At 52.9% G+C, this 70753-nt stretch overlaps 1 protein-coding gene across 1 annotated transcript; it reads right to left on the bottom strand.

The window, feature by feature from the left end:
- Positions 1–16650: 16650 nt before the first annotated feature.
- On the bottom strand, positions 16651–53613 carry ADGRB2 (adhesion G protein-coupled receptor B2). Its single transcript, XM_080921593.1, has 30 exons — positions 53568–53613; positions 46236–47058; positions 33723–33806; positions 33275–33439; positions 31951–32115; positions 31159–31323; positions 30909–31076; positions 30722–30823; positions 30467–30573; positions 29458–29652; positions 29313–29381; positions 29123–29231; positions 28511–28847; positions 27652–27757; positions 27423–27466; positions 27077–27203; positions 26710–26813; positions 26513–26615; positions 25524–25674; positions 25266–25335; positions 24781–24847; positions 24527–24612; positions 24132–24230; positions 21884–22055; positions 21502–21597; positions 21171–21210; positions 19884–20503; positions 18045–18080; positions 17656–17754; positions 16651–17133 (listed from the first exon to the last, which is right to left on the bottom strand). The coding sequence occupies exons 2-30, from the start codon at positions 47041–47043 to the stop codon at positions 16945–16947; spliced, it is 4683 nt and encodes a 1560-aa protein (XP_080777719.1). The 5' UTR covers positions 47044–47058; positions 53568–53613; the 3' UTR covers positions 16651–16944.
- Between the last annotated feature and the right edge of the window lie 17140 nt (positions 53614–70753).

Raw genomic sequence — 70753 nt, 5'->3', positions numbered from 1 at the left:
ACTAGTCTCCCAGATGGGTATCTCTGAGCAGATGCTTGGAGGACAGAGGAGATCCAGGAGAGATGCTTGGTTAGAGCATCCAGTGCCCTGCCAGACACCAGGCCTAGAAGGACCTGGTTTGGATAACATTTCCCCAAAGCCAGTGGCCCAGCCTAAGTGGGATTTTTTGTTTGTTTTGTGTACAGGAGGCACCCCACCTCCTGCTGAGGACCAGAGCAAACCAGTCATCGTCTTGGTGATTTACAAGAGGGCAGGAGGAGCCAGAGACTTCTCCCACATTCTTCCTTCTCGTGTAATAGCCCCAGACAGTCTCATAGAGTCACAAATTCGTAGAATTCTGGAATTTATGGGTAGAGAGAACCTTTGACTGACCGACGTTGGCCTCACCTCCTTCCAATGGTGCCCATGGCTTCGCCATGAAGACTTGACAACTTGGCTAGCAAGACAAGCTGCAGCAGTAAGGCAGGCATGCATCCAGCTTTTCCATCAAGAAGGAAAATAAAAAGGGTCTGCCCCTGGTTCTGCAGTTTCCTGGCATTGTTCTGTTGGTCAGAGCTTCTCACCCTTCCTGGTGCCGTGACCCTTTCATACAGTGTTGCAGTGACTTCCAACCATAAAATTATTTCACTGCAACTTCATAACTGTCATTTCGCTACGCTTATGAGTCATACTGTAAATATCTGATAGGCAGGTTATCTGATATGTAACCCCAAAGGGCTCAGGACCCACAGGCTGAGAAGTGCTGTCTTAGGCTAAATCTTTCAGTTCTCTGAGCCACAGCCCCCATCTCTGCTGAATGGGACGATCCGTTGAGAGGATTCAATGAGACCATTTATGAGATGAAGCCAAGTCCACAGGAAACACTAAATATGCTAATTGTCACAATCATTGCTGAGGGGGCTGGTACTGTACTGTGGAGTCTGACCCCGTACCTCACAGCCAGGCTCCTGTGACATCCCTCCAAGTTCCACGTCTGTCTTGTTATGTTACTTACCTGGCGGCCCTTATTAAGAAGCCCATATTAAGAAGTATTTCTCACCCGTGATTGCTTTTTCTGTGAAATGGTCTCAATAACACATGAAGAAATAAAAATTGACACCAGAATTTGGGGGCAGAGAGGACAGTGGTTGGAGAGGTAGTATGTGTTTGGGTTCAAGGACAGTCTGGGTACTTTTGGCTTTAGGTGGTTTCATACCCTTTGGCCAAACGGGAAGGCTGAATTTGGGGACTCTGCCTATCCATTCTCTGATCGTGTTACTGTTCAGATTTGCTCATTATTTTTTAAAGACTTATTTATTTTATGTATATGAGTACACTGTCGCTGTCTTCAGACACAGCACAAGAGAGACCCCATGACAGATGGTTGTGAGCCACCATGTGGTTGCTGGAAATTGAACTCAGGATCTCTTAACCACTGAGCCATCTCTCCAGTAACCCCATTCCCATCAAGTCTGGAATCTTTTTTTTTTATTGGTTATTTTTCAGATGTTATCCCCCTTCCGAGTTTCCCCTCCACAAGCCCCCTATACCTCCCCCGCCAAGTCTGGAATCTTTAGGGTCCAAATATGTTCACACTCAGGATGGACAATGGGCTGAGGAGTCAGCCCTGTGTGTGATCCAGCGTTCTTCTGCTTGCATTCAGACCCAGGACATGCCTCAGTGTACCAGCTGCTCCCTATCCATTCAAGGGCCCACACAGAGGAGGAAAGGGGCATACATGACAGACATGGCAGCTAACTGGCTGAGCTGGGGTCATACCCAGCCCTGCTCCCAATCTGTCATTGCTACTTAACAGTTTTCATGTATTACTGCATATGATGGAGGAGCTGATGTTCATAACCCAGCACTCGTGCGAGGTCCCAGGACAGTTCTTCCACTTTGACAGCGGCCTGGGGTTCGAACTGGGGTCGTCAGTCTTGTGCAGCAAGGTCTTTAGCAGCTGAGCCATCTTGCCAGCCCCTACTACTAGGTTTTAAAAATTATTCTCAGGAGCAGCATATACTAAGCTAGTTTCCTTGTTCCCGTCTTACAGGTGAACAAGCCACCATCCTCAGTGGGAACGATTTATGAGACAAGCCCTACAAGAAGCCAGGCGAGTCGTCAGCTAAGAGCAGAACAAAGACCAGGCTATCACCCACTGGTGCTGTTCCCCTCTCACACTTGTAACTCAGTTTTATCATCTGTAGAATGGGGCAGTGTTTGCTCCAGAACCTCTAAGATCCCAAATAGCCCATTTGTCTAGACCAGGTCCACACCCAGAATACCATAACAGCCTAATGAACTTGGGTGGTGATGGTCAGGTGCAGACGTGACTGTCCAGCCAGGGATGGGCGCAGCAGCCAGATGCACAAAAACAACCAAATAAGTCAGGCCAAGGAACTCCTAATCCTTCCCGGCTGTGGCTGCTACTGCTCACAGGGCCTGGAAGCAGGGCACCGCTTGGTCAAGAGCACAGTCTGGCCAAGAGACTCCGAGTGATGCCTAGCCATCAAGACTGACTCTGCTCCCGCGAGGGATTCAAGAAGAGGCCCTCCGGACTGGTGACTCAGACCTCCCTGACCCGTCCTGGGTGGGCACTTTCCAGCGCCTACGTCTATTTTTAGACCTGGCTCCAGGTCTGAGCACAGAATAGCAGGAAGGAGAGTGGGGGGATGCTTGAGACGGCCCCGCGCCTGCGTAGCTCCTCCTCTGGGGCTCAAGCCTTGAGGCCCTCCAGCTGTCCACCTAGAAAGGAATAGAAGCACGAGGGTGCGAGCGTCATCATCTACGTAGGGGTTGCATTGCAGGCAGAGTCCCCTTTCCCTCCTCCCACCAGGCCTGGCAGTTCTAGAGAGCTGGGTGTGGCCTCTGTTAAGGGAGGCCAGGAGCCTCCTGTTGCTGAAGTGTTTGTCTATTAGATTGAAGGCCAGGGCTGGAGGGGCCCTGGCTACTGAGCGGGGGGGTGGGGGCGAAATTGAGAGCAGAGATTGCTCCCGGGTTCAGGAACCCAGATCCCACCTAGTTGTCTGCCACGCCCCCAGACTCACTATAGCCACGCCCTGAACTGCCTGTTGGTCTCCCTCTCCAGAACCTCACGCTAGCTGTTCTCCCACGCCCCCCTCCACCACCGCTTCCAACTTGGCCCTGCCTACCCCTGATCAACTATCCACATTGTCCTAAGGTTTAGAGAGCCTGAATGCTGGAGCACCGGGCAGAAGTGAGAGAAATGAGCCCCTACTTTTAACCCCTGCTCGAACCTCTCCTCTCTGGCATTAGATCAGAGAGGAAAGGTGTTGGAGCTGGGAGATAGGAAGTCAGCAGTGGTGAGGATGTGTAAGGTATAGGACACACCTCTTGAGCTAAATAGAGAAGCTAGAAAGGCTGAGATAGCTCTGAGCACCAGAACAAGCTTCTAGAGACAGACCTGGGGCCACACGATGGCCCTTAGGCAGAGAGAAGTTGTTAGGCCAATGCCTCACCACTAAGCCCCAGAGGCTGAGGCCACATTTCTGAGGGATGAAGAGAGCTGAACACATGTGGGACCTGGATTTTGGGAGGTCCAAATGGAGGGCCATCCTTCTGGGGTAAGGGGTGGATGATGGGAGGTGGAGCCCGTTCTCCCGGCACCATCTAGTGGGAAGTCGAGGAATGGCGGGGAACAGATGGGGGGGGGGGCGCTAAGCCTCCTCCCTCTCCATGTACCTCCAAGACTTGCACATCACCCTTCTGGGGGATATCCACAGGCTCTCCCTCACTGGAAACAGTATCCATTCTCACGGCTGCCTTCCAGCTCCAAGCCCTACCTGTCTCTTGTTGCCCAGGGTCACTTCCAAGCTGCATTGTCTGTCCCAGCCATCAGTCCCTGAAGCACCTGCCAGCTGCTGCCTCCTGTCTTTCTCTTGCCCCATCTATTCCTAATAGGTCGCGTTTCTACAACAGATATGTAACAGTATAACTCTCATGATTAAAATATCCCCATAGCTTCTCAGGGTCCAGATAAACTTCACATTTGGGACTTAGTGGTCTCTTCACCGTTAACCTCACCTTCTGTGGACTTCATCCCTCTGGTGGCTCCTTCTGTCTTCCATCCCATCTGTGCCCTCCCCGAGATCGACCAAATCCTTACCGTTTGGTGGTGAGCTCCCATGGCCCCTACAACACCTCTACTGCTTACAGACCATTCTCTGCCTAGGATTCTAGCTCCTGCTCATTCTGCAGGACTGATTATGGAGTTGTTAATTGTGTTACTCTTCCTGTCTCTCTCCTCCCACTTCTAAGCTGGTAGCCAAGGCCTTTGATTTTCCTAGCCTGGGGGAACTGTGCTGGAGCTGCTTGAAGTCTGATGGCTCCTGCCTACTTTTGAAAAGGAACCTTCTGGAAGCCACTGTGCCAGGTGTTCTCAAGGGAGGAGTGGAATAGGACAAAGGGGGAAGTGGTTGGTGACTGGTGGGAATGTCCTTAATAGATGACAAGATTGTGGGGGTAGGCGGTAATGCACCTGGGGAAACTGGACCTGGGTATGGAGATACTGGCCTCACTTTCCCTAGGCGACAGGAAAAGCTGGGTCAGCGAATCTCAAGAATTCCATGGGGGATTTGCACAGCAGACCTCGTCATGGGGGCAAGATGGATCAGGACAGGAGGCAGCTCTTCCCTGGCCTAGCAAGGCGCCTCAGATCCTTGCACAAGCCTATGAAGGAAGAAGGGAGTCCAGGAATGGCTGAGATGGAATTTTCTTTCCGGGAAAGAGCTTAAGAGTGGATTAGATTGGAGGAGGTTTTCAGACAAAACAGACACAGGCTCTTTCTTGGGGCCAAGATCCCTACCTGCTACACCTGCCTGTGTGCACCTCAGATACAGAGCTGAGAGCACGCGCTTTCTTCAGAATTGCTGCCTCGGGGTCCAGTGTGGGGTCTGGCTTATAATAAATGTTCCAAAAAAAAAAAAAATGGTTTTTTGTTGCATTCGCTTTTCCTCAGTGGAGTCAAAAGGTCAAGCCTGTTTCAGTGCTGTACACAAGGGCATCCCTGTAACCCTGCAAAGAAGCCCAACACTTCATACCCTCTCATAGCCCACAAAGGCTCCTCACCCTCACAGCCTTGTCTCTGCCACCTACCCTCCACATAGGCTCCCTTCCAGCCAAATGGCGCTGTTTGTAATTCTCCAAGCCCACCATGTTGTTTTATGCCTCTATGCCTTCGCTTGCACGGCACCTCTGCCTCTGGTCTCCCCAAGTTGTAACCCAGACTTCTCTGGTGTATCAAGACACCTGTGACCAGCTTAGTAAAAATGGCTTCCTGTCTCCCCCCCCCATTGGATTGACCTCAGCATCCCTTCCAGCCTCAGTTTCCCTGTCTCTCACAATGGAGGGAATGGAACTCAATGGTCCCTGGGTTCCCTCCTTCCATTGTTTGAGCTTGTCAGGGATGGCGTGTAAAACACAACTCACCTGTGTCCCTGCACACCAGCAGAAAGAAGTACCTGCTCAGACATGTATGTAGACGCACATAGGAAAGCACACGGCCACCAGGGGCAAGGCCCTGCTAAGCAGTTGCATGTGACCCACACATAAAAGTATGTAGCCTTCTGGATGCAGATGCTTGGCCCTCCCAACTCCCCATCCCCAGTCAGCCACTGGCCTTGACAGTGAAAAATTCAGAAGCAGTCAGGGCTGCCAGTCCAGCACGGAGTTAATATTCAAGGAACGAACCTTCTGCAATATGCATGCCCCGAGGCTGGTGTCCTGTGGGGCTCCCCTTTTCTCAGGCCTGCACAGGCTTCAGCCTCTTATCCCACCCACCCCAGCTATAGGCACAGACACAGCCTGCCTGTAGCAGACCAGCAGCCACCAAGACCCAGACCCTCAGTTCCATTTGTTTTTCTGGGCATTTCCCTCCCAGTGTCTCTTCATCCCTTCATCCAGGGTTATCTCTGAAGTTCCAATGGTCTGCCAGGCAGCCAACACTCGTGACAGTGTCGAAGGCCTTTGTACTCAGAAGCTCACGGGCCGGCGTGGACGACATTCTAGACATGACTTCACATAAAAAGAAGTAGGACTGTGGGAAGATGAATATGATGTGATTTGGAAAAAAATGATTCGGGACCCGTGGAATGGCTCAGTGGGTGAGGGCAACCATGACGAAACACACGTAATGTGTTGTATATATGTACATATATATTGTTGTTTAATGATTCAAAGATAGCAAGATATAACCATGGCCCTTCTGGGGTACACTGTAACAGTCATTAAGAGTAAGTTAGGGGGCTTGAGAAATGGAATCGTAGTTAAGAAAATTTGGATTTGTTTTGTTTTGTTTATTTATTTATTTATTGAGGCAGAGTTTCTCTGTGTAACCCTGTCTGTTCTAGAACTCACTCTGCAGACTAAGCTGGCCTCAAATTCAGAGATCCAACTGCCTCTGCCTCTTAATTAAAGGCATTTGCCACTGTACCTGGCAAGAATACTTATTCTTACGGAGGACCCTGGTTTGGTTCCCAGCACCCACATGGTGTTTCACAACCATCTGTAACTCTAGTTCCAGGGTATCCAGTGCCCTCTTCTGACCTCCGTTGATACCAGGCATGTACATAATATGCATACACACACACACATATATACACACACACATACACACACACATACACACACACATACAAATACACACACACATACACATACACACATACACACACATACACACACATACACACATACACACACATACACATACATACATACACACACATACACACACACATACACACACACATACACACACAGACACACACACACAAAAACCTACAGAAATGAAGATAAACACGCAAGAGATCAATAAGACCAAGAAAAACAAAAGCCCAAACAAAGCAAAATAAAACAAAGAAAAATGTCTGTAAAAATGCCACTGAGTTTGTTTTGTGTTTCCCAACTACTCTGGGTAGGAGGACTAGCCCGGAATGTGGTTAATACACCCAGTGAGCCTCCACAGGGTATATATGCATCAATGGAAGATACCGTTCCCCTCCAGTCCTCCATCACCTCTGGCTTTTCCAAGCTTTCCATCTCCTCTTCCTGCTCCCCACCCCAGGTCCCAGAGTGTTGAGGGAAGGGCTCTAATAAAAACATCCCGTTTAGGATGAGTACTTCCAAGTCTCTCACTCTCTGCACCGTGTTCAGTTATAGGTCCCTGAGTTAGTCCCCATCTATTGCAGAAGAAGCTTCCCCGCTGAGAGCTGAATGAGGCACCGATCTGTGGGTTTAGCAAAATGTCGCCGGGAAGCCATTTTATCCTTATGTTCCTTTAGCAGAATAACAGCATTGGGTTTCACCTTAGGCCTATGACATATCTAGTTTCAGGTTCTCAGCCACTTTAGCAGTGCCAGGTATGAGTTCCACCTCAGCAGGCCTTAAAAACAATCAAAAAGGGGTTGGTTACTCTGGCCACATGTGTGCCACTACTGTGCCAGTATGTCTCACAGGCAGGTCAGTTATAGACTAGGGGAGTTGTATGTGGGAGGTAGTGATGATTACATTTCTCCTTTGAGAGTAGGCCGAGTTACCTCCCAGTACCACGAATGCTGCTTGCTCATCAGGGAGTGATGCTTCTCTGTGTGTAATGGCATATATACGTGTTGTCGTAACAGGGCCTTACCATCAGGTCATGGAGAGTAACCACTAGTCTTGGCAACCACCTGTGATGCTCGAGGTTTTCATGGAGCCCCTTTGATCAATGACTCAACAAGAAATGATTCATTCCTGGCATTGGAAGTTTCACTTGATGGTAAAAGATGTCTAGTTGGGACATTTCCTTCTCCATTATTTGGTGACTTCATTTAGATTCCTTTCAGAGACGCATGTATTTTAGGAACCTTCTACAGTAGTAGGCTTCTATATTGTTTTTCAGATGCCCTTTAGTGTTAGTTGTCCCTCCCCATAGTCTCTCATTTACCCTTCCCAACCACCCACTTCCCTATGTAACCCTCCTAGTCTCCCCTTTGCCTCTCCATGACAATGTCTTCTATCTCCCCTTACGTGGGAGATCCTGCCCTCTCCTGCAGCCCCTTACCAGGTAACTAACCTCTGTGGCTATTCAAAGTATAGTCCACAAATGGGAGGCTTGAAAGTTAACATCCACATATAAAACATTTAAGATTTCTTTTTTTAGGATCTGGGATACCTCACTCAGGATTTTTTTTTTCCCCCTAGCTCTATCCACTTACCTAAAATTTTCATAGTTTCATTTTTCTCCACAGTTGGATAATATTCCATTGTGTGAGTGTATCTCATTTTCATTACCATTCATCAGTTGATGAACACTTAGGCTGTTTCCAATTTCTGGTTATTATGAATAGAGCAGCAGTGAACAGGATTGGGCGTGTGCCTCTGTGGTAGAAGGTAGAATCATTTGGGTTTATGCCCAAGAGTGGTATGTTGAGATAAATTCTTACCCTCAAGAAACCCATGTAAAAGACACACAACCCAGTTATTATAATTATAAGCTATATGCCTAGATTGGGCAGATCTATCACTATACTAATTTATTCCCCAGCTATGAGACCCCTTATGAATTTCACCCTCTCCAGGTCATGTGGTTCTTCTCTTCCTCCACCCATTCTCTTCCTCCCCTTCTCTCTTTCTCCTTCCTCTCCCCTCTGAGACCTCCAGCCCCACCCTTCCCTGATGATAGGCTCTAGCCTATTTGATTAGTTAGAATGAGGAGAAGGTTCAGTGAGAGAAGGTTCGGTGTGTGATCTACTCCTCGGCTGGGGCAGCCCCTCTTCAGGATGCACAATTAACATCCAAATACAAACAGCACCAGGACAACCCACAACAGTGGTATAGCTGGATCTTGAGCTACATCAGTTCCCAGCTTCCCAAAAACCTGGCACACTGGTTCTTATCAGGGCTGTGCCAGTTTACACTCCCACCAGCATCAACAAACGCTTCCCGTTCCCTGCATCCTTGCCAGCATAAACTGCTATTGATTGTAAATATTTTGTGGCTTGAACATGGTGACACACACCTGTAATTACAGAATTTGGGAGGCTGAGGCAGGAGAATCCTGACTGGGTTATATAGTATGACCTGTCTCCAAAAACAAGAACAAAAACTAGCAGGTACCAGAGAAAAGGAGGAAGTCTTTGGAGGAGAGCATATAGCCAATCCAAAGGCCCTCGAAGGAGACAAACCATAAAACCAGTTCCAGAAACAGCCAAGGTAGCCACAGCTGAGTCAGAGATAAGCTATAGCAACAGGTGGGGACCAGATTGTGATGTATCTCTTGGACTGTGAGAGAAGATGTACATTCCTTCAAAGAGCAGTCAGGGGCCCCACACAGACTATCTATGACTTTCACCAGCTTTGCCATCTTGGTATCTTCCTCATTTTCATGGTATCATTACCCCACTTGCAACCCAGCACGATGTTTACTGAATGGCCAAATCACACTCTCCTAGCCCCAGGCTTGACTCCAAGGCCCAGAGTAGATCATCTGAGTTATTGAAGAGTCAGTCCTTGGATAGCTCAGAATAGGAGTCATCTGGAGCAAATGTATATGTCCTTTAGAAGAGTCTAGCCTTTCCATTCAGATTCACACTAGTCCATGAAATGTAGCAAACTACCTATCTAAAATAAAAATAGCCTCTTTTGCATTTTCAAGATCAACATTCTGGATATGTTCATCAAAGCTGAATTTTATGTATACTGTGGCTGCTTGGATGATATATTTCAAGTCGGACACAGACTGCCCACCAAGTCGCTCAGGACTAGGTGTCAGGGCTTGTCCAACAATGCTGCCTGTGATGTAGCACTGGTCTGAGGGACACAGCACACTATCTGATCCACAGAACGGACAAAAACAAAGTAGAGGGGCCAGGAATATAGCTCAGTTGGTAGAATTGTCTAACAAGCAAGAAGCCCTGGGTTCGACCCCAGCACCACATGGTAGCTCATGCTGATAATCTACTATCCAGAGGCAAAGGCAAAAAGATCAGAAGTTCAAGGTCATCTTCTGCTGCCAGGAACAGTCAGACATGGCTATGAGGAATTAGTTCCAAAGCAGGAGGGGTCTGTGTAGTAAGATCAAAGCCTGTCTGGGCTACATAAAAGCTTCTGTTCGTAGGAGATGGGGGTGGGGACCAGCCCAGCCTTGAAGAAAGCCCTGCCCTTACTCCAGCATTATTATTATTAATTATCATTATTATTATTACTATTATTATTCTTCCTTTTTATTCCTCTTCCTCCCCCTTCTTCTCTTCCTCCTCCTCCTTCTCTTATTCCTTCTCTCTTCGCTTCCTTTTCCTCCTCCTTCTCTCCCTTTCCCCCTCCTCCGCTTCCTTCTTCTCCTCTTCCTCTTCCTCCCCCTCCTCCTCCTCTTGTTTCTCTTCCTCCTCCTCCTCCCCCTCCTTTTCCTCTCCTTCCTCCTCCTTCTTCCCTTTTTTTCTTTCTTTGCTGCTGGGTTGGCTACTGAGCCTCTACGCTCAATGCTCCCTGCAATCTCCCCTCTAGCAGAGAGAGCCTCATCAGAGAATCTTCAAGCTGGTTCCACAGCATCTTGTTCCCTGTACATAGTCTCTAAGGGAATTAGACCCAGTCCCCAGCTAGGAGAAAAGTTGACCTACCCACAATCTCCATCCTCCCCAAATACATTGTCCTCCCAGGAAACTCAGAGCAGAGCTCATTCTCAGTGGGGACAGAAGCAGGATGTCCCTGAACAGCACTCCTTTGTAGGCTCTCAGAGCAAGTCCAAGCTAAAGTGCCTCCACTGGGTTTGAGCATCCCACCCCAGAGCATGCAGTGAGTAAGAAGAGACAAACAAGCCTGAGAAAGTTGGGGGGGGTTGGGAGGGGGCTGCCGATCGATGGCATTAACATGGTGCCCAAATTAAATATTGACTTTCCTGGTTGACTCTAGGGACACCTGGATTGATGGCTGGAGCTGTGCAGTGCCACCATAGCAGAAGGGGACATACCAGCCTGGAGCAGGCACTAAGGGAAGCTGAGACCTGTGGTAGGGGAGGACTTCCCCTGCTCTTGCCTACTTAGGGAGAGCAGAAGCTGGGGCTGCAGGGTGTTGGACTTGTTTCTCCTCATGCCTGGGAGCTTCCTCATGGAGCCTAGCATCCTCTTCCCAGAGACCTTAGACCCAGATGTTAACAAATGTCCACCCCCAGAACTCCCTTCCTCCCCTCTTCAGGGACTGCTGCTGGCCTACAGCCCAACCAATGAGCTTAAATCGATCTCTGCGATGAGCCCCAATTACTGGTCTCAGGACCCTGCCTCAGCAGGGTAGGGCTGGTTATTTCTCATTATGTGGGAACTTGGCAGGGAGGAGGGGGGTGGGTAACCCTCTCCAGAGAATTCACCTTCAGTGTCTACAGCAGGCCCTTCGTTTTCTTTTCAGAGCTTTGTGTCAGACTGTCTGCACTGCTTTCATTTCTTCCTCTCCCACTTGCTCAGCAGCCCACTCTAAACCATGTCACTGACTCTGGCCAGTTCACTCCTGAGTTCCAGCCCGGTGTCCAATCGCCTATCTTCTCCCAACAGCTTCCCCGTAAGTATCTGAAAGTTAACATGCCCAAGGCCAAATCCACAACTATCTTTCCCAAAGCAGTTCTTCTTGTGCCAAGCCAGTGGCATGGTCATCTCTCCAGGTGGGCAAGAGAGAGGCTCAAGGGCTACTGCTCTTTTCCCCACCCCAGCCACAGAAAGGGGCAGAGTTCTGCCAGTGTATGCACACAGACCGCCTTTCTCCTCGGTGGCTGTCCCCACAGTCTCCTTCCTGTGGACAGCTTCCATGTTAGTCTCACCAGCCACTCTAACTCTTTAGTGCCCCCCAACTTATTTTTCACCCATCCAGAGAAACCCTGTGAATACCCAAATGTCTTCATGCTGGGCCTCTGCTTGAACCCTGCTTGGCTTCCCACCAATGACCCAAACCCTCGGCGGAGTTCCTTTTGCCCTACACACTATGCATGTATCTTTGGGGATTAAGAGATCGGCAGTCTTACTGGGGCAGGTGGCTGTGAGGGAGGGATATGGAGGCTCAGGACACTGGCTTCAGAACACCCTAACGTGGCCCTCATGATGTACAGAGTGTGGGCTTGAGGAAGCCCAGAGGAAAGGGAGTCGTGAGGCAGAAGTCGGCAGCAACTGCCATAGGTCTTCCCTCAAGCCACTAATTCCCTTTTAATTGGTACCTAATGAAAGAAAATTAGACCCAATTGAGTTTTAATGTGTGCATTCAAACACCAGCCCCAACTTGATTTCTTTCTTTCAGGGTCTGGGGTTCCAAGAGAAAGAAGTCTTGACAAGGGTGGCCAGGAGAAAGGGTGACTTTTCCCGTGCTTGGGGCAACCATACACCCTTTCCCTCAGGTTCCTTGGGACCTTTTCCCACTCTCCCACAATCACCTCTGTCCCTATCAGGATCCCCAAGACACCAGATGCCATGAGAAACAGGATGTCCTCTGCACTGGCACTGTGTTAGGAACTTATCCTACACCACCTCCAGAGGACAATTCCTGGTCCCGGTGGGACATGTCACAAGAACGTTCCTCCTTTTCAAAGGGTACTGAACAGACTTTCCAAAGAATGCTACCTCTGTTTTACCTAAGATATGCTGTGCCACGTGAACACCATCCATGGGCACTGAGCTGTTTAATATATACACACATGAGAGTTCAAGTATAAAAAATAATACTCAAGACAGAGGCTCGTGAGTTCAAGGTCAGTCTGAGTTATTTGCAAAACCTTGCTGTGATAGATAAATAAATAAATAAATAAACAAGATTTTCTTTTTTAAGAAATTTTAGCTACCAATCAACATTTTATCCAGAGACTTTAACACAGACCATCCTTAACTTTTAAAAAAAGGTTTATTATTTATATATATATGGGTACACTGTAGCTATCCTCAGACACACCAGAAGAGGGCATCAGATCCCATTACAGATGGTTGTGAGCCACCATGTGGTTGCTGAGAATTGAACTCAGGACCTCTGGGAAAGCAGTCAATGCTCTTAACCACTGAGCCATCTCTCCGACCCACAAATAAATTTTTAAAAGCTTTTTTGGTAATTTTTATATCAACCTCATATTTTAAAAATGATCATGTCTAAGCAAGCATGTACCTGTAGATCTATCACTTGGAAAATGAACACAGAAGGAGTAGGGGTTCGTTCAAACCCAGCCTCAGCCTTTCAGCAGTTTTAAGACCATCCTAGGCGACCTGAGACCATGTCTCAAAAAATTATAATTTTAATATATTGTGTTAAATATATACTGAGAGTTTAAACTTTTTTAACTTTGTCTTTTCAGATAGAGTTTCACTTTTTAGTCCAGGCTGGCCTGAAACTATGTTGCCTAGATTGGCCTCAAACTCACCATGCCTGATTTAACTTTATAAAACATTAAAAAAAAATAACTATCTGAAAATTGTCAATAGGATGTATCATTTCCAGGCGCTTCCCTCAGCGGAGGGAAGCATGGTGTGTCCATCCTAGGAGCACCACACCTGCAAGGCAAGGGGAGTTGCTGGTGAGCTCAATGGGCATTGAGTCCTGCCTGCTGTGTCTTGGCATAGGAACTCCTTTCAGCACCATGGGCAGCGCCCGACTTGGGGAGCTCTTGGACAGCTACAGGAGGACTTAACTGTCTACAAGACACTCCCCACCTACCTTCCATCCTCACAGCCACCCCTCGCAACAACGCTCTACCGCTGAGCTACAGTCTCAGCTGGTCAGAACACTTACCTAGTATATACAGGTTTGGGGTTCAATCCCTTTCAAAACCTTTAGGGATTATTATTACTAACCCCACAATGCAAAGGAGGGAACCAAGGCTCAGCAAGCTCTATAAATTCTGTCTTTGGTTGGTTGTCGTTTTGGTTTTGAAGACAGGGTTTCTCTATGTAGCTCTGGCTGTCTTAGAACTCACTCTGTATATCAGGAAGTCTGCTGAGGTCTGCTTTCTGCTCCCTGACTGAGTGCACATGCCCGGACCAGGTGGATGCACATGGTAGCCATTCTGTAAAATCATGCAACTGTAACAATGCACTTGACTGTAGAGGCAGGATGAGTGCTGCTTACTGAGCCAGAGGCTCAGGCCCAGCATCACAAACAGGGCTTCCTAAGCTGGAAGAACGTAATTTGCCAATTCGACAGGCAAGAGTATAGATGGAAGGAAAGGCATGGAGGTGAGAGAAAAGTAAGGAGAGACAGGCAGCAGCTGTGTCTCTGAGGGCCTTGCCTTCTAGACTGATCCTCAGACCTCACGTGGCACGGGCTCTGGGTAATAGACTGCCAGATCCGTGTTTTAGAAAGATCACGAATGGGCCGTGTAGATGAAGAGTTGGGGACCAGAGACAAAGACTATGAGGATAATGAAGGGACATTCAAGTCTTGGAAAGAAATGCAGGGTGTTAGAAATTGGTGCACATAGAGTGGCTATCAGGCCAAGGATGAGAGTCTAAGTCTGGCTGAGCAATTGGTGGAGTGGCAGCCCGCTTAAAAGTTCTGGTTCAATCTCCAATCTATGCCTTCAAACCAAATGAAATTCAGGTCAGACAATGTCCGAGGACCTGCTCAAGATCATGAGACAGGTGAGTACCTGTGAAAATACAGGCTGAGGTATATGGGCACAAACCCACCCCGGCAAAGCTCAGCCCCTGACCATGGATCTGATAGGTTTCAAAGCTGTCAGGAGCCTCTCTGCTGAGAGCAATGGCTGCTGAGGGAGCAGAGTCAGCAAGGTGGACCCAATTTCCATGAGAGGAAAGTGGGGTGGGGAGAATTTCCACCTCACAGCTCAGCCCCAGAGAGCTCAAGGGAGGTGACAGCTGGTACAGCCCAGGGCTGGGAAGGAAGGAACAGGAGTAGAGGAAAAGGCAATAAGAAATCCATTAGAGATGCAGGGGGCAGGAAGGCCTGGCAAGGATGTCAAGTGGGGCCTGCTGGCACTGAAGCAGGAATTTGTTCATGCAACCCTATCAACCCCTTCTAGGAATAAGCACCCACTCCCACCACTTTGAGACTGGTTTCCCCTCACCAGGACTCCTAAAGAGGCTGTCAGTCACAGTACTTGGGACCAATCAGAGTTTTTCCTTCCTTGGACATTTTTCTAATTGGAATTCAAGAGGGAAAAAAAAAATGTCTTCCCCTTTGGGGCCAAGGCAGGGGAACCTTGTGTGGCCCAGGAGATGAGGAAGGCTGCCTAGCAGAATGGAGCAAGCAGGGAGAGAATGAGACACTTTGAGATTCAGCCCATCACCCACGGCCAGCCGCATACACCCACGTCTGTCCTTGCCCTGGGTGTGCATTCCTGAGTGAGCGAAGTTCCCCTGTGCCTCACCGGCTGGTACCAGGTTCTGCCTCCTCTCCAAACATGGCCCAGTTAGTCACTCACAAGCGGTGAGAGATTGGTTTCTTCTCTTCCTCCTCCTCCCACCGTAGCCAGGGGTCAGACCCTGTGCCCCTCAAACACTGGGGGAGTTGGGGAAAGTCACATCGGTATCCCCCCCCAGGTCTCAGTTTCTTCATCTGTAAAACACGGAACTTAAACCCCGTCTGGAACGCAGATAAATTAACGTCCTAGTGAACACTGTATCAGTAAACACTGGGAAGTAGGTGGAGCACATAGGCTGGGAGCACAGGCCTGGGAAGACTCATCTGCAGGACCCACCTCAGGCAGGATTCCAATTGGACCGAGAAGCCTGTGCCAAAGCCTGCAGAATCAAAAAAGGGGGGGGGGGCATGCCCTTTCTCCAGCCAGTTTGAGGCTGTCATATCAACTGTGACAACCCACCCTAGTGGCCTGTTCCTTCTTATGTTCCCATCCTAATTCCCACAGCAACTCCCTCAAGGGCCTGGATTTGTGTCTCATGAGTCCCTGTGGGTCCGGAGATGGTCATGTTATTAAATGACCAGACTAGCAAGCAATCTCTGTGGCTGCTGCTGAATCTTTAGCTCCTGTCTGCTTAGAAGAACTACCGCACGCACCACGAGACCTTCCACATGCTGATCCCATGCCCCCTTGTACTGGTGCCCAGGAACTCAGACGTGTGAAGAATACAATCCAGCAATGAGCCTCAGAGTCCCGCCCTCCAACACCAAGCCAGCTTTGCTTCTCTACCCTCAACCCCATACCACACCAAAGCTCTGACACAATCCAACTCCTCATAGCTCCACTGCAGTTGACGGTCAAGTCCCAGAAGGCTGAGCTGAAATGCTACCTCCACCAAGCCTGGGTATGTGAACCTGGGCTCTGCCTTTGACCATGGCCCTGAGCATATCATTTTCACTCTCTTCATTCTGTAACCACAAAGGTGTGATTTTCCAGCATGGATGCTGTGAGGAATGGGAGATGTGTGTAGGGTTCCTAACACTCACCTGAGATCCTGTCCCCTGAAAGCAACTCAGTGTGAGCAGCCTGGGCCCATGCCCTGGTGAAAGATAGCCAGGGCCAGGGCAGTTACTCAGTTACAGAGTGGCCTAGCTCACATTTTCAGTTTCTTATCCCAGCCCAGCTCAGGTAAGGGGTATGTCCTAAGGGAGTCAGGACCAAAGCCAGGGTCAGCATGCAACAAGCCCCTCCCTTTCAGTCAGGTTTGGCCTGATCCCGTTATACAACTGAAGAGCTGGAGGATCTGCCTGGGGGCAGCAAACAATTCAGCAGCCATATCCACAGAGTGAAGTTTATTCCCAACAAAGTTTCCCTCCCCCCTCCCCAGCCCAGGACAGGGACAGACAGGCTGGGGCAAAGATGAGGCTCTGGTGGGTGGCTAAGGGACCTCTGAGAACAAGGAGGGGTCCTGGCCCCCAGGCCCCGCCAGTCTGGCTGCCCCCAGCCAGGCTGAGTCCTCTGCACCTCCTGCCCAGCCTCGGGAGGGGGAGGGGCACTGGCTCCTGGTAGTTCCAAAGTGGAGTGTGAAAATAGATATATATTTCTGTGCAGTGGGCAGTCCGGCGTGGCACTCACACCTCTGTCTGGAAGTCGCCGTCTGGCGGTTCTGTGGGCTCCCAGGCTGCTGTCCGGTGCAGGGCCAGCCGTTCTCGGGGTTTGGGGGGCAGTGAGCCCAGTGTCATAGATTTGAAAGTGCTCCAGCTTTGATGCCTCCTGTGCTGGGACAAGCCAGGGCGTCCCCCGGGGGGGCTGGGTTTCTCCTGTGAAAGGGGCAGGGCAAGCCTGTGGCACCCTCTCATCCACCATACAGAGCAAACTAAGGATGCCCCAGGAGGGTCAAGACTGCCCAGTGTCATTAAATGATCAGGTATGAGGCACAGTCAAGTACAATGAATTGCCAGACCCTTAGTGACCGCTACAGCAATGGTGTTTCCCTGAGGTCATGTCTCCCGTCTGCCTACCCTTTCTAACTAACGTAGGAGACCTTGTTAGCGTCTGCTCTCTGGGGCACCTTCTCACCCCCTTGCAACCCTGAAGCAGCTGCGCATGCAGGCAGGCCCTCAGTGAGGTAAGCCAAAGTTATCCAGGCAAGCGAGGGGAGCAGGAAGACAGGAGGTTCTCGGAACCCCACGCGGGAGGACTTCGCCCATATATGTACCACTCTACCCAAATACACACTCTATAACGTCTCCTTCTACCAACAGAGTCCAAGTGAGAGCGCCACCCCTTGGGGACCATGCACTTTGTAGGGTAGGCAGGGGCAGCAACAGAAGAGTCCTCACCTTGGTCGAGGACTGGCTACGGTAGCGGTCGAAAGTGTGGAACTTCTGGTTGAGTTCGTGGTAGAGTTCCGAGTGCCGTTTCCGGGTATGCATCACCTTCTAGGGGCCACTTGGGTGTCAAAGGAGTGCCCCCTGCCCTCTGCCCTGTTCCTGTTGGCAAGGCTGGGACTTCCCTTGCTCTCCTGTGCTAGCCTCCCCCGCCCTCCCCTCTCTCTGTCTGTCTCTCTGCCTCTATTTCTGCCCCAGAGTCATGGGTATGAGCAGGATAGTGGGGAAGGTCCCAGGAAATCAGAGGCCTGGTGGTCCAACATTGGGCTGTGCAATGGGGCCTGGGATAATTTTAGAAATCGACCTTGGGGAACACACCCCCTCCCAGCCCCAGCACTCACCTCAAAGTCCAAGTCTGAATACCGAAGCTTCTTTCGCTATGGAGTAACAAGCAGGCCATGAGAGAGGAGCTTTCCACGGGCGACGCTCTATGGGCCCCGGGACTCTATGGTACCTTCCCCAACCCAGTCCCTGGAGTTGAGAATCCTTATCTTATGGGCTAGCCCTTAGGGTCACAGCACAGTAGCTGAGGTCTGTAGTGCACATGTGTGGTCAGATGTGCTCCTGGGAACACACACATGAATGCTGACCCAGGTCAGCTGTGAAGAGGCAGGGTTACCATCATGTAGGATCATATGGTGAATGCTTATTCTGTATGCCCTGGATCCCAGTCCCCCACCCCCATCTCCTTGGAATCCTGAACTTGCCCTGCAAAGAGAATTTTGGGCTTTTCATGCCCAGCCTATGTGCCCCACCTTGCCTCTTTTGTCTGCTCGCTTCCTTGCTCTCCTATGACCCTTGCCTGGCCAAGGTCACCTCCAAGGCACCAACAAGCTCGGTGACATCCAATGCCACTCAAGAAGGCTCCAGTCTTACAATGCTGGCATTGAGAAGACTCGCAAGACCAAGGCCGACTGTTCCAGTTAAATGGGGAAACTGAGACCCAGGGAGGGAAGGAAAAGGGCCTTGCCACTTGGCCTCAGGCCCACAGAGGTGATGTTAAGACCAAGAGGTAGAGTTTGTAAGACCCAACCTGACTCCACTCTCTTGTTTTTCCTCCTGTCTTCCAGCCTACTCTGCCTCCAGCCTGCTTCTCCATCACAAAGCTTTGCCTGTCCCTAGCTTCTGTTTCTAAAGGCAACAGCACTGGTACCCTTAACTCATACATAGTGCTCCAGAGGCTCAGCAACACAAGGGCCAAGAACTGGCTCCTCCCCACTGGTCCAACCTCTCGTCACTGATGTCGTCTTCCCTGCCTCTGTTGTCTTTTCTGTCTTTGTGAACGCCTTCCTGTCTTGGTACCATCTGTGGCAGGAGCGGGCACCAAATGTTCGAGGATCATTTTAGGCACAAAGCTAAACTTTGTGACCTCTCTAGCTGCTAACTTAATTGTCTTTGTGCAGAGGACAGAGAGCAACTTTTCCAGGCTAGACACAAGCAGCTAATTGTGTAGAAGCTGGGACTCCAACCTCTTTCCTTATCCACATCACCCTCATCCCTCCAATTAGATTTCTAGAATACCCTTGAGCTCTACTTTGGACTTCTACTAATCTATGTGTCCCCAGGGATGATCTGCAAGGGGCAAGGCAGAGGAAACAGAGGGGCTTCCATTTTCCCATCAGAGGCCAAGGGTGGCACCCTGAGGCAACTTCTGTGATACTAGCCAATTTTCTAACACTTTCTACTTATTCCACATAGGAATCAAAGGCTTATATCATCCCATGGTCCAAGCTATACCCACTTACACACAAGAAAGTCGAGGCTCAGAGAAACGATGCAGTGTGGTCAGCATTTCACTGCTGGTCAGCAAGTCCAGACCTGACTCAGGTCCACATGCTGCAGAGACCCAGGCTCAGTCTCTACCTTACCAATTGGGCACCTGAGCCATGGTTGCAGTAATGGAGGACTCATCCTGACCAGTCACCCCAGGGTAGATACCAGAATTCTAAATGAATGGATTCATGAAGCTTCATCCATTTGAAGCATTCAAACAATCCAGAGTTTCCTGGGAGCTGAGCGCTGTGAGCCCCAGTAGAAGGAAGCGTACACATTGGCATGAGGATCCCAGCACTGCTCTGGGGAGGTTGCTAGCTCTCTCTTCCTGATACAGACCATGACTTAGACATGATCTCAGGCACACAGTAGGTAGATTCCCTTTCCTACTTTCCATAGCCCCTCACCTCAAGGGAGCCCAGCTTCATGGTGGAACCAGGCACTGTACGGGGCATGGTCCGGCTACGTTCTGCTGGCTCTGGTACTTGGCGGGCGCTGGGTGTTGGCGGTGGTGGTTGGAAGGTCATCCCATATGGGTTCTGGAGAGACCCATAGGCAGGGCCCAGCCCTAGACCCGAGTGCTCCACAGACAGGAAGCTGGGGTAGCCTTCAGTGTGGGCCACTGTCTTGGCGGCCCGCCGGGGGGTCCCCTCAGGCCGGGCCCTTGGGGCCTCCTCACCCCCTGTACCCCCACCGCCAGGCTGCAGGCTCAAAGTCCGCCGGGGCAGCACCATGTAGTCCCCCTCGGAGCCTGGTTCACTTGGCCGTAGCCATGTAAGGTCCAACTGCCGCAGGCCACCCTCCCCACACATGTACACAGGGTTGGTCTCCTGTGGTGGTGGTGGCTCCCCTAGACCTGGTGACGCTGCCATAGGTACTAGGATGTTCCCAGGCAGTGGTGAGAAGCTGAGGCCGCCCTCAGGACCCACGAGACAAGACTTGGGCTCCTCATCCTCATCCAGAGACAGGCGGGACAAGGTCCCAGTGATGGTGGACGGATTGCAAGTGTTGACCTCCTTGAACAGAACTGGGGACAGAAGTGGGAGGAAAAGGTGAGCCCTAAAGAAGGGAGACCCTACAATGAGACCGTCTTGCTCAGGTCTGGCTGGGGACCAAGCTTCTGAGCTTGAGCAAATAAGGGAGACTGAGTTCTGGGGAGGTGGTTGGTATTCTTTATATACTACAGGGACCATGGCCCCAAGGGATGCAGAGTAGAAAAGCCAAAGCTGAGCTCCCATGAGTGCCCTGCTACACATCCTAACCTCTTCCCTACAGTCCCAAAGCTGTGGAGAGAAGGCATTGATTACTCGTCTCTATTCCCTAGGGAGGCATATACCTCAGAGAAAAGATGGCATGCGACACCAGGGACAGCCACTGGACTGTTGGAAGAACATAGCGGCTAACATATGCCGAGGCCCCCTACTATAAACTCAATGCCCCCTAATTCATGTAGGCCCTGGGCCTTCCACCTGACCCAAGAGGTGCTATTTTCTCCTTTACAGGTGGGTAGCTGAGGCTTAGAGAGGGGACTTTTGCCTAGAAGCAAGTGGTAACTGGCCTTCCCAGATGTAAATCTAACCTGTTCCTGGCCAATGTCAAAACGGGACACTAGCAGTCTGGTCCCCATCAGCGTTGTCATGACAGGGTATGGGACCCCTGTCTTGCCCACGCCTATGGCTTCTTAACAGACTCACCTGTCTGACAAGCCAGATCCACGTCTTTTTCAAAGTCTGACTATAGGGAGAGAGGGAGAGAGCGGGTTGGCAGGGGGAAGAGAGATGGATCGGGGTGGGAACGGCTCAGGTTCTCCCTCCCCAGATCCTCAGTCCTCCCACCCGAGGTACTACCCAACATAACCTCAAATTGAAGGGAAGAAACAATGGGGCCGAGCCTCTGCCCAGCACCTCCCTGAAGTCAGCAGCTGAGTGTGACTTAAACCTGGTCTCTGGCTCAGATGGGATAGAGAAGGTAAGGAACTTATGACAGGGCGGGAGGGGAGGTCTGTCCAGTCCTCCTCGCACTCACCAGGATCTGCAGCTGCCCATTCTTGCAGGAGTCTGGGGAGTCTTCACTCTCATCAGCCCGACACACACCCATCTGGCACTTTACCACGTCCTGGACCTGGAGGCAGAAAACACCTGCTGGGCCTGAAGTCTCCATATCACCCCACAATAGTGGGCAGGGTTTCCCACCCCAGATGCTCAGACTGAGGTAGAATGAGAGACAGAGATTGAGGGATGTCAGGGAGAAGAAGTTGAAGACAACCCAGGCCTTCAGGGCTGCCCAAGCTACAAGCGTCCTTGCCAAGGGCCTGAAGCACCCTGGTCACCCTGTACCACACAGTGGGGAGAAGCCAGAGCCCAGCATGGGGGTTGTGGGGGAGGTCAATCAAGAAGAGCCTAGCCACCTCTCGGCGCAGGAAGCAGTGCACGGCAGTGATGACAAAGCCTTGTGCAGAGTTGAAGACAGCAAAGAGTGCCTGGAAGAGGACGGAGCGGCGGTCTGTCATGGCCAGGACAGCAGACATCCAGGTAAGCGCCAGGAGAGGCAGTACCACGCAGGAACTCCAGAGTGAAGCCCTGAGAGGGACAGCAGCAGAAAGTCTGTCAGCGCGACACTCTACGGGACAGGGTGGTGGGAGCCTAGGCCTCCCCTCGGCTTGGGGACGGGCAGGGCCCCAAACTCCGGGACCTCAGGAGTGTTTCCAAGCAGAGAGGGGCCAAGAACTGGAGGAGAAACAGAGGACAAAGACGGAACTACAAGGCCGGAGCTGGGACCATGAGAGGTAGGAGGGACGGACACACGGACACAGTGGGACTCAGCAGGCACAAAGGTGATATTGGAAAGCAGAGATGAGGAAGGCCGAAACAGGAGGGAAGCAAGGGCAGACAGCAAACATGGGGAACATCAGGCCCAACTTGCACCTTGGAAGCTTTGGAGAAAGACATAGTTCAGAGCCATATCCCCAGAGATTCCAGGACAGTAGGCCGGGGAGAGAAGGAGCAGAAGACCAAAGAAAGATGACCACCACAGTAAGAGGAGTATGAGACAGACAGACAGACAGACAGACAGACAGACACCCCAGACAGGAAGACTGAACAGGCAGAGCATGTGGAGAACACCACAGCACAAATCCTTGCAGAGAAGATGGAGCCAAGCCCAGCCAGGTGGAGGCATAGAGGAGCCGCTGGCTCCTGGTGGTTGCTCAGAACCCAGGGCAAAAGGGACATAGCTGGGGTCAGAACCAAGCCCAGGTATCGCCAGCCTCCTTTCTCGGATTTAAAAAAAAAAAAAAAAAAGGCAGAGAGGCAGTGGCCAACAGACTGGTCTCCATCCCCAGCAACTACTATAGCCCATGAGGAACAAGAAATAAAAGGAAGCCGCCTTGTCCTACCGGGCAAGGAGCCACACCCAGCCCAATCTACCCCACCCGCAGCAACCCCAGTGGAGAGTCAGGCACAGCTCCAGACAGGGCTGGGTGGCACCATTCTGCAGAGACAGCCAGAGGCTGAGGCAGAAAGATGGGCGGGCAGGGGGCCAAGACCTGTCCTGTGAAGAGAGGTTCAGGGCTGTTGAGCCAGGCAAGGTTGGGGTGGAGGAAGCACAGTGTCTGTCAAGCCCGGGGAGGCGGAGCCAAGAACTAGAGATGCTCTAATCACAGTAATAAGAGCTGCTTTTGATTAACCAGCAATTCTCTGCCAGGCCCTCCACTGAACACTTTACATAGATTATTTCAAATTGTGATCAAAACAACTCCAACAAACAGGCCCGGGGACTAGTATCCCAATTGATAGATGAGGAGGCTGGAGTGTGCCCAGCTGGACCAGGAGAGGAGAGCTGGGACAAAACTCCAGCTTGGCGGCAGACTCTAAGGCCCACCCTTTGACCTGATTGTTCAGCAGACCGGGCATAGGGATGTGGTAGTCCTAGCAGAGGAAGCTCATAGCTCCTAGAGCATCATGAAGCTCCACAATGATGGTACCAGACATCTCCACAGGCCCCGAGGAGTGTGACAAAGCTGTGCCCTCACTGGTTGGGGTGACTCAAGTAGACTTCCAGCCCTGGTAGGAGGGTTGGGCCCAAGACCGTTGTACTGTTGCACAGTTGAGGTTTTAGGATTCTTAGCTGCTAAGTTGGGGTGCCTCGATGAAATAATTGTCTCCCTCCACGATTTTGTCTGTGATTGTGAGGTCCAAAGCCTCTGAAATTCAAGTCAGATTCTATGACAGATAAGTATGTTTCAGTCATTTCAATGTTCTTCGGTGTCTGATTGTCTTAGTCTAAGATTCTTCCATTCTAATTTGAAGGTCTTAATAGCTCAAAAATTCTAAGGGCCTACGATTCTCGGGGCCTTGAGGTTGGTGGTAAGAGGAGGGGTCTGCAGCTGTGCCTGTGTAGAAAATTAAGCCAGAGCAGGGGCAGGGACCAGAGGGCAGGGTGAACAGGGCACCACAGCCCTCTATGCATGGGGTCCCGTTGTCCTCAGCCACCTCATCCCTGAGATCCAGGGAGCATATAGCAGTTAGGGGGGCAGGGGCAGGACAAGCTCTCCAAGGCACTGGGCTGATATCCCTCCCAACTCCCACCATGGGCACTGCCCTCCCATTCCTTAGCCCCTGCCCGCCCCCCACCGCCCCCCAGGGGGCACAACTAACATGGCGTTCCTGGCCGAGGCTGAGCTGAGCAGGGGGCTGGGGACCGCTCCACACGCTGAGCAGGGGAGGAGCAGGCTGGCCCAGGGGCACCGCTCCGACCTCGGGGGCGGCACAGACACGGGAGAAGGGGGAAACACATGGGAAGCCGGGAGATGGGGCAGAATGAGCCCCGAGAAGGGTAGGAGGGGAGGGCAGACGAGAGAGAGAGAGCTGGGTTAGGGTGGGCGAGGGTCTGCAGCTGAGCACTCCGGGTGCCCACCTTGCCTGCACCCTTGATTTCCCAAGGTTGGGGAGCCTGGGATGGCATCAGCAAGCCTTGAGTCTCCGAGGTACACTCGGCTCCCCCTCCCTGCACACTGCCCAGGAAGGCTGAGTTGCAGAGACCCTCCCCTTACCCGGCCCTCTGCTTCTTAGATTTGTCGGAGACGCCATCTCGAGCCATGAGCTTGTTGAAGACGATAATTCCGATAAGCATGTTCACCTAGGGGCCGGGTGGAGCCGAATGGGAAAGACAAGATCACCAGGCGCCCTCGGGGCAACGACACCCCCAGGAGCTGGAGGGAGCTAGAGGCCAGGGAGAAGGCAAATGGAAACCATGACCTTCTGGGGCCACAACCCTCCCTAGATGCTGAAAGGGGCACACACATACCAGGACAATGACTGCTGCTGGACCCACAAAGGCGTAGAGCAGGCCACCCTCTAAGGACAGCCAGCAGCTGGGGTAGGGAAGAAAAGAGGAAATCAGATTCCCAGCATGCCTTTCCTCCCTTGTGTATCCTCAGACCCTGGGTAGTCATGCCCACATCCCCAGTAGACACTAAGCCTCCGGACGGGGAGAGACACAGCCATGTCTCAATAAGTCTGTTTCCTCTCCCACAGAGACTCACATTGGGCCTCCATAGAAATATGAGTAGGCTGATCCCTAAGTACAGTGGAACTTAGAAATGGCCCAGTCCCAACATATCCTTTTACAGCTAGGGAAACTGAGGCTCAGACAGAAGGGAGTTTACCCAACAATCTACAATAAAGAATAGGTGAAGACCTCAGCCTGAGAAGACCTAACGTCCAATTCAATTCCTCCAACACACCCACAAACCCCTCCACTCCCACCCTCACCAATGGGGGCGCACGTACTAGCTGGATGTACCGTATCCTTTGGTGCGAGTAAAGCCAACAGACACAGCCACCACCAGGGCAGGTAGACCTGGGGACGGGGTAACAGGTGAGAAGGCTGCAGGTGCTCAGGGGACCCTCCCTATCATCCTCAACCCGACTGACTCCCATCCCCAGAGAGCTGGGCCAGAGTCTAGGTAGTGCGTGACTTTGGCTTCCCCCAACCCAACACCCCGCCACTCCAGGCCCAACAGCAGAGTCCAGCAAGGCCCCGCTCACCCCAGCCCAGGCAGAGGAAGCGCTTGCGAACCAGGCGGGTGCGCATCCGCCCGATGACAGCCAGATAGGACTGCCAGGCCTCTGTAAGCACCCAGCAAAAGGAGGACAGAAAGAAGAAGTGTAGGAAGGCAGCCGTCATGGTGCATACACCCTGCAGGGAGAGGTAACAGGAGGGAGTGGCCCTGAGCAGAGGCCAGGGTGGGAGCTGCCAGTTTCCCACACTCACTGCTAGGCCTAGGTGCTGCATGGCCAGCCGCCTACCTGAGCCCCCCTCCCCCACCAGAGCCCTGCCAGGCACCCCCGCCTTCCTGCACCCACACACAGCACGACACAGGCCTGGCGACATGCACACAGCACTAGGCATCCGGGGAGGCGGGCAGGCAGGCCACCCACGCACAGACAGGAGGAGCACTTGCCACGTCATGGCCGAGCAGAACCCCACACCTGGCTCTCACAGTGCTCGAACTGTGCAGAGAAGGCCATGTTGGGTAGGAGGGACAGTGAGCATGGAGCATCCACAGGCAGATGGAGAACTCACAGACAAGAGGTGGGGTCCAACGCCTCCCACCCAACACACATGCAGCTAGGCACTCATGCATACATCAACTGAAGTACACAAACACTCATTACTCAGTACACACACACACAGCAATGCCTTCAACTACACCTGCACATGACTCCACACACGCCTTCTCCACCATAGGGCCTCAGTGTACATCCAAAGAAACATCCACTGATAGCTCAGTGGTTAAGAGCACTGGCTGCTCTTCTAGGGGACCCGGGTTCAATTGCTAGCACCCATGGCAGCTCACAACTGTCTTCAACTCCAGTTCCAGGGGATCTGATTCCCACACACAGACATGCATGCAGGCGGAACGCCGATGCGCATAAAGAAATCATTAAAAATAACAACCACCTCCCCTCACTTGCACCCCTCCTCCTCCTCCCTTATGCCCTTTCCCACACCCCCCCCAGGAGCCTGCACCTGCCTTGCTCAGCACCCGGGACTGGCCCACCAGGATCAGGATGTTGGAAGCCAGGATGGACAGGCAGAAGTTCAGCAAGATGATGGAGCGTTCTGATTTTATAAACCTGACAGGGCACAGTGGGCAGAGGCAGAGGCATTGGCTGCCTGCCCAGCCCTGGAGAGCTGGCCACCTCCCATCCTGCTCAACATCCGACTTACCTCCAGAAGGCCGCATAAATGGCAAGCAATGTGAGCAGGGCCATGCAGGACACCGCACAGCCGATCACCAGGGGGACAGAGGGAGCACCTGCCAGCTCCAGGGTCTGTGGGAGATAGGTTGCAGGGAGAGGGCAAAGGTAAGGCAGAAGGGCACACGTGCGCAGGTGTGTTTACACTCATTCACCCACACCCTTCCAAACACAACCAGATGCACACATGCGCACACTTGCTCACACTCACCAACTGCCACGTACTCCCAAGCAGGTGTCATGACTATGGACAACAGCCCCCTTCCATGTGCAAGGCCCACAGGTATATCCATTCACTCGGAGGCCTCGAGGAGTACAGACGCCTCTCTCCCACTCACCAGGTCTTTGGGTGGCTGGGCCAGGACAGCAAAGGTGGACAGGTGCTGGCACTGGCAGCGGGTGTGAGCCGCCTGGGTCTCCAAGGTCTGGCAGCTCTCAGTGTTCCAGTCCCCCGAGCTGGCATCTCTTGGATGAGGGAGAGATGGCATGAACCCAGGGCCCAGCTCTGTAGCCCCAAACCCAGTGCTGACTACTGCCCACTCAAGTGAAACTCCATGAGATGACAGCAGGGAGCCCCAAGATGTGCTCTTGACCCCTCAGGCCGAGGATGGCACCAAGGAACCCTTTGACCTTTCAGATGGGAGGCCATTTTTGATGAGAGGGTCTAGGGTTGCCCCAACTCACGCTCTTGAGTAGTCCCAGCTAGCGCAGTGGGGATCAGTGGTGCCCTGGAGAGCAAAAAGATGTGTACATTCTCAGGTGAGTAGCATACCGTCCCTGGTCATCACCTATCCTGCCACAGCAGGACCCACACCGGTCAGACCCACCACCCAAGCACAAACCACCTCCCTGAGATGGGCCTCAGGCCCTGTGTGGGCAGATAGCTGGGGTCCCCATCTGGGCCCTCACTCACATTGATGATGTAGGAGAGCTCTACTGTGATGAGGGGCTCAGCTGGAGGCTGGGTGGGGGGACGCACAGTCACTGTCATCACCCGGGAGGTGACGGCAAGTGGAGGCCTGGGAGTGGGGCGTAAGCAAACACTGAGGTCAGCTCCTGACATCAGGTGCCCAGACTTAGAAACTCTAATCTGTCCTGGCTAGGGACTACCAAGGGCCAAGGGTGGGACAGAGCCTCTGGGAACTGCCTACGTGTTTTGGTTTTGTGGATCTGTGTGTGCGTGCACGTGTGCAAGTATGCAAGTGCGTGTATACACGTGTTCATGAAGACTACCTCAGCTGTTGTTCCTTAGCCCCCGTCCACCTTTCTAAGGCAGGCTCTCTTATTCGCCCACAACCGCCCAAAGCCAGTTAGACTGACTACCCTGTAAGCCCCAGGGAACCACCTCATTCGCCTTCCCAGCAGCAAAACTAACAGTCACATCGATAACATGTCAGGCTGGTTTGTAGAGGTCCGTGGTTCTCAACCTGTGGGTCGCGACCCCCCACAAGACCAGAGGAAAACACAGATGATTTTTTTTTTTTTTGCATTACGCTTCATAACCGTAGCAAGATTACAGTTCCGAAGTAGCAGTGAAAATGATTTTATGGCTGAGGAAGGTGGGGGAGTCACTGTAACATCAACTGAATTAAAGGGTTGCAGCATTGGGAAGGTTGAGAACTGCTGGCATTGGTCCTGAGGTCCTCATGCTTGCTAGGCAAACACGTCACTCCCTTTGTCCTTCGTGTTTCTGAGAAGTGACCATGTCCACAGCCAGACAAGGGGCCTCCAGGTACACGGCTGCGGGAGGAGATGCTCTCTGGTGGACTCACCTGGGGGGTGGCAGGATGAGGCCAAGGGTACGGTAGAGCACAGCACCGATCACAAAGTAGGAAGAGGACTCGTCGGGGTCAGCTGGGAGAAGACGCTGGTGGGCAGGGCCCGGGCCAGGGGGCACTGTTCCTGGGCCCCTCCCCCTGCCCGGGATGCCTGCTGTGGCTGCCCCAGGTGTGGCTGGCTTCCCTGGGGAGGACAGGCTGAGCACCTCCTTGGGTAAGAAGAGGCGATCCTCTGAGTGTCGCACCCAGTCCTTCATGCCCCTGCGGCCCCGCATGGGAAATGTGATGTCACTGGACACCGCTGAGATGGGCTCTCTCTGAATGCTGATCACTGCAGTAGAGGGAGGGTGGGCAGAGCATGCCAAAGACAGACGCAGGGGAGACAGATGCACACCAGGGAAGTCAGAACCAACACACAAGCAAGGTGCATGAACGGAGACAATGAAGGAAGACACACAGAAAGACAGAAGCATGGGGTTAAGTGGAAGGAAGGACGAAGCTTGCAAAGAAGAGCCTCCCTGAATACCATCCCTCACCCGGGGAAGTGGGGTGCTAAGGTTCTAATCCAGGTTCCAGCACCCCCCACCCCCGCCTGCGCCCTTGTACCCAGGTTGTCCGTGACAATCAGAGAGCTCTGGAAGGCCTTGAGAGCATCGCCCACGAGGTGAATGAAATCTTCCACAACACGCAGCAAGTGCACAGAGCCAGGAGACACCTGGGAGCAGAGAGGGTGTGAGGGGCTGAGGGGCTGAGGCAGGGTGGGGGGTCCTGAGAGGGGAACGCTGGAGCCCCTCACCTGCTGAGCGTCATCCCATTTATCCTTGTTTTCTGAATCCACCATGAAGCTCACCACCTGGAAGAAACGCTGGGGAAAGAGGGCTGGGTCAGGAGCTACGGGCCACCGAGCTGTCCCAGGAGACCCCGGAGCTGTGGAGTAGTACCTGCACGTCATCAGCAGAAGGGACATAGGTGGCCCTCTTGAAGGTGTCAGTGACGTTCCTTAGAATGTCCACAGAGAAGAGCAGGTCCCCGCTGTAGTAAGTGCGTCGTGCCAGTAGCTCCTGCAGGCTCCGCACCACCTGGGACATGCCCTCACCTGCCAGCATGCGCTGGCCCTTAGCCAGGTGCTCCCGAAGCTGCGGGTGACACATGTGCCCCTGTCACTGTAGTGTCAGAAACTGGGAGCAGCCCTTGGCCAGTCCTCCTTTTTACCCGCAGGGTGCGTCCAAGGAAGAGAGGGCATACAGGCTCAAAGAGAGGCTCCCAGGAGACAGTCTGAGACAGAGGCAGAAGGGACTCAGATGTCCAAAGGCAGAATAATATGCTGATTTGGGGACTGTGCACCTCTCTGTCCCCAAGGGACCGTAGACATTATGAAGCACCACACACATAGGATCTCACAAATACAAGCTTTTGGTGCAAACACAACATCAATTCCCAATTTGGTCAAAAGCATGTACGCACGGGCCACATTTGTTGACACCGTCCTTGTCCACATGCAAGCCCTGAGCCGGGAGCTAGGGACACGAAGATAACTTCAACTTTGTCCCTGCCTTCAAAGAGCTCCCAGTGTAGCGGAGCACACTTAAATGCATCCTTTGTTTGTGTTTTGGTTTCTTGAGACAGGGTCTCTCTATGTAGCCCTGACAGTCCTGAAGCTTGCAATGTAGACCAGGCTGGTCTCGAACTCAGAGGCTGCCTCTGCCTCTCCAGGGCTGGGTTAAGTGTGTGCCCATGTCCAGCCTCAATGTATTCTTAACTCTCCATGTCTAACAAGCTCAGGATGGGGGGCTGTGGGTAGGAACACAGAGGAAGATACCTAAGAGGCCCTGACATGGGACAAAGAGAAACACGGCTTATACCAAGGCACGGGGAAATGGAATAGCCTTAAGCGCCTGCCGGGGCTTGGGACATACTGTACAGCCCCCCAACCCAACAATGCACACTTACTGACAGGTACAGGTAGCGGTATTCATGAGATATACAACGAGCAAAACTGGGCAGTCCCCAGTATGCCACGCCCTGGGCACTGAGGAGGCAGCGGCGGCTAGCAGAACCTGCAGAGATAAAGAATGACAAGCAGTAGGGCTGAGCTCTGGCCTACGCCCCCTCCACATCTTGAGATGCAGACCCAGGGCTTTGGCCCAGAGATGGGCAGCAGGGATGGTGGGGCAAGGGTTTGTGGGGACAACCGCCTGCCCTTACCAGAGGCATTAGGGGGACACTTGTTGTAAATGATTTCGCCAGCTGCTGCCCTCTTCCACGTCATCAGCATCACATACTCATCCCTGCACATCTCATGGAAGGCTGTGGGGATAGGGCAGGGGGGTGGGGCTCAGCTGGGCTCACACATGTGCCCCTCCCCCCTGCCCTGGGGTTGTATAAGCAGTACCTGGACACCTCTTCTCACTGCAGGGTTTCACCTCCTCTCCTGTGCCCTCGCAAGGGTAGCCCTGCGTGCCGGAAGCCTGGCACATGCGGAATCGGCGTTGCCAGCCCGTGTCACATGTCTTGGAACACAAGCTCCATGCGTTCCACGGCCCCCACTTGCCATCCGTAGCTATGAGAGAAGGGAAGTGTGAGAGGCCATGAATGTCTCCAAGGCCAGGGCTACCACCTGCTGCCTCACACCAAGCACTCACCCGGACACTCAAGATTGCTGCACTCCCGGGTATCGGTGAGGGCACCTGCACACGTGGCCCAGGCTGGACCCGCCACACTGCACTTCCGGCTGCGCTGCTGGGTCCCATTGGCACAAGATGACGAGCATGGGCCCCAGGGACCCCATTCTAGCCACTGGCCTTCCACTGCATGGGGAGACACAAGCAGGGGTGGCCGTTGAGCAGGACGTGTGTGGGCTAGTGGGGGGACGTTCCACAGGGAGATGGCAGAGGCTGCTGGCCACTCAGACCTGCGCCAGGCTAGACCATGTGAGCTGGGCATATGAAAGGGTCTGGAGAGAGTGGGTGGTGACTGGGTCTCTTTCTGCCTGCCCCTCACCAGCTTCAGGAATACATGATACCTCTACACGCAGCACCAGCGGTGAGGGTTTTTTTTTGTGTGTGTGTGAGGATGTAGGTTGTAATGGAACCTTTTGATCTTTGCTTATGCGTAAGCCCAGCTTTGTGTCCATGGTGCCATAGACACCAAAGTGCTATTTACAGCAAGGGCAGCCGAGGGCACGGAGGAATGGGCACTGGAAAGCAGGTCCCTTCTTATGGAGTCACAGTGTACCAACTCCAAGTCAGGGCTGGGTTTCACCTCCCATTGATTGCTGGCAGCTATATTTCTCCAGTCTCCCCATGCGTGGTCAAAGCTATTGGAACCCACCCCACCAAGGACAGGGCACTGAACCTGACTGCCTCCCCTAAGTCTTCTGATCCCTCCCACCCCACTGGGCAGCGCCTGCCTAAAAGCCCCTTGGCGCTACTGACCCGGGCAGGCGGCCATACTGCAGAGTTTAGTCTGCAGCTCGGGACCCTCGCAGGCCTTGCCGCCGTGCTGGGGGGGCACGCAGGTCCGCATCCGGCTCCGGGACCCCCGCCCGCAGCTGCGGGAGCACAGGCTCCAGGACCCCCACTCCTCCCACACGCCGTGCACTGCAAGGAAGCACGTGGCCGGTGGCTGGGCGGCACCTTGGCTCCGCCCAAAGCCAGCGCCTACCCATCCGCCCACCAATCAGGAGTTCCGCAGTTTTACGGCCACTCCTTATTGGCTCCGCCCTGGGTTCTGTTGCCAGGGCAAGGTTTAGGGTCCCAGGATAACCACCCTTTGAGGGGATGTGGTCCCGAATCACACAGGACAGATTCTGTGGACACCCAGATATAGGGTGAACAGGACCAGCCTGAGGAGCCAATGGTCTTCCTTTCCTGAGGAACACAGGAAGACCCAGGAAAGGATCCAAGATCCATCCCTCTCTTCCCTTCCCACCCCCAAGGCCCAGGGCCTGAATTCAACAGGGCAAGCCTGGGGCCACAGAAGTGCCCCCTCCCAGCCTCAATCGCATAGACACACAGACAGACATGAACCTCTACATAGACGCTGACAGACACAATGAACTCACAAGAGGGAACACAGCGTTCTCCCTGTGCTCCACAAGCTCCTGCTACATCCCAAGCTCCGAGAGCCTCCCCCAGTAGGCCCTACTCTAAATCCACTGCCAGCACTCCCCCCCAGGGAAGCAAAGAGCAGAACTGGTTGACACTGGCCTGTCTCTCAGTCACCAACTGACCCAAGCAGACACATGCATTTCCTCAGTAGCTGTCTGTTCAACTGACTTAAGCATAATGGTCTATCAGAGGCTCCCAAGGGAGTGAAAGGGAAGCCCAGAGCAAAGTAGGGACCATAAGGGAGGGTGTCATTTTTAAAATAGAGTGGTATACATCTTAGATCTAAGATCAGGCTGATACTTTAGCTAGGGTGGGGGAAGGGAGGGGCAAGAATAAGCAAAGGCCTGAGAGCTGGGAAGCTGCAAGAGGTGCTGGTGAGGTCAGGACTAAGGGCAAGGGGAGGAGAAGATGTGCAGAGAACAGCTTTGACTACCAAGATGGAGGCACCAGGGTGTGAAGTGCCCAAAGTGGGCCCCAGATGTACGTTTGGATTCTATCGGAACCCCAAGTCATTCTTACCAGGCTGACATAGTGCCTGGGTAAGGTCTCCTATGGAGGACAAGTTTGTTGAAGGCAGGGGGGGTAGCTGTGGTATGTCTTGTCAGGACCTGACTCTGCTGACAGACAGGGCAGGAAGGAGGACGCCTACCTGGGCAGGTGGCTGAATTGTTGCAAGGCCGGGTCTCCCGAAGGGGCCCGCTGCACAGGGTCCCATAGGGGGAGGACACGCAGGAGCGGGTCCGCACCTGCAGACCCTGCCCACACGTCAGGGAACACACGCTCCACGGGGACCACTCCTCAGCTGCTGGGTCGCCTACGAGAGAGGGACAGCGTCTCGGCAAGGGACACCTCCCAGAGAGTTGCATGGGAGCATGGAAGGACCAGAAAGATGGGGGGGTAGGCATCAAAGGGACCCTCCTACCCTGACCCCAAGTAGCAGGCTCTTTAAAAGGCAACCCATCCCTACCCACAGGCCTCACGTGGTAACATAACTGAGCTCCAGGACATAGACACAGACAGGCACACGCCAGCACACATGCCACCAGACGCCACAGTCGGGCCCCCGCCACAGAGGAAGAGAGGCGGGCCCGAGTTACCTGTCTGCGCCATGTATAGCCCAGGCTCATCTGCAGACCTTGGCCACTGGGTTTTCACCTTCGGTTCCTCTTCCGGCTCCTCACCTGGAACACGGAGGTGGTGGCAAGGGGCTTAGCAAAAGCCAGCTCAGTGCTGCCACAGTGGTACAGAGGGCAGCCTCTGGTTCTCGGCCTGAGGGCCTGGAACCAACTGTAGGTGATGCAGAGAAAGCATCACATTCTGTCCCCTGCCCCACCACCACCATTTTACAGATAAGGAAACTGAGGCTCAGAAGGCCATCCAGGACTCATTGCCACCTTGTTCACCTTTTGCCTCAGCCGGATGGGATCGGAGAGCAATGGTCAACATATTGAGTTCTGGGGAGGCGTCCATACTATCCCAAGCCATGCCTAACACCTGTCACCTTTAACCCCCTTACTGGGAATATGTCACCTCTGTTGAGGTGGGAAACTAAGGACTAGAGAAACGACTTATCCAGAAACATATACCCCATTGAGCCTGCAGCTTGGCTGTTTCTTCTCCTATATGGTACACAAAGAAGCCTGACTAACCCAGACCTGCTCTTGGGTCATGATTTGTCTGGGTAAACAAATGGTCTTGAGGTTCACCATAAAACAGTAACAGACCATGATGTAAAGGTCCTAGCTGGTCTGAGCCCCAGTGGAGGAGTGCTCAGACTCCTATACCCAGCAGACCCTCCTCCCACTGAGCCTGGAAGTTTGAGCTTGTCCTGCTGCAGACAGCACTTCCTACAGCTGCAGTGTCCTCCAAAGGCCTGTGTGTTTAAGGTTTTGTCCCTACTAGGAGGTAGCACTATTGGGTCAAGCTTAGTAGGTCTTGTGGTTACTGGAGACAGGAATGGGATAAGCAGACCTTGTCCCTTCTTTGTCTCCTTTGCATTCCTAGGTGAGATGGTTTTCTGATACATATTTCCCACTGCTGTGCTCTTCTACAGGAACAACCGGAAAGCAGACTGAAACCTCCAAGCTGTGAGCCGAAATAACCTTTCCCACATAGTAAGTACATAACCTTTTTCCTTTATAAGCTGATCTCCTGTGCCTTTGTTACAGTACAGGCAAAGCTAACAGCCTCGAACGGGGTGATCAGGTGTGCACAAGCAGGAATGCACAAGGGAAGTTCACACTATAGTGGAGCCACTGGGCAGATGAATAGAAGATCATTTAGGGGTAAAGCTCCTTCTCTCCTTGATCTCTTTCCTGTGGTTCAAAAAAGCTGGGTCAGCACCAAGCTGAGGCCACAGAGGGCTATGTTCCTTCACCCCCTGCTCCTCGGTGAAGCCTCTGCACCTGAGGAAAGCTACCAACCAGGCCAGTAGCCAACTCCAGAAAAACCTACTATGGGGGGCGTTGAACTGCCCCCTGCATGGTATCCAGGACTTGCCATCTCCAGCCTCAGGGCCTGCACCACTTCCTGTAATTTCCACACAGTATCAGAAATCTGAACATCGCAGGCCATCACTGGGCCTCCCCTGGAACATGGCCACTGAGGGCTGTAGGTTGACGTCAAGGCCATACATGATTGAGAGTGGGTAGGAACAAAGTTTTGGCAAGGCAGAAGAGAAAAGGGAGATTCAAGATGGAGACAGCAGAGGATGGTTCAGATGAAGGGAACTAGATCGGTTTTATCTTGTCTAGGTGGGCGGTTTATATCTTTATTAATTGGCAGTAAATTTATTGTTTTGGATGTATTGTGGATTAAGAACTTAACATATAAATCTGTTTGTAAAGTTATTGATTGTTGGGTCATAATTTTACCAGGCTGTAGAGGACCGTGTGGGACCAGGTGCCCATTTCCACACTGGAGCGACTCCTGCGGAGTGAGACTGTGAGACCGGTATCAACAGAACCCTTTTTAAAAATAAGAACCAAAACAGAGGGCCAACACTAGCAGCTAAGTAGTTCTGGGCAGCCCTTTACCATCTCTGATCCCGGTTTCTCTGGAGAACAGTTCTCATAGCAGCCCACCTTCAGGACTATTAACCTTAAGATTCCCGAGGGAAGGCAACAGGAATTATGGGAAGCATGGCACTGTCTTCTCTCCTACCACCCTTCAGCCTCCATGCTTCCTTAAGCCCTCATCCAGTCTCAACCTCTACTGGTTGTTTTGGGTCAACTCAACATAAACCTCCCAGATGTAGAAGAATAAATCCTAATTGAGAAAATGCCTCCATCAGATGGGCCCATAGGCAAGTCTGCAGTGCATATACTTTTTTTATTAATAATTGATGTGGGAGAACCCTGCCCACTGTAGGTGACCCGGTTGTATAAGAAAGCAGGCTGAGCTGGGCATGGTGGTGCACGCCCTTAATCCCAGCACTTGGGGGACAGAGGCAGGAGGATCTCTACGAGTTCTGTGACAATATGGTCCATATAATGAGTTCTAGGACAGCCAGGGATTTATAGAGAGACCCTGTCTCAAAAAGGAAGGAAGGAAGAGGGGAAGAGAGAGGGAAGGAGTGAGGGAGGGAAAAGGGGAGAGAGGGAAGGAAGGAAGGAACAAAGGAAGGAAGGAAGGAACAAAGGAAGGAAGGAAGCAAGCAGGATGAGCAAGCCATGCGTAGGCGCACACCAGTAAGCACTGTTTCTCCATAGCCTGTGCACCAGTTCCTACCTTGAGTTTCTGACCTCCGTGGTTGATAAACAAACTGTAAGATGAAATAACCCCTTTGTCGCTCGAGCTGATTTTGGCCATGAGGTTTTACCACAGCAACAGGAACCCTAAGTAAGACATGGTCTCCAGCAGTCCTCAGAGATGTTGGAGCCAGGCCAGCAGCTCTTCAGTCCCCTTTACGCAGCTCTTCTGTCACGCCTGCTCAGCCATCCCAGCCTAGAGCCGTGTGACAGCCACTTTCTCCACACCCACTCCCAGGCTGCTGAAGGCCCTAGAGAGAAGCCAGCTGGCCCTGTGACAGGCCTGGGGCTCTGTGTCTGCTAGGCATCCATGTTGCTCAGAGGCCCTTGTGGGCTTCATTCCCCCTCCCAGCCTCCTCTGTGGTCCCACTGGCCCTTGCCTGCTCTCCTCAAGCCTATCTCACACACTCCTTGAGCCACAGCCTCCTTTCCAGGGATGGGAGAAGCTAGGGCCTCCTTCTCTCAAGTCCTGACTGTGGCCACCCCTCATCCATTTTCCCAGAAGGGCCCCATCCATCTTGTCACCTTCTGTGAGAATCCCCTCAGTGGCCTCTCCTTGTAGCAAGTGACTGAGCCAGGCTTCCTCTGTTCTAGGGTGCTCCCCTGCACTCCCCCCACACACACATCCTCTGTTTTAGGGTGCTCCCCCTGTCCCCCCACAGACTTTCTATGTTCTAGGGTGCTCCCCACCCCCCACACATTTCCTCTGTTCTAGGGTGCTTCCCACCCCCCACATACACTTCCTATGTTCTAGGGTGCTACCCCAGCCCCCCACACATTTCCTCTGTTCTAGGGTGCTCCCACACACACACATTTCTTCCTTGAGCTGTTGCCCTTGGCTTCCATCCAACACCGCTGAGAGGTCCTCAGCTGACACTCCACTTTCTCACCCACCATTCACTTCCTGGCTGGAATGTCACCTCCTTCGTTGATCCACTGCAGTCTCACTGCTGCCCACATCTTTCTCCTGAAACTGGTCCTGACAAAGCCATCCGCTCTCTGCTGCTAAATCCTGGGGACACTTTGCAGGTCTCATCTCCCCTGACCGTCAATATCAAGGGTACCGAGGACCTTTCCTGACTACTGCCTCCTTCCTGCCTTTCTAAAGGGCTTCCTTGGTGTCTCCCTTGACAGTCTACCTACATGTCACTTCTACAGCTTAATAAATCCCTTGTGCCAGCCCTTCCTGCCTGTCCCATGCTCCACAGCTGGGTGACCTCCTGAACAGCTTCACATCAGACCCTATCTAACACATCATCTCAAACCTCTCCTCTTGGGTCCTCACCTCCGTTACCTGGAAAACTACTCGACCTGAAAAGCCCATCTCCAATAACCTCTCACTGGCCGTTCCTAGGCAGAATCTGTCCCCTTTTCTACGTCTCTTTCATTATAGATGGATCTATTTTCTCCTTCTTAATTACTTATTTTTATGCATATGGGTGTTTTGTTTGAATGTGTCTGAATACTGTGTGCATGCAGTGCCCCTGGAAGCCAGACAAAGTTGTCAGGTTATTGGAGTTTGAGACAACTGTGAGTGACCATCTCACCGAGTGCTGGGAAGCCAACCCGGGTCTTCTGGAAGAGTAGGCAGTGCTCTTAGACACTATATGCCTCAAGTGTTACTATGATATGTCCCTGTTTCTACCTTCTAGCTGCAATGCTGGCCTCTCCCTTTGAGTGCTTTGAAACACACACTCACATACACACACTCATACACTCAACACACACTCACACTCTCATACACACACACACACACACTCAGATACACACACACACACACACACACACACACATCCCAAGCCTCCAGAACACCAGCATCAATCACAGGCGGCATTCTGGAGACTCATTCTGAAGACACTGTGCGGATTCTGCTCTAGGTGCTCTGATTAGACTTTGTGCACATCCCTTGCTCTGGAGGGCATCCTTCTCCCAGCCCAGCATGCAGTAAACCACAACTCAGGACATGTCCAAGACCATCTGACCTATGTGCATATTGTGGGCTTGCCTTGCTCCCTGTAGACCTCACATCCTCTAACCAAGCCATATATGGGCCAGCCCCATAGTATAACTAATCAGAAGAGTTTCCAAGCCTAGCTTTGGGTCCCACTCCCTAGTCTCCTGAGCTGGGCCAGATTGGTAGAAGAACAAGCCTATAGCTGTGCACTGGGACCCATTCCACCGTTTCCCCATCTTCACACCACCCCACCTCCCTCAGGAGTAACCAGCAATTCATCTCTCCACTTGGGAAAGCCGGCTGTCCCTGAAGGGGACGAGACAGATAAGACCACCTGGCATTTACTGCCAGAAGCATTTATTCAAAATGCATGTACCGCCCTGAACCAGGCAGGCTGACGATGAGGCTGAGGCAGGGGGCTTCCAAGAGGACAAAGAGGACCCAGGAAGGGAATGAACACCCCTATAATCCCCAAGTGACCTGCCTATGTAAATGCGTGTATGTATGTGAGCCTGTTTGCACGTGTGAGTGCGGGTCTCTGCACGCCACAGTACACATGTAGAGGTCAGAAGACAGCCACAAGTGTATGTCCTCACCTTCTACCTTGTCTGAGACAGGATCTCTTATTGTTCCCCGGGAATGCCAGGCTGGCTGGCCAGCAAGCTTCCAGAGTCTCCCAGTTCTCCTCCCAGTTTGTTGCCAGATCACAGGGATTACAGATGTGCACTACCAAGTCTGGCTTTTACACAGGTTCTGGGGATCCGGGCCATCTCTCCATCCCTAAAATGTCATTTATTAAATAGCTCTGGGGACTCACCATCGTGCACTCTCTAGTACCTCAGTCCCCTTCGGGTCAGTTCAGCCTGTCTGACTCGGATTTCCTCCCCAGAGCTGCACTGCTCTGTCAGGACGAAACTTAGCCAGAACCTTCTTGGCTGACTCTTTCTAACGCCCTTGGGCCACACAAACCTCGGTTCGTACCTGTCACTCAGAGCTGTCTAATTGTTCCACTGTACCTCGTCCCCTCCCAACACAACTCCCCGCCACCATAAAGCCTAGCTCTCCTCTGTGGCCTCCAGTGACCCTTTGGAAGCCCAGCTCTAGCCACATGACACCCCTCCTAAGAGAGCCCTCGTAAACCCCCCCCCCCCGGACTACAACTGCACAATAAACCTCTGGCTCCAGTGGGCCCGTCCAGTCCCGCTCTTACCTTCCCATCAGACAGTCAAACATACAGCAAGACTGTCTGGATGGTTCTGGAGCTGGACCAGTAACGGGTGTGAATTCCAGCTCTACCACCATCCTGCTGTATGCGCTCAGCCAAGGAACCTGAACTGCTCTGAACTTCAACATCTTTTAACTGGAAGTGAAGGAAAACGCCTACCTCATGTCTTCATAGTGAGAATTAGAGCAATGGACTGTCTGGAGCATGATAAAAAGGGGGAGCTGTACCCCTTTTCATCATTCAGCCACACAGATATTTTATTCTCTCGATGCTTTCTGTTCCCTCCTTGCAGATCAACCTTCCCTCTGCTAAGTACACAGTAAATGTGACCTCTTCCAAGAAGCCCTCCTAGACTGACCACACAGAAATTTAAGTGTGATGAACTCCTCTCTGTGTTTTTTATGTAAGTACACTGTTGCTGTCTTCAGACACACCAGGAAAAGGCAGCAGATCCCATTACAGATGGTTGTGAGCCACCATGTGGTTGCTGGAAATTGAACTCAGGACCTCTGGAAGAGCAGTCAGTGCTCTTAACTGCTGAGCCATCTCTCCAGCCCATTCTTACATCAAGTCTCACACTAGCTGTCAGTCTCCTGTTCCTAGAGCTCTCACGACACCATCAGTCCTCCGTGTCCTGCAGCATACAGAAGGTCTAGACTGAGTAGCCAGGCTCAAGAAAATTATCCAGTAAGGGGGAAGTAAAGAAATAGGCCAGACCATCCTAGGGCCCCTCAACTCCAGCCATTTGGGGCTATCCTTAGCTCACCTTGGCTCTTCCACAGGCCCTCTGTCTCTGGTCCGTAACTGCAGATACCCACCATACTGTGCTCCCCAAACTCCGCATGGTCCAGCACCCAGACCTCTATGTCATGAATGGGCTAGGGACAGCCACAACAATCACCACCTCCTGTGACTCCCAAAGCAACCATCTTCCCCTTCAGCACCCTTCCTCACACTGGCCCTGGAGCCTGGTGGCATCAGCTAGCCCCGCACTGTGTTCTCCCATGCCTTCCTGGCTCCAGCAGTGCATGCAAATCCTAGGGGTGCAGAGAAGGAAGCAGCTCCCGAAAATTTCAGGCTCTCCCCTGCAGTCCAAGCTAACTGGCCCCTATAAAATCAAGTACCTGCCAGGATGCCGGATTCCCTTGGGGATCCTCTTCCTATCAACCTACCAACCTGGCCTTCGACCTGAGTTGGGTCCCTGTTGCTTCCCCATGTGGTCGCATCCTCCTGGAAAGCCAGGACCACAGCTGACTCTGCCCCCCTCCTCCACAGTGTCCCTCCCATTTCTTGCTCCCTCCAAGCCACCGGCTAACAGGATGAAGTCCCCAAGCAAAGCAAGATGCTCGGGACGGCAGTCAGAGCCCTGGCCTGGTCTCCCCTCACAGCCAGCCGTTCTGCTCCTTTTAGCTCCTTCCTTCATGCGATACTTCACACTCCCCGCCCTTGCGCAGGCTGTTCCCTCGATAACAAGGCCCTTCCCTAGGCTTCCACCAAGTGCCAGCAGATGACTGTGGTGGCTGGTTAGGGAAGAGCCTTGAGGACAGAGGAAGTCGTTCTTTTCCAAGTTTCTTCTAGGACAGTTTGTCGAGAGCAATCTTGTTGGTGCCTTTTGTCCTGCTGAAATGAGACACAACTTCTCCCAGTGCCGTCAGATGCCTTTCCAACCTCGGAGAAGGCAAACGTCACGTCCTGTGAGCCCCAGACTTTCACACAAACCCAGCCGGTGCTAATTTCTCTTGCTAACAAATGGCAAAGCCGGAGAGCAGCAGGCTGAAATGTAATCCCTCCGCTTTGTTTTCTCTGAGCTTGTTGCTTTTGTTATCTTCTATTTCAGATAAGTGATAACTCTTTCCATTTGTGATATGAAGTCTCTTTTTAATATATTAAATTTAAAAGGCAATTCAATTTAAGGAGAAATTTCACAGGCTAGTGAGTTCCTATTCATTCCTCAAAACCCAGCTCACAGTCACCCCCTTTGACTGCCTTCCCGCTCCTTCACGGTTCGAACATCCTCTCTCCCTCCTCGCCCTCTGTGACACTCAGAACCCTACACTGTGATAGCATACCAAGTGTTTATTTCCAGCACTGTGGTTTGGACATGGCTTCAGTGTGGGTCCTAAGGGTTCCTGTGTAGGCATTTAATCCCCCAAGGTAAGATATGAAGAGAGTGGAAACTTAGGGTCAGGCGTGTTGGCACAGCCTATGATCATGGGGAGATGAAAGCAGGAGGGTCAGAAGTTCAAAGTCATCCCCAGCTACATTGTGAGTCTGAGACCAGCCTGGGCTACAATGAGACCCTGTCTCCAAAAAAAAAAAAGAGTTTAGGAATGTAACTCAGTTGGTAGAGTGTTTTCCCAGCATGCACAAAGCCCTGACTTCAATTCGCCAGCAGTGCATAAAACTAGACATGGTAAACCCAAAGCTTGGGGTATAGAGGCAGGAAGACCGGAAGTTCAGTGTTTTGATCAGCTACAGAGCAAGTAGACAGGGGTGGGAGAGAGAAGAAGCGGGAGGAGGAAGAGGAGGAGAAGAAGAGGAGGAAGAAGGAACAACTTAAATATAGTATTAGTAGGAAGAAACTGGGCATGGTCACATGACTTTAATCCCAGCAGAGGCAGGTGGATCTCTGAGTTTCGAGGGTAGCCTGGTCTACAGAGAAAGTTCCAAATCAGTCAAGGAGACTGACTGACGTACCAAGGAAATGAAGGCAGGAAAGAAAGAGAAGACACACGTACACACAGTCCCTCTCTTGCCATGTGACACATACTATATACCACCTAGGAACTTTGCCAGCAAGAAGGTCATCACCAGAAAAGGCCACTGGCTTTGGAACAGAGTCACAAGCCAAAGTAAACTTCTTTTCTTCAGAACATACTGAAGCTATGGTTTTTTTGACGTTGGTAACAGGAAAGAAGCTGAATGTACCACAGTGAGCTCTCACAGTACTGCAGGGCCCAGCTCTCCTGGCCTCTCTTCAGGGATGACAAAAGAGCTGTGAAGTCAGCAGCTTGTCCGAGGCCACACAGCTCAGGATTGGGCGACTTCAGCCTGTGGCCCCGACGATCACTGTACACCAGTGGTCACTGTGAGACTTGAGAGTACATAAAGTGTCCCTGTCTATCCTGGTCTCACTCAGAGCTGAACCAAGGTTTGGGAGGAACTTCATAGACAGAGATGCAGAAATGTGTCTGAGGAAGATTGGCGGGCCATGCTGAAAACCCTGAAAATTCTGCACTAACAGGACCTCAGGACACGTTGTGAGCTAAATCTCTCCCACTTTGCAAAGAGAGAGAAACTGCGTCCTTAGCATGGGAGCCCCAGAGAAGCAGGTGAGGCCCCATTTCCTGCCATCAGACCAGCTGGCCAACACAAAAGACCTTGGCGTGAGCCCAAGGGAGAAAATGTACTCTCAGTCCCAGGTGGGGCAGTCCTTCCTAGCAACTACGGGGTGATAACACATTTGTACAGGAGGCTTAGCAGGATAGGAGAGTTCTGGTCACCAAGGGTGAAAGGCATCCCTAGGAAGGAAAAAACCCAGGTAGAGGCAGAAAGCAGGGGTTCTAAGGTCAACAAAGGGGTCAGTGGGCAGGCCGGAGGGAGAAGGAGGGGAGGTTGTAGACAGCTGTGCCAGGAAAGAGGGTTCCAAGCACAGGAGGCTGGGGTGCTCTGGTAGAGCTATGGACTCGGGCACTGAACCGGAAGAGTGACACATAGAGATCTTGGGTCCCCAAGGCATTCTCGGAGAGACAGCAACTTGTCCAAGTGACATGGTGACAAAGGCAGGCTAGGGATCTGAAGCCAGTCTTGCATCCCAGGAGTCCACAGCCTTCCCTGATGGGTATGCCTCAGAAATGGAGTAGAGACGAAGGGGAGAGGAGGCTGGGAACATGTGGCCCAGGAGAGAAGGGGTCCTGAGGGGAAGAGAGTTGTGAAGCAGAGAAGAGAGGAGGTCACCCTGGGAAGGCGTGCCCTCCGAGTACCACCAGGCACAGCCTTCTCTGTGCACAAGTGCCTCCTAGCCCAGGGGGATTAGGGGGCAAGAGCTGGACCCATATTCAGTTCTGCAGTGGGCACCACTTCTGTGACTCACCTCCCAGATCTGGCCTCAGCCAGCCTCTGTGCCAGTCTTCTGAGAGCTCCTTCCTGCCTGCCTTCTCTTTCTTCCTCTCCCCACACTTAACAGATTGCGGCAGCAAGATGGCACAAATTTATGGCTCAACTCACCAAAAATAACAAGAGATCTATCAAAGGCAGTTTGCGTGAAATTAACAGGCGCCTGTACCCTCTTGTCAAACGCACTCAGCTCCGAGGCAGGCCAAGACACCCCACTGCCCCTGACCTCCTTATCCTCTGGTGTCACCCTGGGTCCATCCTGCTTTACCTTCTGCTGACTTCTCCCACGGATGCCCCAAAGAGGGTGAACCTAGTTCTCTTCCCAGCCCCAGTTCCTGGCAGAGGATTCCTTCTTGTTCACCATCGCACAAACCCTGCTCTCCAGCAGCTCCGTGCCAGCCTATTCTTCATTCTAGGGTGTAGGGCAGAGAATGGTGTGGAGGAAGCCCAAGGTCTTGGTGAGCAGAGCAGTGTGTTCTTGAGCCCTGACAATACCTCTGGCCAACAGACACACTCTACCCTGACGCAGGAAATGAACCAAATCAGGTACCCGCCTTCTCTCGCATCAGAAAGGCTGGGCAGGAGGGAGAAGGTGTCGGAGCAGAAGAGCCTCCTGCCTGCTTGGAGGAGAGAAAGGGGTTGTGCCAGCCAGATCTGGGTACCAGGATGCTGGGTAAGTTCAGCTGGCTTATGCCACCTCCCCCATTCCAGCTCTCCACAGGAGCCCTCCCTACAGAGCAACCACCTGAAGAGGTGCCAGACAGAAAGGGGCAGAGTAAAGGCCATGCCTGAAGATGGCCAGGCCCTTCAGCCCAGCAATCTCTGCTCCAAGAGCCACAAGAACAACCAGCCATCCAACCACCATCTGTCTCACATTCGAGGACCCTCCCGCAGGCTCTGATATTCGTACTCTTCCGGTCACTGGCCCTGTCTGACTCCTGAAGATGCCCTAACTACCAACCAGATCCTGCTTCTGGCTTCAACCAACCCCAGCTGGGTGCTCCTGGCTCTGTGCTCCACCTGGCAGCCTGCCCAGCCAGTGCCCATCCAGGAGGGCAAAGCCTTACTCCATCCAATGGAGCCGGTGGACCCCAGAGAAAGCCAAACAAAAGAGCTTGTCCTTAGCTGAGCAGAACTGGGGAGGTCCTACACAGTGACAGTAGTAGTGGCCATGCAGGAAGAGCCATAAACCTCCTGATATATGCCTGGCGCTCTCCGCTGATGTTCGACAAAGAAGCAAAATTCAATTTCTTCCTGCAGGCACTAAATCCCAGGCCAGCCTCCAGGGCCTGTAACCTGCCCACGGCCTGGCTGTCACATGGATGGCTTCATCGACTACTGTTAGAGGCCAAGCTGGTCAGGAAGAGAGGCCACAGCAAGGCCACTAGGTGCTCGCTGTGTCCATGCGGTCACGATGCCAGATGTTTCATGCGGGAGGCCATAAAGGTCCCCCCTGCATGGGGAGAGGCCATTGTCATATGCCCCCTTCTAACTAATTCAGGGACACCTCCCAGTTTCAGAGAAACTATGCCTTTGTTAATGATGCAAATCTTCAGTTCTAGTCTCCAAAGCAGGGATAGAAAAAGGTTCAGCCCTCTTCCAATCCCTCCAGTGCCTTCATGTGAGCCTCTTTGACCCTTTGTAAATACTCAGTTTGGGGAAACTGAGGTGCAGAGAGACAAAGGGTCTTCAATACATGGACCAGCTCCTAGACCTTGTTCGCCCATTTATCTATCTTTGGTGTCTATCCTGCTGGCCTCTAAGTCAGTACTTGGCTCAGCACTGGTCACCAAGCATGGAAGGTCCAGCTGGCGGTGGCGGGGAGCTGGGACTAGAAGCTACAGGAAGCGGGTCAGTGGAAGGCGGCCATGACTGTGAAGCTGAGGTGGGTGTGGGAGCAGGCAGGCGCAAGGACTCGAAGAGCTTTTGCCCAGTCAGCAGGAAGTGCCAGCAGCTGGCAGCCTAGGTCCCAGAAGACATGGGCCCTGTGGGGGAGATGGGACGCTGGGAGCTGAGCCAGCCCAGCCCTCAGAGGTATCCTCAGAGCGTGGGCCTCTTCACCCAGGCACGCTCTTCCTCACCTCTTTCTGCCCTGACCCTGGGGTACTGCCAAAAATCATTGACCTGTGTGGGCAGGAACACATCTCGGCTCCCTGTCTACTCCAGTCTCCAGGCAAATTTGTCAACTCACAGCGCCAGGGTCTGCCACAGCCACTTGCTCCAGCTTTGGGCTTCAATGCACTCCTGCTCCATCTGCCTAAGATGGCCTCCTGTGGTCTGTCTCCTTCCCACCTGTTCTGCAGGTCTGGGATCCCACACCCTTCTCTTCCGGAAGCTCCACTGGCCATCTAAAGATCCCCTGCCCAGGTATCTATCTACCTCACTGTGAATGCCTTCATCTGCATCCCTCTCAAGTGAGATCTGATTTTGATGACCTTTCCATCCGGACAAGGCTGAGCGCAGAGGCGACATCCATGAATGACTCTGCAAATGGCTGGGACCGGCCAAGATGAACACCAGCAGTCCCCTCGATGCCCCGCCCCCATCAGGCCTTACTCAGACTCACCATATCTCATCTCGGTGGTGAACAGGTCATTGCTGCTCCCCGAGTGCAAGTCGGCCTCAGCAGGAGGGGCTGGGCCCCCAGGCACCAGGGCATTGGACAGGGTGTGAGCAGCCGGAGGCCCTGGGGGTGTGGTGGTGGCAGGGCTAGCCCCGGCCTCCCCAGGACAGCTACACCCTGGCTGAGCAAAGCCACAAGCCCTGCCTGCAGCCCGGCCACACTCCTCACTCCAGCGGCAGAGCACACCGCAGGTGAACTGGCTGGAGTTGTTGTTGTTGATGAGCAAAACCTCCACAAAGCGGAAGGCCAGGGCAGCAGGCGCTAGCAGACGCGGGGCCTCGGAGGGCTCAGCCGACAGGCACAGCTGCACAAAGTTCTTGTCGAAGTGTAGAAAGGTAAAGGGGCCTGAGCCACCACACAGCTCCAACCCCGATGCTGCTGCCTCCGCCTCCTCCTCCTCCTCTGGCCGCCCCACCTCCGATTCTGCCCGGGCTGTGGCTTCCTCCGGACCAGGCCGCAGGCAGGTGAAGTTGACCAGGTAGTGATCCAGGGGCAGCAGACGAGGGGCAAAGTGTGTGCACACCTGCTCCTGTCGGTTGAAGCGCAGGTAGAGGGAGTACTTGGTGGGGTCTGGGTTCTCCAGGGTCCAGGAGCAGCCCGAGGCGATGGTGGGAAAAAGGTCCTGCAGTGAGAAGGCCCCGTAGAGCACGCCCGAGGCCAGGGCAGAGCAGGCACTGGGGGCAGGGTCGAAGGCCGTGGCCAGGCGCAGGGACAGAATCACAGACAGTAAGAGGGGACAGGCTGGGGTCATCCTATGTCCCTTGCCCTGTGGAAAAAAAGAGAAGTCAGAGGGGCCCCAGGTCAGTCAGCAAGTGCTCTGGGGCTCCAGTGACCAGTTGTAAGTAGTGGTTCTGACCATACTCTTTTAAGTCACTTGGGCCTATCTGTGACCTTAGACCAGGCAGGTGACCTCTCTCTACCTTGGTTTTTCTTCCTGTAAAGTGGCTGGAGCTACCTCATGGTGTCCTATAACATTTCCTTTCTCATCTCTCCTCCAAGGGCAAAATGAGATAACTTAGGGGAAAGTTCCAGAAGGCTTGGATGCCGGTGATTTCTAGGAGCCTCCATTATCAATAGCACAGACAGCTCCTCCTATTCGGCATGCCCACCAGAGGTGTCTGGGCCTGACAGACACATCCAGTGCCATCCCTACACCCCTTGATCCTTCAGAGCCACTGTTCTCCGTCACAGCGTGTCGTGATCAGCTGCAAGGAGTGCCGTGTGTAATCCAGCCGCCAAAGTGGTGGTGTCTGACAACCACTTGCTTTTTTATAAATCAGCGAGATTCAAGGTTATTCCCGGAACAATGTTCTCACTCTCTCCCTTCACTGAAGCAAGAGAGGAAGGGGCGGAGTCACTGCCAGGTGCCAGGAACTATGCCCAACCCAGCCGTTGCCAGTCTGCATGCCATAGGTACCGCTTCTGTGGGAATAAGGAGGGAGGTACCAGTCTAGCCACTGACTGGGTGGGTGAGCCTCATGAACCTTGATTTTAATCTACAAAATGGGCACAGTATCCACCAAAGCCCCCTCTTCCTGTCTTCTCCACTGGATTAGCTTCCAAGGCCTGGCAAAGGGCCCAGGTTCTCAGTGTGTTCTCTCAATGTCTGAAGAGTGAAGACCAGTCTCTTGACTTCCTTCCCTCAAAGTGCTATGCTCAGCTGATCAGCCAGCAAGAGCAAATTCACTCCAGGCGGGACACAGAAGGCCCAACACTCAGCCATCAGGCTAGAAGCCTGCAACTACCTTCCCACCCATCAGACCAGGTGGAGCCAGTGACCACTCCCACCCAGCCTCTACCCTGCTGCCTTAAAACAGCCTAGTGCAAATCTAGATTTGCCTCAATTCCAGTCCAATTCTAACATGGCCACACAGTCTCTGTCCTCTCTGCCACCACACAGCCCACGGGACTGCACGGACCCATATTCATTCAGAGCTTCCGTGTCAGAGAAAAATACAAGGCCGCCTGCTCAAGATCACATGAAAGTGGACTGTTTGAACTGGAATTCAGGACCTCAGGCCAGGCCCACGATCTGCCCCTCCAACCCCCTCCAACTCCCACCCTCTACTCCACCCTACCCCCACCCCTCATCCCCACTCCCACCCCAGGCATTTCTTGCTTGTGCTCTTCCCTTAGCTTGTTGCTTGGGATTCAGGCCAAGTGGTCAAGCGACGCAAGCACAGGACAGCCCACAAGTGTGGCTAGGTTTTCCTAAGATACAGCTGTCCCCTAGGGACAAATTTCCCCAGGACTGTTCTAAATAGTTTCAGGAACAAGGGACAGAAATTAGAGCCCCAGTAATTCAATCCCGCTGCGGCACGCAGAGTTCCAAACGCTACTTTCCCACATGGAGCACCTCTGAGCCAGGCCGGAGCCCCAGCCTTAGACATGCAGTGTCCTTCCCCACCCATCCGGGAAAGGAAGGAGGCCAGGCAGCACCAGGCTCGCTCACTGACAAGGAGCTGCCCCACCCTCCTCAAAGACCAACAGAAGCCAGGACAGGCTGTCTGTGTCCTACTCTCTGCAAAACTGAAAAAGGTGGCTGAGCCCTGGCCCTCCCTCCCTCCCTCCTGCAATCTTGCCCGTCCCAAAGTGTTCAGCCTGCCCAGGCTGCTGCGGCAACCAGCGAAGCTACCAGAGGGTGATGAGTGACATCCAATCCCCCCTGCTGCCCCCAATTATTTTTAAGCAGGCTGCAAAATTCAGGCCATGGCTGCAGCTCAGCAGAGGGGAGGTGGGGGCTCATTATAACTGGCCTCCCCTCCCCCACCTACAGCAAGGCAGGGAACCTCTTCCCCATGTCCATATACCCTCAACAGACCTGGGCTTCAACAGACTTGGGCAGAGACATACACATTCTCAAAAGCATGCATGCACGGGTTTTAGATATCTATGCATTTACAGTGTTCTCCATATGAACAGACACACATGCATGCAGATCCGTGACAAGTGCATTATGACCTCATATATACATGGGCGTGCACACACCACACAGTGAAGTCAGACCACTGCATACATACAGAGATGCATATATTCCCGTGTGTGGAGAGGTGCTTGGCCCTGTGACTGTATATGACAGCTAATTGTCGAGACTGCCCTTACTCCCCTTCACACACACACACACACACACACCCCTGTTTCTAAAGCTGGGGCATCACAGAGCTCTGGTCCCATCTCCTGGACCTCCGCTGTTCCCAGTTCATCAGAAAACACTAAGTCCAAAGTGGTCTTTGACAAGGTCTGGCTTCTCCAGAAGGAAGCCACCTGTACACACTGGCCCATGTCCACATCTTCAGTCCAGGATCTTACCCTGCCCTCAGGGTACGGTCTTTATTGCTCCATAGCTCCTGCTTCGAAAAGAGACTGAAGCTGACGGAAGACATTTTACCTTCCTACCCTTCGTAGTATGGTAAAGACTCAGCTGGAGCTGGGTCACAGCCATGGATGGCCTTGTTCGACATCTTCCTGAAGTGTGCGGTGGTGGTGGCCTGTCCTCCTAGAGACATTGACCCAGAGCCCATACCAGGAAAAAGACTTGGAAGAATCCTCCCAGGTGGCCAAGTGATTATCAACCACGAAAAACTACATGGGCCTCAGTTTCCCTCTCGCATGCCTTTTCCAACAGCCTCCCTGACATGTAGTCTGACCCACCACAAAGTGATGAGCTCTGCTCCTGGTCTCTAAGAACTGTGCTGATAGTCCTGAGGTCCACATTCCTACACCAGGGAATACTCTTTGGATTAACCAATCCGAGAGTAGCATTGTCACCTCAAAGTGGAGCAAGACCACAGACCCTCCCAAGGTCCAAGTGTTAGAAAGTAGAGAGGCCAAGGTCAGCTCCAAGGGCCAAACAAGGTGTTGGAGATGGTCAAAGGCTTCAGGACTTTCCTTAACTGAGAGAGGAGCTTCCTGAAGTAGTCTTTCTCGGTGGACATAGTCCTCAACTAAGCGACCCCAGAATTTCAAAGAGTTCCTCTCTTCCTAGGTTCAGAGAGAATAGGGATCCTGCAAGACTCCCCCAGACCTGCCCAGCCTCAGGCTTCCATTCTGCACCAAAGACATCCTAAGGCAGCTGGAGTGGAAGGTGAAGAGCGGGGGTGGGGGGGGCACCTCCCCGGGGTGTCCCCTGGATCAGATCGCCTCTTATCTACAGGGAGACCAGATGTGAGCTTGGACACTGGGCAGGGAGTCCAGAGCCCTGGCCTTGGGCGGGGGAGGGGCGACTAGCGGGGAAAAGGGGGCACGGCGACGCGCACATCCGTCGCGTTTATCCACCTGGCAGCTCCAATTCACGCGCCCGTCACTCATCCTCAGCCTCATCGGCGCCTGCCACGGGGCCTCCGGGTCTCCTGCCCGTGCTTCGAGCAGGGGGCAGGGTGCTCGTGGATCCCTCTCCAAAAGCTCTGGCACTCAGGGAGACGCACACCCTCCATCCAGCCTCTCGAGCTAGGGGGCGGGACCGAAGGAGCAGGCGACCCGGGTGAGGCCTTCCCAGACCGATGACAGAGAGGGTCGCTCCGGAGGCCTGCCGCAGACACCGAGAGAAAGGCTAGCCGAGCAGACTGGGATGAGGGGCGGGCCCCGGGGGCGGGGGCGGGGGCGTGAGGGTGGCAGGGGAGGGGGCGGTGACTCAGCCGCCCTCCGCCCGCCTCCCCGGAACTTTGCAGCAGCTGGAGCGGTTGCTACAGGAACCGAAAGCTTTTGTTCCCCAGTGTCAGGGCTGCCCCGGCGGGAGGAGAGCTCAGAAGCTGCCACTCCTTGCTAGAACCCAGGTCCAGCCACACCGCCAGAAGACAAATAACCGACCACAGAACGGGGCTCGTGTCTCTTTCCTTCTCCTACTAGCCCTTCACTAAAGCACTCACGTCAATGTTGGGCTTCTCCAAACTCCACAGCTCTCAGGCCAGGTTGCCCCTAACTCTGACCTGCAGCGCTAAGAAACCTGGAAAGTTCCCGACGATGTCTAATCCCCTAGGGTTGGGAAGAGAAAAAGGCTCTGTGTGTCAGAGTGGCTGGTTTTCCATGTGGGCCACCTCTAACGGACTGCCTGCCTCTGGGCACCTAGACTACAGTCTCTATACTGATTCCACTCCCCTTAACCTCTATACTTTAATCTAGACCTCAGAGCCCTTGGCTTGGCCTTCACTTTTGGCCCTGTGGCCAAGGAGGATCCAGATGTTGAAGAACCAAGGAGGAAGAGGCAGAAACTAACAGTCACGGGCTTCCTGGACCCTTTTGGGGTCGGGGCGGTGAAGGCACTGTCTGTCTTTATTATCCTGAAGGTTAGAGTGAAGAAAACAGAACTCCTTTTATGTTCCTCCTTGAGATTAGCAGTCCGGAGGGACCTGACCTTGGCTTTGATAGGAAACAGCGCAGGCATCATCATGAGTATTGATAGGTGTCAGACGCCTCTGATTCCATTTCCCAACAACTATAGGGGGCAGTGGTCACTGACCCATTTTATGGGAGGGGGTCAACTGAGGCTTGGAAAGGTTAAGTGTGGTCAGATCACACAGGTTTTGAACCCAGATCACCAGATCAAAAGCTGAGTCTCAGCTACTTACCTTCAAAAGCTGAGGGCTGGGAGGGGGGAGAGCAGAGACTTAACTAGAGCCTCCCTTTGTGTTATAGAAATACCCACCACTGACACACACCCTAAATGAGACCTGTCCCTCTCTAAAGAGAGAGAGGGGAGGGGACAGAACGAGGTAGTGAGGAGGAAAGCAGAAGGGAAACCGAAAGGAAGATCACCTCTGTCAGTCTTGGTTCCTGCCCTCCCCAAAACATCACCAGGGTGTCATTTGCTGGCCCCCACACTCCAGGTGTCTGCTCTGTCCCTGGGTCGGGTGGGTTTGTTCACAGCCTTCTCTATGTCAAAGCCAGATAGGGTCCACCTTTATCCTCTCTTGTGAGGAATGTAATTGGGGGGTAGACAGACATAAGTTCCCTAGGGACACCTACTTGAGTCCCTAGAAGCAACCAGACCGTTCTGAAAAGCAGGTTCAGTTGAGCTGTGCCTGGGGCTCAAAGGGTTCCTGACTTGCAGTTGGGATGAGCCTTCCATCGCACACTATCCCTCTCCCTCCCCAAAGCACACAGCCTTACAACCAGGAGTGTTTGGGCACCTGACCTCGCCCACCAACCTCATCTCCCCAGGGACTTCCCAGCGTCAGTCCCGCAGACACCTAACAAACGCTTGGGTTGCGGAAACCGGGGGTTGTCCGCGAGAGAAGGGGCGGTGGGTCTCGGGCTGCGGGCAGGGGGCGCCAGAGGACGCCCAGGGGCCGGGCAGGCAGCTGGCAAGGCGGGCAGGCGGGCGGCATCTTTCGGTCTGGGCGCCCCTCCCCCCGCGGGCAACAGACTGGTCGCCCGTTCTGCACTAGCCGTGGCGCGGAGGATTTCCCGCGGCTGTGCCCTCGGACCAAGCCGACTGCAGGAGTGGCCGCCAACTTCACAGCCTACAGCCCCCCAAATCATGCCAGCTCCCAGGGTTGCAGGAGAGTGCGTCTGGTGCTGGGCTCTGAGACCGGTGGTGGGAGGATAGGGATGGGGGGGCGGGTGTCCGGCCAAAGACGAACGCGGGAGTCGGATGCGGGTCCGATGGAGATCTCGGCCTGGGGAAGGGGTTTGGAGGAGCAAGGGGGACACGGCCTCAATTCCAGGATGAGGGGGAGGGGACTTGCAGCAGAGATTGGAAAGGGAAGGCGGGACTCTGGGCAGATATGGGGGAAGGGGCACTCGGGGCAGAGGGGAAGCATGGTCGCCGTGCAGGCGCGGGGGAGGGCAGTAGCAGACACGGTTGGGGGCCGGAACGACTCCGGGCAGAGTGGAGGAGAGGTCCAGAGTCCCGTGGCCAGACTAGGAGGGGAGATGGGGGAGGGGGACAGTCGAGCTGCAGGTTGGAGAGGGGGTTCAAATCAAGACCGGGGGGCGCACTGCTGGGATCTTGGCCGAGACAGGGCAAGACTCGCGACAGCGGTGTGGCAGTCTGGGTCAGGATTCTAAAGGTGGGGGACTTTGACATAGACGGCAAGGGGTCGGTCCAGGCTGGGGGAGGGGGCAGCAAAGGGGTTCGCGAGAGACTAAGGGGGCTTCGGGCCGGGGCTTGGGAGTCCCTCCTAAGACGGGGGTTGGGTGAGCGCTGGACAGACTCTGCTCGGGCCGGAGGAGAATTAAGCAAGACCGGCTAACTGAGCACCCCGAGTGCGGGCACTCGGGACCGCGCGCGCGAGGGTTCGGTGCGGGGCCGGCCGGGGTCTGGGGCCGAGCACTCACCTGGGCGCCGTCAGCAGCAGGAGCGGGGGCCGGCGCTGGTGGAGGCGGCCGCGGGGCGCAAGTTTGCCATCCCTAAGGCGGGGGCCGGGCCGGGCGCAGGGCAGCTCGCCGCAGCCGCGCCGAGGCCCGAGGCTCCGGCTCCGCCGAGCGGCGGGTGCAGAGCAAGCGCCGCGGAGCTGCACGGGGCGGGCGGGCGGGCGCCGGGCCGGGCGCGGGCTCCTGCCGCCGCCGCCTCCTCGCCGCGCCGCCCCCCGCTCCCCGCCCCGAGCACCGCCCGCGCCGCGCGCCGCCTCCTATTCGCGGGCGGCGGCCGCAGCCCCAGCCTCTGATCGCCGGTGCCGCATCCTCCTCTCTGCCTCCCAGCGCCGCCGCTGCCACCGAACCGGATTCCTCCGGCCACTCCGGCCGCTGCCCGCAGCGCGCGCCGGGCCAAGTGACGGCCGAGGCGGGACGCGGCGCCTGCGCGGGCCGGGCCCGGGAGGGGGCGCGCGCCGGGCCGGGCGCGAGGAGCCGCGGGAGAAGGGGCGGGGGGGGGGCGGGGGCGACGCGCGCCGCCTCCTGTTAAAGGGGGAGCAGCGCCAGCCGAGCCAAGCGCGCCCTCCCCCTCCCCACCCTGGGCCCCAGGCGCCGGCGCGGGAGAAGCCCGGGGTAAGCCCCCACCCTGCCTGTGACCGCCTGGACTGCAGAGTGAGCCTATCGGTGATACCCCTCCAGCGATACCCCAGGCCAGTGGCGTCTAGCGCAGCCAGGGTCTCCCGAGCTATAGGGACTAAAGCGTTTTCTCCCCTCTCCGATATGCAGTGCACATTGCGTGTCCCCGTGTATGCAGGTGCCACTCCTGCGCTGAACTTTACATATGCATACAGGTGCCCTGCGTGTGCACTGCAATATTGCCTGGCTGGGTGCATGCAAGTGCTGCACGTATGCATTGACATGCGCTCAGGTCTTGAATGCATGCTGCTTTTTCCATGTGCCTTAAGAATACTGTGTGTGTAGAAGCTCACATGTGTATAAGAATGCTATGGGTAACTCGTATGTAGAAGCAACACACATACCCCCCTGCAGTGTGGCATGTTTACTGCATATTCTGGTGTTAATCGCTGTGATATTGTATGTCCCTAGGCACGGGGATGCTACACGTGTGCAGTATGTTACATGTTTTCCCAAGTCTCTTCTCCCACAAGTGCCTTTCTCTGTGCCAGGGGCGCCCCCATGTTGCATCTGTTTGTGTAGAAGCCACAGAGATGCACAGACCCACCCCATTCTGGCACTTTGCCCAGGAACAGTTGGGTGGGGCCTAAGCCCACAAGGCTCAGGCGGTACCCGGAGAGATATCCATGGCTAAAGGCTCTGGTCAGGCTGTTTGTGGCCTGGGCATGTTGCCACCAGGAAGGTGGGCCGACTGGGGACACACCACAGCAGCCAAAACAAGTAGGTTAATCCGATGAGTCTGGGCAGAGAAGCCAGCAGGGGGCAGCTTTGCAATGAGGGTGGAATGACTTCGGGACATACTTGGGAAGGTTCACACACGTGGATGGTGGATGGGCCAGTCCTGTAACGACAAGGTGGTCGGTCAACAGCTAACGTCACCTTACCCCTGATAACTCGAATTTTGTCACCTACAGACTGTGGCAAGATGAGAAAAGCCCACCTCTTCCAAAAGGAGTTACCAAAAAGGCAAAGAGAACTAACTTCTCCTGTCCCTTCCCTCTGTCCCTCCCCTTAACACAGTCCTGGTGACATTTGTTGTGAGTGATTGGGAGAGATTATCGACTTTAATGGAAGGAGGTAATAAGGGCGATGAAGGAATCTCACCTGTCACCTTATGGGAATTTATGAGGCTGTGCGAAGCAGGGAGGCAGTACGGTCTTCCCTTTTCCTGTGGGAGCCCTGAGAAGGCCAATGCCTTGGGCCTCGCACTGGCAGGCAGAGTTCCTAGATTTTTGATAGGCATCTTCAAACACACTCTGGCTCAGCTACCAGTGTGAGGGTTAAGACAGGCAGGCCTTGCCATCTGCAAGGCACTGACAGCCACCAGACACAGTGGGAGATCCTGGGCTCCTTCCTCACTTGCCTACTGTGAGAAGCAGCAGTGTTGCTGGAGTTAGGAGCCTTGAGGAAGTAGACAAAAGCAGGGAGTGTGGTCGGGACATGGACTGCTCACAAGGATGCAAGGACCCGTGGAGGTCTTTACAACACTATTCTCCAGAGCAACAGCCCCTTCGTCTCCTATAGGGAGCCCGCCTCCCTCTTTATGAATATTCACGATCATTTGCATGCTAGAGACTTAGCACCAAGAGAAGCACAGGCAGGTCCCTTACAGATGTGATGCAGCTGGATCTCTAAAGCCACCCTCTTCCTCTGCTCTGAGAGATCCAGCTGGGTAAGGGGCAGGGGGGAGGGGGTGGGAGGAGAAGCACCTCTAGAGAGACTAGGAAGTTATCTGTTTCTCTGTTCCTTGGTAGACTCCTGACCTCTTGACCTCCTGTCCTATGGAAATGGTGGGACATGATGAGGGACTCACGGAGCAGTCTTGGAAGGAAAGCTAGGCAAACTGGGTAGAGACAACAGGAGTTGTCAGGGGTTGTACAGAACGATGTCTGGTCTAGGGCAGATGTTGGGAAGGTCCTCCCTATATGAGGGCTTCCCCCACCTGCTTTCCCAGGGGCCCCTGCCCTTCCAGACTCACTCTGGTGATAATGCCACCCGCCTGCTTGCCTGCCTGCCTGCTTGCCCGCCCAGGAGGACTTGGAGTAATTACAAATTGTTTCCATATTCAAATCCAGCTGGTTGAAGAGAAATTACTTCTCTGAACAGCCCAGGCGGGGGTGATAAAAAAAAAATGCATCTTAGCCCCAGGAGGGACCCCCCACCCCCTCCAGGGAGCCTGAAGCTGAGACAACCTGGGAAGAAACACCATCCAGAGCCCAGTCACAGAAGTCTTGTGCAGAGTGAAGGGCCATCCCTGCGTCCTTACACTCCAGGCAAAAGACAGTGACCTCAGCTGTGTCCCAGGAGGGTCTGCTCTGGAACCTGAGATGAAGGGGTCCAAACACAGACATGAAGGCAGACAGGGGCCTCCTACCCTGACCTACTGCTATGCTGGGTGACCTTGAGAAAAATCCCTTCTGCTTCCTGGTCCTCTGCTTTCTCATGTACAGCACAAACAGTCTCAGCCTCAGGTCTAGAGTGGTCCGAGGTATGGATCGGCCAGTGCTAGGCCCTGAGGAGGGGCCTTTTACAATAATGATCTTATTTGCAACTAATTAATATTTCTGTTAAGAATATCTACCACCACTCTCACAGCTGGGAGGCAGCACACCATCAAAGACCAGGCCAGCAGGGCAGCTCATGAGAGAATGAGGGTCAAGCAAGGGAGCTTCCTGGCCTCACCAGCCTGACTTCAGCCTCGCCTCCCGCTGGGCCAGAGCTGCTATGCTTCGTTGCCCTTTAAACAGATGAGAAAATGTTCGTCTTCCCTTCCCAATGATTTATTTGGCCCGGAGCCTAGGCAGGTTTCCTCTCAGCCCAGGAGACCTAGAGTTCCCCTCACTCAGCTCCTTGCTCCCCCTTGACAACCAGCCAGGTATTCCAGGGCCACCTGTGTCCAGGGTCCCAAAGTCTTTCCAATCCCATAACCACCTGGGACGCCAAAAGGAGCTCACATCATGTTCTCCAAAATATCCAAATCCATTCAACGATCTCCTCCCCATGGTCTGTCTCGGTGCTCACATGCATAACACCTCAGTGATGGCTGTGGGGGAGGGTCATAGGTCCTGGAGGGCTATGCTGTAAAAGGCACCTGCAAGAAGTCCTGTGTGTCTAACTAAACCAGTTGAGGGGCCTTGGGTAATCTGGGTTGGGTGTTTTCCGTTTTCTTGGTGTTGAAGACTGGGGGAAAACGGTGTGTGGGGGGGGATTGGATATTCCCTCATCAAATCCTTCCAGAGGATTGATTCCTGGTTATACACAGTCCATTTGAGCAGTGTGTACCTTCTCTGGTCCCAAGGGTAGAGAAGTCCTTTAGGGTCATCATGCATAAACACTAGACAGTGCATGTGAGTGATTGCAAAGCCTGGTACCAAGAAGGCTTTTTTCAAGTATTCATCCAACAAGTATGAGCATCTGCTCTCTTCTAGGCACCGGGACCCAGTCTATCAGCAAGTTCATGGCTTCCTCTCCCTCCAAAAGTGTGCTCAATGTACTCACTCCTCATAGTATCTCTGTCAGCAACAAAGTCCAAGTGTGCGGACTCTCAGACCTCACCTCTGGCTTTCTACTCCTACCTCTCTGACGCCAGGACACTCTCCTGGGCCAACTGAACCATTTCTTCAATTTAAACACAATTGCCTCTTCTTATAGTCCCAAGCTATGCATGTGCCCGTCCCTGTCAGCTTCTCCAGACCTGTCTTGTCCCCTCGACCCACATGCCCTGAGCCCCAACCGTTCCCATGATCGCCTCACTGTTTATGAAAACTTCCAGACTATTTCCTAGAAGTTCCCATAGCTCACTGCTTCTATCCGGCTTCCATATTACCTCCCTGCCTACACCTCTAAAGTCACCCCTTCCCCCACTGCTTCATGCCATGACTGAGTTGAACTTCCTGGGTAGCACTCATCACTCTGAAAACTGGGCTTTCTTTTTCCTGTGTACGCACATCCCCTATCTCCCTGCATACCAACTGGGAGCTGTGAATTCCATGAAGACAGGACTCTGTCTACTCACAGCCAGTCCCCTGACACACAGTATGACATCAGGCACAGGTGGGTCCTCAGTAAAAGCTTACTGAGTGGCTGAGTGACAAGAGATCCAAGACAACTGGTTCCACCAGAGCTTTTGAGCTAAGACCCTTGACTCATGTTCATCACACAAACAACTTCTCCCTTTCTCATGGGATAAAATAGAAGTGTCTGGGGTCATAGGAAACCTCCATCCACCGCTAACTGCGATTTTAGATTTCTAGAGCCTCTCTGAGACTCGTTCTTTTTCTTTTGTAAAATAAAAATACTTGCACTTACCAGAGCCATACAGATGACCGGGACAAGGTGCCTAGCATGCTGCTGTGTCCACGCAGGCTCATCTGTGTGACTGAAGACTCCTTTCAGATTTACTCAAGGCCTGGGGCTGGCCTAGATTCTGGGGACATGGAGATGACTCAGAATTCGGGTCCCGAATGTGACCCTTTCCCAGTGCCCTCCACAATGGAAAGACCTATCAACTGGATCTCTATTGGTTGAGACCATAGAAAGAAACCATGGGTCCATTGAAACCCATGTCATGTAAGAGCTGCCAGTGTGGTTGTATTCTGAAATGTGTGTGTGTGTGTGTGTGTGTGTGTGTGTGTGTGTGTGTGTGTGGTGTGTGGTTTCTAAATCTGGATCCTCCTCCCTGCAAAACACCTCATCCATCCTTTCCTCTCCAGATCTGTGTTAAAATATATGCCTATGACTACATAGGCAGGTGACCCCCATTTGTGTTAACATACATGCCTATGACTACATAGGCAGGTGACCCCCATCTGTGTTAACATACATGCCTATGACTACATAGGCAGGTGACCCCCGTCTGTGTTAACATACATGCCTATGACTACATAGGCAGGTGACCCTCATGAACACACTGCCAGAGTCAGGGATTCACAATTGCATATGTAACTACACATGCAACTCAGAATGCAATGCCCCACCCCATTTTTCTGGTTTAGAGGGCACCTATCTATTTATCTATGCCCCTACACATAGCTCTAGGCTGGGATCAGGGATCAGACACAGTTCCTCAGAGAGACAGCCCAAACATTCACTTGATAACTTTCCCCCTAGTCTAATCCCACAATCACCTGCTTCAAGACTAAAGGATTGGCCCTGGCAGCCGTTTCAGGCGTGTGCTAAATACAAAGAAATACCATGTCCATCTGCATACAACGCCAGTTACACACAAGCCCTGTCCACATAGATTACGTTCACCCAGACACTGAGTAGATACACAAACCCTAGCATTGTACACATATGCTTTCTATACCATACATAATCACAAACAGGAAAAGTTATGCCTGAAAATACTATCCACTGTGCAGATCACACACACACACACACAGCAGAGATCTCAGAGCAAGATCCAAGCTCCTGACGTACAAAACCTAGGCAGACACACACAAAGACTGCACCCAGGCACGCCATACACACACAGACTCTCCCCCCACATGCTGACGCACACAACCACCCACTCGTGTACCCAAAGCCCCACTCCCACTCTGATATGCAGATTAGCCAGGCACTCTGAGCTCCACCCCTCTGACCATAACCTTCAGGAACCTCTTTTCCCTCCCCAGCCTGCAGCAGACTATTCCACGGATGGTGCTGAGGTAGCAGGCCCACTCCTTCACCCAGCAGTGACAGCGATACTCCAAGGGATGACTGTCCTCCTGGGGTATGTGGGTGGGGTGTGTTCTTAGCAATCCTCACCAGCTCTGATCACCTGTCCTAAGCTCTGGTGGCTAGCTTCTTCTTGTAGGATGCAGGGCTAGGAGTTAAGCTCTCCAAGTTTGTCACCCTGGGGGAGGAGGTCTTCTTGGGAAGATCAACTCTAGTCCTGAAATAAATCATTTTCCACAGCTGGTGCTTGGTCTGTCCTCTCAGGGAGGTGACAGGGAGGATGGGGACAAGGCAGAGCTGAAGCAGAGTCTTGCAGAAACCCTGGATAAAGCAGAGACACAGGTCTTGTCTGACTCTGTCAGTCGCTCATCTGTGAAATGGGGTGGCCATAGAGATTTTAGGGAAGGCCTAAGGGTTCTTTTTAACAATAAAGGAAAAGCATCTGCCATAGTGTCTGTCCCCAGAGGGGCTCAGCAGCATGAGCTGGTGCTCCTAACTCCCTAGGAGTCCCTACACCCCCTGTTCTGCCCATTCTGTCCTGCTTGGCACAAGGCCATTTGGCAGGATCTAGGTGGTATAAAGCCCAGGAGAAAAGACTCAGGGCAGCCAAGATGAATAGATGCACCAGTCCTCCATGCCTCACTAGAGTTCTCATCCTTCTGGAAGGAGTCTCCGTTCATCCCTGGACCAGAATCTGAGAACCTCTTCACAGACATCTCCATCTCTGATGTTCACAGCCCCTTCCTGCTGCCTTCCTGTGTGTGCTCTCTTGCTCTCTCCCTGTCTCTCTCTCTCTCTCTCTCTCTCTCTCTCTCTCTCTCTCTCTCTCTTTCTCTCATGTCTTTGTGTGCGTGTGTTTATATGCACATATGCGCACGTGCTCTCGTGTATGAACACGGTATTATCAGATATTTGTGTGTTTGGCCTTTGTGAATCAGGGTGTGGCAGGGATCTGACGTATGCAATGGGTTTGCTATCTGTCTTTCCCTGCCGAGTTGTGTGTGCTTTAAGGTGCCAGCAAGTCTCCAGCTTACAATGGGGTCTATAGGTGTTGATATTTGGTATGTGCCTGCAGGTCCCTGGCTCTAGGATGTGAGTAAGTGTCCGTGTGTCTGCCAATATGCAGGGTAGACTGTGATTCTCTCCTTCAGGGACCTGTGGAACAATTCTCTGGGCAGCACCCTCCCTCTGGGGCTGAAACCACTGTGCCTGGCATTGCCACACGGCATTACTAGCTCTGTACCTGCCTTACTCAGAGGTCCCTTTTCGGTGGCCACCAGATTGACACCTTCTCCTCTGGTATCCCAAACCTCTTCCTGCTTATAAAGGGACCCACCCCTGAGGCTGCCAGCACACCATGCAGGGCTGGATCTACCCTGGAATAAATTTTTATTTCCACTTGCTCAGGGCGGGCAGATAAGGTGAGCTCTGAACTGCTAGTTGGGTTGGCAGCAGGGTGCTGGGACTGCCAAGTAAGGCCACAGGGGTGGAGACTGAGAGTGGCCAATGTGGGCTCCAGGCACAGCTGGGTGGGCAGGGCAGTTTAGCTTAGCCGCTGGTGTTCCCACAAATGTGCGCCTGCAGATGTGCTATGCGTTTGGATGAAAACACGCTTTATGGTTGTTCCTCTGTGACCCTATCAGTGCTTCCACAGGGCAGTGTGTCAGTGCAGTAAGATTCAGAGCTTGTAGCTGTTGCCAAATCAGTGCTTCTGAAAGCTTGTCTCCAATGGCATTCCTGGGCATTTGGTCTATATGAGTGTGTCCGCCTTTGTATGTTTCTATTTCAGATCCTGAGTTCATGCTGGCACACGACTGTGGACACGGGTGTGTATGAGTGTGTGCACCCCTATTCCAGCGTGTCTGGTCTGTGTGTCTCAGAGTTTATCTTCAAGTGTTTGCCTGTGAGTGTGTGAGTATGGGGTAGGGTCAAAGGCCATGGAAGGACTGAAACAAGAGAGAGAAACAGCCAATGCCACATTCCCCACTGCCCTCTCTGGATACTGAATGGAAACCAGCCCTGGGCCCACCCCTCCTCCAGGGGCTGGGCAATGACCCCTGTACTCAATAGGCTTTTGGGAGGCAACAGCCAGAAAGGATGGGCTGTTAGTGGGAGGGGCACCTGGAGCTAGTTTCTCCACCTTGCTGGCTTGAGGGCATGGGGGCAGCTCATCTGTCTTAGGCAATGGGCCTTTGCTGCTGTGAGATCTTTGCTGACTATGGCTGTGCCAGAGACTCTGCATAGAGAACACAGGAAGGACCACTCAGACCAGAAACAGCAGTGTCCCTGAACATCTGCATACACGTTCCCAGAGAATACACAGCATCCCCAAGCACCCTCTGACGGCTTGGGCATCTTAGCAGAGTACAAACACATGCACACACACACACTAGAAGACTCAGGACAATCTACGTATACACTCCAATCATTTGATTCTCCCCATCCCAGGTCTGAGTCTCTGAGGAAAAACAGGACCAAGGCTCAAAGTCCTAGGGAATAGAGCAGCCTTTGGTGACTTGATGCCCCCCCCCCATTCTGTCATGCTCTATGTTGAACCTTGAGGGCCCCAAACAAGAGACCCAGGCAAGGGCAGACTCCAAATCTAGCCATTTCTATAGGGCACCAATGCACAGCTAGTTCCAGGCTAAGGACAGAGACTGCTTCTGTCTCTATGTAGGAGCCCCCAACAGATATGGCTGGACCCAAAAAAAGGACATCAGTATGGCCAGGTACAAGAAGGGAGGTCCTAGAGATGGAACCATAGCTTCAAGGCTCCTCCCCTGACAAACAGGCAGCATTTTGAGAAGAGGAAGCCATTGCTCCCAGGAAGGTTCAGCGCAGGGCTGACCTGGAGCCTCTCTGCTCTAAAAACATGGATTGCCTTCATCAGTGGCTCTCGACCTGTGGGTTGTGTGACTCCTTTGGCAAGCATTTATCTCCCCCAAAATATTTACATTACAATTCATAACAGTAGCAAAATTACAGTTACAACGTAGCAACAAAAATAATTCTATGGAGGTCACCACAACATGAGGAACTGTACTAAAGGGTGGCAGCATTAGGAAGGCTGAGAACCAGCTGGCCTACATGAAGGAAGTGAGGGAGCACGGATCAAAAAGGCTGTGTGTGTGTGTGTGTGTGTACTCGAGTGTGCAAGGTTCAACTGGAAATGCATCAGGGAGAACCTCATGAGCAAAGCCCATGGTCAGTTTTATTCTGAAAGGAAAGGAGAGCTATGAATGGTTTGGGACAGGACAGAGTCACAGTCAAATCTGTTTAGGCAATGGCTCAGTAAAGGAAACACTTGCCAGTGTGAGGGCTAGAATTCAGATCTCTGTCACCCAGGTGAATGTGTGGTAGGCAAGGGATCCTGCCTGTGATTACAGCTCAGAGAAGACAGAGACACAGGCTCCCTGGAGTAAGCTGGTTAAACAGACTAGCCTTCGGTCAGCTCTGGGTTTAGCTGAGAGGCCTTGCTTCGGTGACTAAAGCCGGAGGGTGGGGTGGTGCTTAAAGAAGACACCCAATGTCGGCCTCGGCCTTCTCCATGCATATGAATATACATGTATGCACAAGCACATATCACATATGTATGAGCCTGCATACACATATGTCACATACATTGACACTTTTTTAAAAAATAAAAATGTGTTAAGAAACAAGTAGATCTCTGTGAGTTCCATGCCTGGCTGGTCTACATAGAGAGTCTCAGCAGTACAGGGAAACATAGTGAGGCTCAAAACAAAACCCCAAAGGGGGCTGGAGAGTTGGCTCAGTGAAGAGTCAGCTCATGGAGGGAGCGTGTGTGAAAAGGACAAAGGAAAAGAATATTGCAGGTTGGAGGGGGGAGTGACGGAGCACAGGGGACCCTGCTTGGGGAAGGTTTCTAAGGAAGCTGTCTCTGAGAAGGTGACATCTAAGCAGACACCTGAGGGAGGAGAGGGGGGGAAGAGCTGTCCAAACAGGGAAGACTGCAGGTGCAAAGGCCCTGGGGAGGAGTGTGCCATTTACTCAAATGGGGAAAAGCTGTGGGAAGTCGATCTTTCTATTTTGGACTCACTGCACTGAGACGCCTTCAGGACATCGAAGAGAGGGTGACCAGGAAATGGCTGAGATAGCGGTTAAAGGGGAAGGACCCCTGGGCACTGATGCAAGGAGAGCTTAGAGCACTCGAGTGACTGGAGGCAGGAGAGTCAACTGTGAGGAGACTGATTGCTCGGGTGAAGACAACATGACCAAAATGCTAGGACCAGCCCTGCCTCTGTCTGTCTGCTACTGCCAGAGAGAGAGAGAGAGAGAGAGAGAGAGAGAGAGAGAGAGAGAGAGAGAGAGAGGGAGGGAGGCACAGGCCAGGCTGTTGACAGCAGGCCCCTTTCTAGATGGCCTTCTAGAGGCTTGCTGCTCCCACCCTGGCCATCAGAACCCATCTGCCCAGCAGCTGAAGCAGGACTCTCCTCTCTACAGTCTCTGCTCTGCTGTTAGCAAACCTTGGAGTACGGGAACCCAATTGAGACTTCAGAGGTCTGACCAGATTCCCCAAGTGGCCTCTGAGCCTGATTCCCCTGCTGTTGGGATTTGGGATGATACCGTAGCCCGACCTTCCAGCCAGGGTGCAATGGGGATCTCTGGGAAGAGGTCCTCAAGTTCAGATGGGTTCTGTAGGATGCTGGTACCTGTCCAGGGACTGGCACAGACAGCTGGGCGCTCTGCTCTGTAGCATTTGCTAGGACTCCTAGCATCACTGCTCCCAGGATAGACAATTTGAACTACCAATGGGAAGTGAGCTAGCGGTCCACATGGCTCCGGAAAAGCTGAAGAACAGCATTGTCAGGCCAAGAGGCATAAGCTCTAGCACTTTCTCCAACCCTTTCCAGAGAAATGGGGAGAGGCAGGGAGCCTAGGGTTCAGTCAGGGAATCCGCTGGTTGCCAAGGGAGCGAGGAAAGCCAGGCTTCCAGCCCCATCTTCTCAATACCCATCTCTCACCAACACCCCAGGGAGAAACTCTCTGAGCTTCATGGGCCCAACTTCATGGCCCTCCAGCTGTAGATGCTTAACATCTTGCCCACGCTCTGTACCCCGCACATTAGTGTGGGTGGGATCCCCTCCCCCACCCACTTTCCACTTTGGAAACATATGCCAGAAATCCATGCTTCTTGCCACCCTGACCCCCAAGCAATGGTGGCTTTAAACCAATCAACTAGATGTCATATCCAGATCTTCCCCTAGCTCCAAGGAGGTTCCCTCATCCTCAGTTTCCCCATCTGTGAGATGGGCAACAAGTGTTAGCCTTGCCCAAAGCCCTTTCACCTATAAGATTCTGACATTTCCATCACTCTTTGTCCCGGACTCGGTGGCAGCTCCTTTCTCAAACATGTCCCCAGCCTCTCAGACCCTCCATGCTGTATCGGCCCCCCACTGCCTCTGGCTCCCCAGGCGCCCCGATAAGGGGCCCAAGTAATTACATTAGGATTTCATGCCAATTAGCAAACAATTACACGGGCAAATTGGTGCCTAATTTGGAGCAATAACAACAGCTCCATTGGCTGGGGAGAAAGATAGCTGTAGATGAGACTGTTCACCCCACCCTGGCCCTAGAGGACCCCAAGACAGTGGAGCTTTTCATCCTACCCCGAACCAATGACTTGCCTCTTTCAAGTTCCTTAAGCAAACTCTTCATGGTGGTTACACTGGTTCACCCAGACCTGCACCAAGAGAGAAAAGAACTGAACAGACAGGTGGGCTTCATGGAGGAGGAGGGGAGGCAGGAGGGAAGATGGCCGAGGTGGGGTGCTGGAGGGAAGACAATAGTTAACAGGAGCAAAAGCCTTGATGCTGAAATGAGGGAACTGTGGAAGACAGTTGGCCAGAACACAGGATGGAGTGGGGCAAGACTTCAGAGGTAAAGAAACAGATGGGACCATTGTTTCTAGATATTCTCTTGGAGGCCTATGGGAGCCACTGAGGGTTCCAAGGGGAAGGAAGAGGAGGCTGAGACTCAGCTTGGCTCACCAGCAATCACTTGGCCCATCTTCAGAGTCATGGAGCATGGGCCAGTCTCCTGTCTTCTCATCTCTAAGCTTCTTCCTCCTCTTCCAGCCCCCAGACCATATCTGTACTTCCCAACTATACACTGGAGTGAGGGTGTGTGTGTGTGTGTACATGTGTGTATGTGTGTGTGTGTGTGTGTGTGTGCCCACACACATTGCAATGTGCACATGGCCTGTGGAAATCAGAGCACAACTTTCGAAAGAAAGTTGATCCTCACTTCCAACCTCATCAAGATGGGGTCTCTCTCATTTCCGATGTTGTGCCATGAACTCCAGGCTAGCTGGCCAGTGGGCTTCCAGAAAATCCCCCTGTCTCCACCCCTCATTTATCCATTAGATTGCTGGGATTACAAATGTGGATTATGGCATCAGGCATTGTAGATAGGCCCTGGGAATCCAAACTCAGATTGTGGCAAGCACTTTTCTGCCAAGCCATTTCCCTGCTCCTCCCTCCCATGCCAATTCTTACCCAGGTCTCTTCTGAGCCATCACTTTGGTCCCAAACCCAACCATATTCTTTGGTTTAAAGGCTCCATGGCTCCCTACTATGGTCAGAATACAGTTCAAGCTTTTACCCTCCGCTGACCTCCTCGACCGTCTGTCTGTTCCCTGGGGACCTCCAGCTTCCCCTTTATCCTTCCTCCCACTCTCCCTTGTGCTCCAGCAATGCTGTGTGCAAACTGGGCCAGGCTCATGGCCCTCTCTGAGTCTTCACTGCTCCCTGAGCCCAGGCTGCTTGCCAAAGCCCTTGCTTGTCAGCAAGTGTGGCTTCCTAGTCCCTCCTCCAGCTCCCCCACATGCTCCCCAAACTCCTCTCCTCTCTCCTCTGGGCTCCCCATAGAAGTCTTCTTCTGGACCCTGGTCACTTGTAGCTGAGCTGTGTGCATTGAGCCACCCAGGTCCCTGGAGTTGAGCTGTTCAGGGACAAAGTGTGAAGCTGAAATTATCACCCCTGAATGGCCCAGCATCGAGGACAGAGAGTGACTAGAGAGGACAATGAGTTCGTCTCAGAGTGTCCCCCCGAGGACAGTGGGGACACTGAGGTAGAGATCCAGAGATAATGTCACACGTTTCTCTTGGAAAGCAGAGCCAGGTCATTGTTCAACTCTCTGCCCACCCCCACCCCAAACCCTCTCCAGCTCTGCCCACCCCCACCCAAAGCCCCTCCAGCTTGGCCCACCCCCACTCCTACCCCCGGCCCCTCCCAACATATTCCTGAAAATTCTCACAAAGCCTGCAGAAGCCACTTCCCCTCGCTCCCACCCAGGCATTTTCACTTCAGCCTTCAATAAATACAGAAGGAAGAAAAAAAAAATCCCTACGGGGGGGGGGGGGGGCTGGGGAGATGGCTCAGCAGATAAAGTACTCATCACTTCGTGAGGACTGTGATTGCCCAAGTTCAGAACCCCAGCACACATATGATGGGTGCAGCAGACAGACAGATACACACACACACACACACACACACACACACACACACACATAATCCCGACAGTTGGGGATCCCCCAAAAGTAATGGCAGTTAGCCCTGAAGGCAATGGTAGAATGTGGACTGCAGTGTGAAGGACTGTGGGTAGCATCCTTAAAGAGAAAATTCTTGACTGCCTTCCTGCTTAATGTTCAGTGATTCTTGGAGAAATGACCAAGGAGAATGGGGGAGGGGAGCACTCAGTTCCAGGGAGCCCAGGAAGAGCTCAGGGATGGAGCACAGACCTTCCTTGAGGCAGGGGGATGACCCAGCTGACTTTCCTGAGATCTTCTTTCTCTCGCTTGGGGGGGGGTGGGGGCTACAGCACCATCTCAGGGCCCATCACTCACGTTAATTACCGAGAAAAAGCCGATTTCTCCTCATTCCCAGACTCCAAACGACAGTATCATTAGGCTGGTAATGTGCAGAGAAATTGTGCGTGTCTGTCTTGGAACATGTCCTGAGCCAGAATGGGTGAGGGCACCCCGGCCGAGGTTTGCCTCCAAGATGTTCCCTGTGGCAGAGGGCCAACTCCTGAAGAGATGCTGTGCCACCCAGGGAGAGATGCGTTCCTTCTCTGTTCCTTTCATGGGCACCAAAGACAGTAATTAAATCCTTCAGCCAAAGGCATAGGCCAAAAAAATGCACAACATACAATGCTTGCTGATTTTAACAGAGCTGTGCCTGCATTTACTCAAAGATGCAGACCTCCTCGTCTCAGTAGATCTTAAACTCAGGCCTGTCTGTTGCCACAGCCTTTCCAAGTCTAGCTTGGACCCTTTCCCTAAGCTCCTGCCCATCTCTGAACCAACCAAAAGGCATCTGAGAACCTTCCGGCCTCTGAAAGAGAGAAACAAGCTATTCTGACACCTTGGTTCTTCACTGGGGTAGCCTGTGTCCATGAATACTAACACAGGTAGTCTCCTCACCCTGTTTTTTCACACATCTCTTCCTGCATCACACTGAGCCGCATTCAAGCCTGCCTAACAGGAGGAAGCCTAGGCCTAGATACAGCTATGTTCAGGTCTCAGAGCTGAGCTAGCCGGAAGCCCAGGCTGACGGCAGAGTCTTAATCACCTCAGCCCATCAGGTAATCCAGGAACACAGTCCCCTCCTGCTCCAGTCCTGGAGCTGAGGAGGGTGTGGCAGAGGCCGAGTGTGCAGACATAATTATAGTTCCTGTGATGCTCGCCCTCAACGAAGGCGTACAAAGGGCTCGTCTCACCAGGAGCCAAAGAAATGCAAATTAGAACAACAGCACAATACCTGTTTCCTCCGACTGAAATTAATACAGGTTTTTATTTTGCTTTGTTTTGTTGTTTAAAGACAGCTGCAGAGTTGATGACAACTCGAGTCCCCAGAAGCTAGGCTCTGGCGTATGAAGGGATTTAGAACCATTTTCCTGGAAGGCTGCTGGGCAGGTTGGTGTCAAGAGCTTTTCACCCCATTGGTCTACTTTTAGGAACTCAATCTAAGAAATAACCAGAGGTTTAAAAAACAAATAAAAGAGAACCATGTACAACAATGTTCAGTGTTATTATTTATAACAGTGAAAAATTATAGCTGGCAAAACCGTCTAGTGGTAGAGGGTTGGCTAAATACATGATGATCCACACATATAAAAGAATACTGTGCAAACATTAAAAGTCATGTTCTCGAAGAATTTTTAATCAGCCTAAGGTGGGGACAGGTCACTGTATAAGAGAAATGAGGCAATAAAGCAAAAGAAAAAGACTTCAGGAAGGGGAAGGCACTGGATGCACGTAGAAAATAGGTAATCATTGTGTAGACCGTCCAAGAGAAATAAACACCGTTGATCTGAGAGGATTACTGGTAATTTCTTTGTTCTAACTTAAGACTTTTATCTTTCCTTCAAATCTACAGATTTTGAGGGGAAATGTTACTAGAAATATGTGTGGGCTGGGAAGATGGTGGTCAGCAAAGTGCTTGATGCAGAAATACAAAGATCTGAGTTCGATACTCAAACATGCACTATGAGAAGCTTTGTGCAGCTGTATATGCCTGTATCCCCAAAAGAAAGAACACACAGACGGGAGAATGCCTGGAGCTTGCTGGTCAGGAAGCCTGCCAAGTCACGGAAAGACTCAGATCCCCCCTCCCAAAAAAAAGGTAGAAAAATAAAATAAAATTAGAAGAAAAAAGTAAGATAACCATTAAAAAGACACTCAAGGGCTGGAGAAATGGTTCAGCAGTTACAAGCACCAAATGCTCTTCCAGAGGACCCAGGTTCAAATCCCAGCAGCACCCATGGCAGCTCGCGACTGTCTGTAACGCCAAGATCTGACAGCCTCACACGGACATGAGGACAAAACACTAATACACATAGAAAAGAAATAAATTTTAAAATATATACCTGATATCACTATCACTTCTGGCCTACACACACACAGACACACACACACTCACACACCTGCAATGTGCCACCAGGCCTGGAATCTCAGCTACTCAGGAGGCTGAAGTAGGAAGATTCAAAGTGCAGGTCATGCCTAGGTTCAGGGTGACTTCAAGACCAGGTTGTGCAATTCAGTAAAGCCATGTCTCAAAATAAAAAGTAAAGAAAGGCCTGTGGATACAGCTCAGCAGTAGTAAGTGTGAAGGCCCCAGGTTCAAGCTCATAAAGAGAGACAGAGAGAGGGCTGCCGGGATGTCAGGAGACCGCAAGGCCACCTTGGAAACAAATGTCTACCCTGAGTCCCAAAGTGAGACTAGCACAGGAAGATTCCACAGTCTAGGCAAGGCAGTCATGTGCAAAGGCACGGAGACCAGAGACATCCTGACCACTCCCGGGAGCTCTCAGTAGCTCGAGCAGCAAGTACTTGGGAGAGGAATCTAGTGTGGGGGCCGCAGAAAGGACAGGGATGTATGGGTGCGGCGACACAGGAAACCTCTAAAGCAGCAGGCTATCCTATCCGGAAGATGCTATCACAGTAAGAGCCAGTGGGCTTGGTCTGGCCATGGCAGCTGAGAGGAAAATGAAGGGAATGCTGGGACAGTGATTGCTGCAGATTTGACAAGACTAGATGATTGATTGAAGAGAAAAGGTGGGCTGGAGGAGAGGAGCTCTACCACTGACAGTGACTGTAGCACACATTCGCAGACAGACAGACAGACAGACACACACACACACACACACACACACACACACACACACACACACACACGTGAACTCCTAGGCTTAGTTTGCACACTTGAATACTCCCCTCCAGTGTTCCCACCTGGAGAAGACTTGGAGTTTAGGTGCTCTTTGATAGCAGGGTCCTAAAAGATGTTAACCCC

The sequence above is a fragment of the Micromys minutus genome (assembly GCF_963924665.1).
Source record: "Micromys minutus genome assembly, chromosome: 9".
NCBI lineage: Eukaryota > Metazoa > Chordata > Mammalia > Rodentia > Muridae > Micromys > Micromys minutus.
The sequence above is the reverse complement of the archived record's forward strand: the minus strand, read 5'-3'. Positions and strand labels throughout refer to the sequence as shown.

Bases quoted from the DNA above. Each gene is read 5' to 3' on its own strand.
- ADGRB2 (XM_080921593.1), bottom strand. From the start codon at position 47,043: ATGACCCCAGCCTGTCCCCTCTTACTGTCTGTGATTCTGTCCCTGCGC. The intron at 21,211-21,501 runs GTGAGTGCGAGG...CTCTCCCTATAG, and splicing joins ATGGGCAGCTGCAGATCCTG to TCAGACTTTGAAAAAGACGT. The intron at 20,504-21,170 runs GTGAGTCTGTTA...TTCTGTCCCCAG, and splicing joins GGATCTGGCTTGTCAGACAG to TTCTGTTCAAGGAGGTCAAC.